The sequence below is a fragment of the Carassius carassius genome, chromosome 37 (assembly GCF_963082965.1).
Source record: "Carassius carassius chromosome 37, fCarCar2.1, whole genome shotgun sequence".
Lineage (NCBI taxonomy): Eukaryota > Metazoa > Chordata > Actinopteri > Cypriniformes > Cyprinidae > Carassius > Carassius carassius.
The window spans coordinates 5,477,739-5,549,827 of NC_081791.1; the positions used below are offsets into that span (position 1 = coordinate 5,477,739).

Consider the following 72,089-nt stretch of genomic DNA (forward strand, 5'->3'; position numbering starts at 1 on the left):
ATCCAGTAAACTCCTTATTTTGATCACTGTCCTCCTCTAGCACTTTTGTCCTTCGTTAGCACACACCATTTTGTAACAGCAACATTATTTGGAGTACTATACTTGTGCGCAATGCACATTTCTGAACATTAAGCCCAAATATCACAATTGACAAGGATTGTATGATCAGTCTTTAAATGCAAGATTAAATATTTGAGGTATACTTACACTAGTTCCTATTTAGCACAATCAAATATGCTTCAGTATGTCTTCCGTTGGACCTCCGTTGGACCTCAGCACAATTACAGTGCATTAAATATGAAATAAGTAGTTTTATAGTAGTTTAATAACCAATTTTAATTTTAGGGTATTTTTAATAAGTACATAAATGTGTAAACGTATTTGTAGTAAATTCAATCACTCTTTAAAATACATTATATATATATCTGTAGGTTGTACTTGTAACTGGATCTCTCAGAGTATTACTGTTGTCTAAGTAAATCTGTTAGTAAAATAGTGCTTGATAACTGCTGTGTTTTTTTTATGGAAATGCATTGGTAATTGAATATACTTCTCAGTCTTATTTTATCAATAAAGAATGCCATTATACTATAATAAGTAGGGATCTTAAAATTCTGATCATGTCATGTTATGACAGATTAAAATGTATAAAATGTCTGTCTAAATAAATTACAAATAAAATATTAAACAAAATTTGTTGTGATTTTAAGCATATAATATGCTGTATGAAAAAAAGGAAATGCATTTTCAGATTTTATAAAGATTGCCAGGTCTCAAAACATGGTTTGCAAAAGTTACATATCTTATAACTTAGATGCATGCAACTTTGCGTCATGTACGAGGCGCTGTTAAAGACACAGTGCACTTTTACATTGAAAAGTGCATGTTTGCATTGTAAAACAATGGAAAATAATGCAGTGGATTGGAAAGTATTTATTATTATTTTATTATTATCTTTAAGATGTAAGTAAAGGTAATGAAAAAAATTAAATTAACATAATTAAATATCCAATATTGACTGATATATCCAATATAGACTGATACCAATCAATTAAAAATGGTCTAATATTAAGTGTTGAACAGTATTGATATACAGTGGTGGCCAAAATTGTTAGCACACCTGGCATATTTAAGAGGTTTCATTTGTTTTCGTTGAATTGGCCATTACAATACCCATAAAACAAACTATTTCCGGAACTACCTGCGATGGAAGGAATTTGTTGGAACATTGAAAATGATAGACTGGCTCCTCAAAGTCCGGACCTTAACCCCATCAAGCAAATTTGGAACGTGTGTTGGAAACTACGTTCAAAGGAAAATCTTTGGCTTGAGTTGCAGAAGGCATGAGGTAACATTAGTGTAGTAAAAGATCTCAGGAAATATATTGACACTATGTCAGAGAGATGTGCTGCTATAATTGTTGCAAAAGGTGGACACACCGCACATTGATTAATAAAATGGGATTAAATACGTAAATACGATGTTTGTGTTGACATTTAATTATTGCATGTTTTCATCACATTCTGAGTTTGCATTTCACAGGTTTTATTAATTTTTAGGAATACTGAATCTGTTTTTATTTATTTTATTTATTTTTTATTTTTGCAAGTGAGCTGAATAAATGCATGTTGACATTTAGTCTAGACCTACAATAAAAAATCACGTTCACACAGCACACTCAGCGCCTCTGCACTTACTCCTGATTTTATTTTCAACATGAGGACAGGAGAGCGGTCAGTGAATACATGAGAAAACTAAGTAACTGGTGTAATTGATTTGAAAACATAACTCTGATATTTTCTTGCAACTTATCAATGCAATGTGTTACTTTAATAGTTACTTGGAAAAAAAAAAAATCTGATTATGCAGCTCATGCTACCTGTAATGCATTTCCCCCAACACTGATTGTGCATCTCTAATCATGAGTATTTTAAGTATTTTGGGCCCCACTTGGACGCTATGCAATTCATGAGAGCATCTTGAGTGGATAAAGCTTTGGATTGTTAATTGGACGCTGTGCTTTCAGTGACTGCTTAGAGGCTGTTGAGAAGCACTTTTGAGGAGCAGCATTGCCACTTTGATTCTGATTGGCTGGCTTGTGACCTTTGAATATGTGTTCTTCTACAGGTTTGAGGGAATAAAGGGGATGTGCTTTATATCCTGGACACTAGTAATAGGGTGGCCATATGCGCCGTTCATACGGGCCATGTCCCAGCCAGGATTTTAATAATGCCTAAAATATCCAGGTTTTGGCTATTTTCACTGTACGGAAGTTCTAAGCTGCCATGCATAATTATTTTTTTCCTTCTTGTTTTCTCGTTTTAACTACTTAATTTTCTCATTATCTCGACATAACCATAATCGTTTTCTCGTTATAATGACTTAATTTTCTCGTTATCTCAACATAACGAAAGTTGTTTTCTCATTATAACGACTTAATTTTCTCATTATTTCGACATAACGAAAGTTGTTTTCTCGTTATCACGACTTAATTTTCTCATTATCTCGACATATCAAAAGTTGTTTTCTTGTTATAAAGACTTAATTTTCTCTTTATCTCGACATAATAAAAGTTGTTCTCTAAGAAGTTACCAAACTGTGCCAGCAGGTGGCACTATAGGCCAGAATCTAACTGATGTGGTGTTGTACACTATACTTTACTGTACGCGGAGCTTCCTCGTGATCGCTATAATATGTGCAGTATTGTTCATTACTGACATTTAATTAATTCGTAAATGTTAAATGCTTGAATCAATAAAATTATTTTGTGTATTAAGTTCTTGCTAGATGCATGAGTTTCACAAACGCGTTCTGTGTCATAAAATAACTGCTTATCCAAACCAAGGTTGACGTCACTGTATTCTGTTTGCACCTATATCTTTATTTGTTCTTCTTTGAGGTACATGATTGTTATTTAATAAGTGGAGATGTTCTGTTTATCTACTACAGTAGGACGGGATTTAACAATGTAGGCTATTTTGTCATGTGCCTCTTTTCCTTATTAATCTTTATTGTTAATCATATTGATGAGAAATGTGATGTATATGTAAAGTGCATAGGCTAATTTAATTCAGTTTTGTTCTATAATGTTGTAATTGTTTTTTTCTACACACACACATACACTACACGTTCACATGAACGCTCTTTTCAAACAGAAGCTTGTAACGCACATGATATCTGTTACAGCATATAATGATTACAAAAAATTACAAATTATATATAATTTATAATTAAAAGTGAGTTTAATCCAAGCAGCTCTAAAAGATCTTAGAATAGTTCTGAATCCTCCGTCTGTGTTTTCGGTGTTGTTTTGAAATGTTAATTACAAAAACTGTCATGTCGTGATAACGAGAAAACAACTTTTGTTATACCGAGATAACGAGAAAATTAAGTCGTTATAACGAGATAACAACTTTCGTTATGTCAAGATAACGAGAAAATTAAATTGTTATAATGAGAAAACAACTATCGTTATGTCGAGATAATGAGAAAATTAAGTCGTTATAACAAGAAAATAATAGGAAAAAAATTGTGGCACACTTTTTTTTTTGTGCGCAGCAACGTTTCAAGTCAATCGAACGAGCAAACACATGTGCATATTTGCATCGCTTTGATCATTCCCTCTAGATTTCATCTTCTCACACGCAGCCCCACAATTGGTCGATTATGTACAATACCTGCATGTTATTAGTCAAACTGCTCTGGATGTTTTAGGCAATATTAAAATCCTGGCCGGGACATGTCCCGTATGAATGGCGCATATGGCCACTCTAGCTAGTAACCCTCGCCATGCTAACTGGCTTCCCTTCATTCATCAGGCCCCTTCACAGGAGCAGAAGAACCTGGCCGCCATTCAGGTATAAGAAGATGCCACAGCCTGATAACCACAGAGATCTCTTTACACTCTCATGCACACATGCACACTGTTGCCATCAGAATGAGAGTCCAAACAGCTGATAAAAACATCACAATAAGTCACTCCAGTCCATCGGTTAACGTCTTTTTGAAGTGTAAACCTGTGTGTAAGAGAGTCGTTAGTAAGATGGTTTAACTTTAAACAGCTCTAAACAAGTATGTGAGTGGATTTTTGATTTGAGGGACAACAGGAGATGGACTTTTTCAAGTGTTTTTGGATTATGGATCTGTATTTTGTTCCTGCATGGGTTGGCCGACCATGTTCAAAAGGAGATTGTGACGAGTGGGGTGGGGCCGAGAGCCGTGGGAACGGAGCGAGGCCGGTGGAGTGATTGGAAATGCGTGACACCTGCTCGACCCACCGGTCTCGAGTCCCACGGAGGAGATGGAAGGATATAAAACAGGAGCGACGACAGTGATGGACGAGAGACCAGTGCTGTCGCTCATTTCCAATTACTCCACTGGCCGTTCCCACGGCTCTCGGCCCTGCCCAACTCATCACAGAGATCTACCTCCTCGAGTTGCCAACCAGCCTCAACGGACTCATCGACTTGGCACTCCGTGTGGATGCTCAGATTGACCGCCTGGGGGCACAGGCCGGTCACACATGTATTCTCGGTACCCCGGAGAGTGGCAACTCGAGCCAGGAGAACATGGTCGGTCCCGTCGTCGATCACGAACCCATGCAGGTGGGTAGAGCTCGACTGACCCGGGAGGAGAGAGAAAGGCGGAGGTCCCAAGGAATATGTCTTTACTGCGGTGGCTCTGGACATCTTCTGCTTGCCTGTCCGGTAAAAGAGTCCGGTACTATCGGGTGGGATCTCTGCCGGGAAGTCCACAACATCATCAACTCTCCTTCCGGGTTAAACTGAGGTGGCCAACACCACTCACACCTGTCACGCCCTTCTGGACTCAGGAGTCAAAGGTAACTTCATAGACACTACCCTTGCACATCACCTTAGACTTCCTATCACTCCCCTTTTACATCAGATTACAGTCAGCGCACTCAATGGTCAGGAACTGCCTTACATCACCCACACTACAGGACCCATAACTCTCCTCACCTCCGGCAACCATACCGAAACCCTTCCCCTCCTCTTCATGGACTTCATGGACTCCCCTGTTGCACCCATCATGTTGGGTCACCCCTGGCTGGTCCAACACAACCCACGATTGGATTAGGGTTCCAACGCCATCACCTTGTGGAGTGAACGTTGTCATGAGTCTTGTCTGGTTTCTGCTTGTCCTGCTGTGTCTGTTTCTTTTTTTTAGGAGGAGGCTATGGTTCTGTCAAACGTGCCAGCAGAGTACCTGGACTTGAAGGAGGTGTTCAGTAAGTCCTGCGCTGCTTCTCTCTCTCCGCATTGTCCCTATGACTGTGACATAGAGTTATTTCCAGGTAAGTCCCCACCTAAAGGCAGACTTTACTCTCTTTCCATTCCGGAGAGGGAGGCCATGTAGAAATATATTTCTGATTCTCTAGCATCAAGGTTCATCCGCCCTTTCTCTTCTCCAGTGGGGGCGGGATTCTTTTTTGTTGGTAAGAAGGATGGTTCCCTGCGACCTTGTATTGATTACAGAGAGCTGAACAACATCACAGTAAAGAATACTTATCCTTTGCCATTGATGTCTTCAGCATTCGAGAGGTTACAGGGAGCATCCGTCTTCACAAAACTCGATTTACGCAACGCTTATCATTTGGTCCGCATCAGGAAGGGGGATGAGTGGGAAACCGCCTTTAACACCCCTAGAGGGCACTTTGAATACTTGGTGATGCCGTTCAGGCTCTACAATGAGCCAGGGGTTTTCCAAGCACTCGTGAATGACGTGTTGAGAGACATGGTAGGTCAGTTTATATATGTTTACCTGGATGACATACTGATTTTTACTTTGTCTCTCTAGGAACATGTGCAACACGTCAGACGAGTGCTCCAGAGATTACTAGAGAATGGGCTTTTTGTCAAGGCAGAGAAATGCATATTCCATGCACAGTCTGTTTCCTTCCTAGGGTACATTGTCTCGTCTGAGGGAATATGTATGGATCCTGACAATGTTAAGGCAGTGATAGATTGGCCAAGTCAAGATTCCCGTAAGGCCCTACAGCGGTTTCTGGGGTTTGCCAATTTTTATCTGCGTTTTATTCGCAATTTCAGCCAACTAGTCTCACCTGTGACCACCTTGACCTCCCCCAGTACAGCGTTCAGGTGGTCTAATACAGTTGAAACTGTATTTTCCAACCTCAAGGGCTGCTTCGTTTTGGCTCCCATCTTAGTAGCCCCTGATCCCACACGGCAGTTCGTGGTGGAGGTCGACGCATCAGAGGTGGGAGTAGGTGCAGTTCTTTCCCAACATGCTGCCTCAGATGACAAGATGCATCTGTGCACGTTTTCATCTCATCATTTATCTCCTGCCGAACATAATTATGACATTGGTAACAGAGAGCTGTTGGCCGTCAAATTAGCATTGGAGGAGTGGCATCATTGGTTGGAGGGGTTGGGGGTACCTTTCATCGTCTGGACCGATCACAAAAACTTAGAATATATTAGAACTGCCAAAAGACTCAAATCCAGGCAGGCTCGGTGGGCACTTTTTTTTGGTCGCTTTGATTTTTCCCTATCGTACAGCCCGGGTTCCAAAAACATCGAACCCGATTTTTTGCCACATCTTTTTGATCCTTCCGAATGCCCGTTGACTCCCGAGTGTATTTTACCTGAGAGTTTAGTCATCTCATCACTCATATGGGAAGTCGAATCGAAGGTCAAGACGACCTTAGAAGGGGTAACGCCTCCGCCTGGGTGCCCACCAAATCAGTTGTTTGTTCCGGAGGAGTTACGGTCCGACGTTATTCAGTGGGGTCACTGCTCCAATGTCGCTTGTCATCCAGGGATAAGCCGCACCAAGTGCTTAGTAAAGCAATGACTCCGGTGGCCACTTATGCCTCGATATTCACAATTTTGTTTTGGCCTGCTCAGTTTGCGCCAGTGGTAAGTCGTCTAACCGACCTCCAGATGGGCTTCTTTAACTGCTGTCTGTCCCTTCGAGACCCTGGTCCCACATCGCTCTAGATTTTGTTACCACCCTCCCGCCCTCTAATGTCATGACGGTCGTATTGACCGTAATGGACCGATTCTCTGTACATTTCATTCCCTTGCCCAAATTACCTTCAGCCAAGGAAACAGTGGTCACTGTAATTGATCACGTCTTTCGGTTACATGGCCTCCCGGTAGACGTGGTGTCTGACAGGGGATCCCAATTTGTTACCAAATTTTGGAGAGAGTTTTGTAAATTATTAGGAGCGACGGTTAGTCTGTTTTCAGGTTATCACCCACAGAGCAATGACCAGTCTGAGCGGGCCAATCAAAATTTAGAGAGAACGTTGCGATGTTTAGTCTACAAGAATCCTTCTTCCTGGAGCCAACAACTCTATATGGTTGAGTATGCTCATAACTCGTTCCCAGTGTCAGCCACGGGTCTCTCCCCATTTAAGTGTGGCATAGGTTACCAGCCACCTATTTTTCCTAGTCTGGGATCTGAAGTCGCAGTCCCCTCCACCCACGCTTTTGTCCAGAGGTGCCACCGCACCTGGACCAGAGCCCGCAAGACTCTGCTCCAGGTGAGGGCTCGCACCAAGTCCAAGGCTGATCGCCACTGTTCTAAGCCTCCTGTATACGTCGTGGGTGAAAAAGTGTGGCTTTCTACTAACGACATTCCACTCCGTTCCGTTTCAAATAAGTTATCTCCCAAATTTATTGGCCCATTCCCTGTCACCAAGATCATTAGTCTGGTGACATTCCACCTCAAACTACCTCTGGCATACAGGAGGATTCATCCCGCCTTCCATGTATATAAGATTAAGCCCGTGTTTTATTCACAAATTAACCCGCCCACCCCGGTTCCCCCACCGCAACGACTCATAGATGGAGAACCCACCTATTCCCACGTATTCTGGACTCGAGGTGGAGGGTATGAGGATACCAGTACTTGGTGGACTGGGAGGGTTACGGTCCGGAGGAGAGGAGTTGGGTACCTGCTAGGGACATACTGGATCACTTCCTGATTGATGATTACAGTCGACAGGTACGGTCTTCTGGGAACTCCAGGAGGCATTCCTAGAGGGGAGGGTACTGTCACGGTTGGTAAACCGTGGCCTCGGGTTTTGCACTATGTGGGTGGAGTGTGTGTGTGTCTCGTGTCAGCACTGATTGTTTCATGTGGGTGTCTCCGTTAATTGTTCATTATCACCAGCTGCTACTCATTACCCGATCCCTACATATTGCCCTGTCTTTCGTCTTGTGTTTGTCAGATCGTTTCTCACCTCAGTTCCTGTGTCACACTCTCCCGCTGCCTCTATTCACCACCACATCCTGGATCACCACTGAACATTGTCACTCCCCGGATCGCTACAAGACCTACAGCACTCACCCAGCCTACTGTCTCCTTGTTATTTGTTTGTCTGACTTTTCTTTAAATATTTTCGTTAAATCGCACTTGCTTCCTCCCCTCGTTCCAGTTGTTACATCATATCATCGTATTATTTACTGCCATGCGAGCCACAAAAGTAAAACTTGGTGAATGAAAAGTCAAGGACGAGGCCTGGAAGGAACTTAGGGTGTCCTTATAAGACTAGATTAGCATCCCCATCTTCTCAGAATCTAACAAAACCACCGACTGAAGGCAGGTCACTGATGTGAGGCCTTTAAGGTCTGAGAAGATTCACACCCCTCAAGATGGGCTTGTCCTCTGAGAAAGGCTGAAATTCCAAGCGGGAGGTTGGAAATACTAGAGAGTTCTGCGGCCCTTTGTCTGAGAGCATGGTAATTTGCATATGAAACTCGATTGGGTGTTGATGCAAAATAACTAAAGATTCTTAAAACACCAATATATTGCCTATGTACCAACATATAGTATACACTACCGTTTAGATAATCAGAAGACAAATTCATAGATACTAAACATGATAAGATTACATATAGGTAAGATTACATGAATGAGTGGTTCTATAATAACCATGCATAAAACAGTATACAATACAAAAGACAATATAAAACAGTAACAGTAAAAACATTCACAATATGACCTGAAATATACGTGTGTTCATTCAATGAAAGCTTTTCCTATTAATTATTTAGAGAAGAGTCCATTTTTATGGGCATTATGTGTCTGTTTGAGAGAGAACTGAGGAGGAGGAAGATCCTGTCTACATACTTTTGGGTTTATCTAATCTGTCTCAAGGGTCCTGGTTGCCATGGTAACCAGGGGCCTGGTGTCATTAGCAGACATCCTGGCACCCAGTATGTTTATTGGGTGAGGGGTCTGTGACTTTTTGTTAATCTAATGAATAATTGATTTGTTAATTCTAATGATAAATGGTCTGTCTGATTGGCCCAAATGCAACAGATTTAATAAATTTTGTTATTCACTTCAATTCGCTCAAAGACCTCCACGATTTTGCGACGGGGTCTCCATGTCCTACGCACCGAGGTGATGAATTTGCTGTCAAAAGGAGTCATAGAAATGGTTCCCCCGAGTTTGGAGTAAATCAGGACTGAAAACTAATTTGATGATTATTTTACTTAAAAATGATAATTGTTAAAGTCTGCATGAACCGGAAGTTGCTGCCAACTGTATTTCAGTGTAGTGACATTTTTCCAGCTGAAACTGAATATTGAATGGAGAGCTTTGTTTTATGTTTGCGCTCCTACTCTGTCTCTCACTCATAGCAATCTAACAGTTTACTCATGTCATTTACTGATTTATTGTATTGATCATATACACTGACATGCTCTCTAACTTATGAAAACTGGTATAATGACTCTTCTAAAGCTAAATCAAAAGCTAATAAAGTGAAGTTCTTAATATTATTTCAAATAATTGCAATACATATTGTATATTTCCAATTAATTACAGTATTTCTATTTTTATTTTTTTGTTAAAAATTCAGCATTAAGATGTTTGCAAGAAATTTACTTTAAAAATAAATAAACAAATACATAGATACATACAAATGGTATTAACCTTTTTTTAGTTAAACAGATTGAAATTAAAATTACAGTGTATCTGGTAAATTACATTTTGTGACAAACATGACACTAAAATAAGACTTCACTTAAAAAAAAAGTCTTTAAAATCCAAAAATGAAATGCCAGTGATATCTCTATATAGTAAGGAAACTTAATGTTAAAGAGGTCATATGATGCAATTTCAAATTGTCCTCTCTCTTTGGAGTTTTACAAGCTTTTCGTGAATAAAGAAGATCTGTAAAGTTGCAAAGACTAAAGTCTCAAATCCAAAGAGATATTCTTTATAAAAGTTAACACTCGTCCACGCCCCCCTGAAATGGCTCATTCTAACACGCCCCCACATATCTACGTCACTATGTGGGAATATTTGCATAACGCCGCCCAGATGTTCATGCCAAAGCAAGAAGGCATACCTTTTATTCTCGTTGTAGTATTGTTGTTGCTGTGAAAGGGAAACTACATTGTTTGGCCTTCCAAAAGACGACAATATCCGACAGCTGATCCGTGCTGGGCGCTGTGGAAATACATCAACTTTGCAATGTGGTTTGCAGAATCGGCTTTCACCATGGACGAAGCGAAGATTCATGAAGAGTGTTTTTGAAGCTCAAAGTGTGCAGAGAGGGCCTTTGCCATCTTGGCAGCGCGTTGTTTTTTTTTTAACCAGGCTGTAAACACGTTTTTTTTTCTGCTGTAAAGTTGTGCATTTTAACAAGGGGAGTCTATGGGACTGACTCCCTTTTGCAGCCAGGCTCTAGCGGCCAGTTGATGAATTGCATATTTAGTCACTTCTTTGTTGGCTTTACAAGAGAGAGCGGGAGGTTGGCGCTCGGCAAAAATCAATGCTTTTCAGAAGGCGGATCATAGAAGAGAAACAATAATGTACAGTATGTGGAAAATTATGTTTTTTTTTTGTTTTGTTTTTACCTTAAACTGCATAAACATATTGCATTACACCAAATACACAAAATAATGTTCTTTTTAGCAACATCATATGATCCCTTTAACCAATTAACAGGTTTTTGCATTAGATTTTTACAGTCATTTACTGTTAAGTTTGCAGTCATTTTTTACAGTCACTTTTTATTTGCAAAGAAAATCTTAGCATTGATGGCTATAAGCTCCAACATACTGTTTGATTATGCCTAATTTATCTAGATTAGCAAAAATTTAGATATTGTGGTTAAAATGTGATTTAGTGAAGTCCTATGTGTTCACCTAATATCAATTTATTTTTTTAATCAGTAACATTTTGTCTTTTTTCAATAAAATAAATTAATTCTATACTACTATAATTCTAAACTATAAATGAATAATTATTAAAATTGAATGGTTAATTATGAATGCTTTCACATGGATTGATCGATCGTTGGAGTCTGAGTCTGTGAACGAGTGTCTGGTGAGTATGAGATGTTGGCGATCTGATGGCCATTACAGCAGAATCAAGAGAACAGAGTCTGTGTTTCCTCACACATGACACTTCTCTCACCGTCTCCCTGTGGATAAATGTACAGCAACTGTGCTAATTTCTGTATGACCTTTTAGGAAATGAAGGTCTGATAAAGCCATTAAACAGAGGTTCAAGTGTTTGGCCTTTGACCTTAATCAGGAAGTGCTGCTGATCTTATGCTTCCCCTCGTGTAAAGGTTTGATTGCGGCTCCCAGCAGATCACTGTTGTGTTGTCTGTTTAGTGTCAGAAGACACCTGGATCTTTGCTTTTCTATGTCTAATTCCGTTTATGTCTTTTGTAATAAGACACACAAACAAACACAACAGTTACTTCTGGTTCTCTTATTTGCTGAGAGTCATTCCAGCCATAAAATATTTGACCAGTATCAACATGGGACCTAATAATATGTTGAAAATGAACCAGCAAAAAAACAAAAAACAAAAAAAAAAACCCTTCCTGACTGCTTTGACTCAGGTTAATAACATGTAAACTTTATTTTTTATTTTTGCATTTATTTTCTTTGGTAAAACAAATGCGATTATGCAATGACTCCTTTGTGCTAAATATGGCAGCATTATATCAGCCATTGAAAAACTCGTACCAGCCACTGGTTCATAAAGTACATTAAATTGTTTGTATGTGTGTGTTTAGAGCTGGTAATTAAGGAAGATTACCCATGTCTACTGTATGAGAGCAGCTTCCCCAGTGAAGAAGTGTTAGCTGAACATCTTCAGAGTCTTCATCAGAGAGGAAGTACAGAGGACAAAGAGTTCAAATGTCGCACCTGTGGAAAAGAGTTTCCTGTCAAACAGGCCCTGCAGTGCCAGTCAGTAACACACACACACACACACACACACACACACACACACACTTTCACAATGTCTCATGTATTAATGCTGATGTCCTGTTGATTTGAAGTGTTCTTCACTGTACATAGAGCTCTGCTTCATCAGGAGACCATTCAAAAGCTCATCAGTGTGTCCTGTGTCACAGCACTTTCTGTTCAGAGTCCAGGTACATTAGTCTCGAGTCCGATATGCAGTCCCCATTTTCATGACCCCCTGAGTAAACCGTTTGACTCGGAAATATGTCACATTTCAGAAGATAGCAACTAAAATTGTTTTTATGTGCAGTTTTGAGTAGCACAAAGAGGTGTGTAAAGGAGACGGTCGGTTCTTCTGTAAGGTTGAGAGCTGTGGGACAAGATTCTTGAGTAAAGATGCCCTGAAGAAACACAAAGGCAACGTCCACACAGGTTTGTCTCACAGTCTCAGTGAGACTGAGGCGAGTGTGAAATTACCCGTCTGTAATGAGAGTCTAATCAGCAGCTGTTTAACATCTTCATTAATCTCTTCATTTCTGAGCCGCTCTTCATCCTTTCGGTCTGTCAGATAAACGCTAAGCGCTCCCTCCCTCTCTACACTCATCTTTTCACCAGACTCTCAACACGTCTGTCTCTCTGCCAGAAGCGCACACATCTGAGAAAATGAGTCAAAGACCCCTAATCGGCTGATGAAAGTGCGTATCAGAATGTTTTCAGTGTTATTGTCAGTAATTATAATTGGACCGTTTAGCCACATGCAAGTGAATCAGTCATTTGCAAATGAATCCAAACAGTAAGCTAAACGATTAAGCTTATGGAACGATTAAGCCTCGGCACTTGTGAAAGTGCTTACAGCTACATCAAATATAGTTTTGCTATAATAAGAGTCTTTAAAGTGGACATGGAAACAGGATGCTGTTTTGAAATAAGGGCTTGATGTAAATCTTTCTCCCCAGTCCAACCAAACCTGTTATCCGTTGTTCTGTTCTGTTCATTCTGGGCTGTAAATAAGCCAACCCAAGAAGCACTCTGGATGTTAAAATACTCTCACAATCACAACTTATATCACATTTGTCAATGTACGATGAAATCTGTTTTCTATGTTTTCATTTACTCACCCTCAAGTTGTTCCAAACCTGCATGGGTTTCTTTCTTCTGCTGAACACAGAAGAAGATATTTTGAAGAATGCTGGTCCCCGTTGACTTCCATTGTATGTTTCGTCCATACTATTAAAGGCAATGGTGACCAGAAACTGAAGGAAGCAACATACTGAAGGTGAAAAAATGAAAAGTTTTCATTGGTGAACCATCCCTTTAAAATTGACCAGTATGCCAATATGCTGAAATTAACCAATCACAAGAATTTAAAAGAAGCAATACAATAAAGATGCATAATAATAATAATAATAATAATAATAATAATAATAATAATAAAGATGGGAAACAATTAAATACAAAATTCTTACATTTTTGCCACAAGAAACATTGACTAAGATTACAGTGTCTTTATTACTGAATAAATGGTACAAAGTGTAGAATATATCCTTTTAAAGCATTTTAAAATACCAGTGCTTTAAGAACTGTTTTTGAGGTGTCCACTTCCTTTTCTATAGGAAATACGTATTAGCTGACCTTTCACCCCTGTTAAATATAGTTGTTTTTGTCTTCACTGTTGTTCTTCATTGTGAACCAGGAACTGATTTATGTTAGAAATTCCTGATGTTTATTTTGAACTGATGCAGTGTCTCCATTAGCAGCTCCTCATGCCATCAGGATGTGTCCTGCTGCTCATGTGATGTATGATCTGTGTGTGTGTGTAGGGAGTGCCCGCAGGAAGTTAGTATGCACCATCTGTAATAAGAAGTGCTCATCCTCACTCAACCTGCAGGAGCACCGCAAGGTCAGATCATTCCTTAATAAATCTCTTATCGTTCATCCAGTCCATCTCTTCATATTTCTTGCCTTTCGCTCATCTATTTTGGCTTTAATCTTTCTCCTCTGTCATGCCATCTATACATCTGTTCTTTCTCTGGCCTTGTCTCAAATAGCACCCTCAGCAGTTGCAGTCCACACTTTAGCTCTAAAGGAATTATGCAAATGAGGTAATGTAAATGTTTGCTGTGAAGGATGTGGCAGTTGATTAAGATCTGACTAGCTCAGATATCATTAAATTAAGCTTACTTTTATGAGCTTCTCCAAGAGAAAAATATGAATTAAAAAACAGAATATCAGCAATATATGAGTCTCTGAAGTTTGGAAGCCCTTTTTTTGTTTTATTGCGATTGTTTATCTCACAATTCTGACTTTTTTAAAATCAGAATGGCCTGGTATAAACTTGCATTTCCAACTTTGTTTTCTCAGAATTGCAAGATGCTGTATAAAGTCACAATTGCATGGAATGAGTGAGAATTGCGAGATATAGTCACAACTGCATGTTATAAAGTCAGAATTACATAATATAAAGTCGCAGTTGCATGTTATAAAGTCAGAATTGCTTGACATAGCAAGTAGATTGCGAGATATAGTCGCAGTTGCATGCTATAAAGTCCGAATTGCAATATATAGTCAGAATTGCAAGTTATATAAACTCATAATTCTGACTTTGTTTTTCAGAATTGCAAGATATATTCTCAAATGACAATTTATAAAGTCAGAATTACAGGATATAAAGTAAATTCACAATTCAGTCTTGTTTTCTCAGAATTGTGAGATACGTCAAGTACACCATTTCTGATGAGGCTTCATTTCTAGGATCTCACTTGAGTTCTCGACTTCCTCTTTTTCTCTTTCGTTGGTTGCTGTCTGATCTATTTAAGTTAATCTGTCCTCGTCTGTTTCGTTGTTTTTAAAAAGATGGAAAAAATAAGAAACATAGCCGTCTTAGACTCGGGTTTGCTCTTGTGTGCCGTCCATCTCTCTCTTTCTCTCAGCTGGAGGTGGGCTTGATGTTGTAAGGTTTTCCACTGGTGTGAGTGTATACAAAAAGGTCGTCTTTTGTTTCACAAGCTCATCCCTGTGGCCCTCGTGAAATTTAAGAGCTGGGGAGTCCAGACTGCCCAACCTTCCTGCTGGCGTCAGGGTTCTTCTGCAAAAAGACCTGAGGAATATCAGACAAATAGCTTCATTACCATCTCCAAATCACCACAAAAGTCAAAGCTCTGAAATAGTTCCTGGTCCATTTTCTCTTGGGAAGATTCATGGATAGGCTGTGTGGGTGTCCTTTTCAAAATATATACCACTTTTTAGATGCTTTTCATTGAAACCACAACGCTAAACTTTGGCAGAGGGAGTTGAGAGTGACAAATGAAGGTAATTAGATTTTCTGACTGAAGGAGGAAGGTGAAGAACCATAATTCAGGTTTAATGTTCTTACGATTGGAAAACATCCCAGGCTTCCATTGCTCCACCAAACCAACATCCCGGTCTGTTTTGGCCTGGAGAATGCTATCGTCACTCTCTTTGCCTAAATTTGACGTAAAACAGGCACTTCCTCCTGTCAGCGTTCACTCATCAGCAGTTATCAGCGCAGCCGCTCTGAGAGCGATCCTTTCCATTCGCAGCTGTCCGGATTTGGCCTCAACCTGCAAGAGCGTCATGCTGCTCTGGTGTGCGTTTCTGATTGTTCGGCAGCGGTCAGTCTCTCTCTCTCTCTCTCTCTCTCTCTCTCTCTCTCTCTCGAGAGAGAGAGAGAGAGAGAGAGAGAGAGGAAATGCTAATGTTTCTGTACAATTCTTCCCGCGGGTGTTGTTAAATCCAAACCTGTTTGGCTCTTCTATGTCATTTTGTTTTATTGGACACTTTCTTGCTCAAAGATGCATCCAAATGATTTAATATTATGTTATTTTAGAATGTTTTTATAATATTTCTGCCCAGGCTCACTGGAAAAACATGGCTTTTCCTAAATTTCTGTGCAACTCAAAAAACAAAAAAACATAAAAATCACTGCAGTTTTTAGTTGAAATCAACAGTAAAGGCAGTAAAACTGTTTTCTCACAAATTATGATTTACAGGGCGAGAGTTCTGATTAAAAGAGCCTAATTTTTGCACAATTCCTTGTACAATATGTTATGACCTCAAAACAATTTTTACATTCTGTCAGAGAAAATCAGCGTCACATACAGCCTCATGTGTATGGATTTTCTAATAGGTTTCCTATTTTCAATAGGTTTGCTTGGTAGCTCGTGCTATACGGCATTGCTCTTGTGAGTTGAAGCGCTCCGATATGAATCCCATGAAACTACGGGTCGACAAAACAGCTCAAAGTTAAAATACCACAGTTACATCAGCAAATGCATTTTTATAGCAATCGTCAACACTACTGGGTATGTTCAGGGTTTGGTTTGGTGTAGGGGGCATCTTATTTTCCAGCAAGATAGAGCATTAAGGTGTGTGCACACCAAAAGCAAATGTATTTATTTGTGCAAGTAGATTATATACAAGGTCATGTGAATAGACGAAAATTCGCACCAGGAGAAGTTAATGACATGAATTTGGCGATGTGATTGCCTCGACCATACGATAAGCAGAACTCAAGCAGAAAATTTGCATGATGTGTTGCCAAGCCAATCAGCGAAGAGCTTAATGACACGTCCAGTGTGACACATCTGGTTGTATCAAAAAATGAAGGAAAGCATTACACAATGATTTTATTTGCGCAAGTGACACAAAAAATTAGTAATCTAGAGCGATAATGTGACACCGTTAACCTTTTAGCAACACTTCCAGCCTTAAACATTTGAATTTTGAACCGCTGAAATATGTGCCTTAAGCAGAGTAATAAAAAAGGGGCTACAGTCAAATAATAAATGTGTATTTACATTTCACTTAGTAAGTATGTGCATGTACGTAATAACGATGTTGCAGTAGGTTGAATTATTTCTGTCCATTTAGTACAACCTTTATTCTTTATCTAAAGAAAGTTAGTTGGGAAGCTGGTCTGTTAAAGTTTTAGGTAATGTCTGCATACATAACACATATACCTTTCTCAACTCATTGATGGAAGAATTCTGGAATTATAGGTCTAACAAAAATAAAAAAAACTCCCCACAGGATGATGAATTTAGGTTTCAAGTAGAATGAAGTTTAAATCTCTGTGGCCTTGCTTAATTTCCCGGGCTGCCCGATATACAAACACAGTTTGGTCGCAGACCTTTTCCTGGCTTTCCATCCATCTCCATCTTTGTCTGGGTAATATATGTCAAGTCTTCCTTTTTGCACCAGACCGTATCCATCCGACTCATTGGAAAGCCTGCAAATATGATTTGTTCTGCAAGTGGAGACTTGAAAGACTCCGTAGAGTCTCTTCCACATGCAGACAGCTTCTCTATACATTCATAAACTGGCATGAGAAGATTACAAGTGCCAAGCATTTCACAGAAAACCAAGCCATCAGAGCTGTGCTGCAGAGCTTATAGCTCTGCTCTCAGTATTTAAAGACGTAAAGAGAAGATTTTAGTAATGAGTTTCAGTGCTTTAATAGAGTGGCATTTCAAATTAAATGACTATACAAAATCAGATATGTTCACAGAGCATCAGGTAAAGATGGACCAGTTTTTCATAAAATAATAGTTCATTAAAAAAAAGAAAATTATGCGATATATATATTCTTCCTCATGTTCCCAACCAATAACAAAAATTTTAATGCTTCAAAAAGTACATAAGGCGCGAACAGTGGATCTTCCTTTTACCATATTTGAAGTGCTCAGTACACACAGTACATGCTGATTAACGTTTACTGTAAATGTCATCAATGTTTATATGAATATGGATTACTTTTAGAATGTCTTTATTAACTTCTTCTTCAAAGTTTTGGTGCATTTTTGTGAGACAGCTTACCCACTGGCACATCTTACCCCACCCGGCCCTGTGTAAGTCTATATAGGTTCTCACACAGATTGTTTAAACATAATATTTACTTGACATCAACTTTTAACAAAACACAATTTTAAGGAGCCATCACTGCAAAAAGAGCAATAAAATATCACTGGAAAAATCCTTCAGATTTATACTTATTGCGCTTATTTTTTTTTGACTGACAGATTATTCACAGTTGTATAAAACTTCAGTGGGCGTTTAATTGGACAATTACTTTGTGTAAAACCATTACATAGTTACAACAGTGCAATCTGAGCAGGACTGTCAACACTATTTTATACAGTGCTACTAATTGCACTAGAACGACAGTAGCTCATACAATTTCATATGTCACCGCTTTTACAGTAACAACCTGTAGTGGGAAAGTTTGTGAGAACATGACTGTTTTTATATTACACTGTATTGTGCACAAAGCTTGAAACAAGAAAACAATTGCACACTCTTCCAGAATGCTCAAGTTATTGAAGTTCATTGAATCCGCTCATTCTTAAAGTTCTAAAAGGATTGTTAATTTAAGTCATCACTCAATGGTGTTCATTACAGCATGTAACAAATTTTTGTTCACGCTTGATGTTAAGTTTGCTGCTGCCTCTTTGAATGGCTTCAGTGCAGGTAGCTTTATATTAGTAGTTTGATGTGCAGCCAACTAAACTTCAAAAGAGTTAGTAGCTACAAGTTTCTAATAATTGAAAGTACTTAAACTAAATTATTATAAGCTTATAGCTTGAAAAGATAGTGTTTCAAAGAACCTCAAAACTGGTTTTACATCACGTACTGTGACACATGTGGCGCCTTGTTTTCATCACACTGGATGAAGCAGCAGAGAAAATTTGACAGTTTTATTATTGAACGTTTATAATTTTCAGTGGAAACTGACTGGCTGGAGTTCACAGTCATTTGTACCTCCTGATTCCCAGTGAGAAATCGCACTGAAATCTTCAGACAGACTGAAATGTGAACATTTTTCAGCTGAAGAGCAGAAATTGTTTAACAGCGGAGTTATTTAAAACCGCTCAGAAGTTTAATTACATTTCCATCTGTCCTTGTGTGTGTGTCGTCCTCTGTGAGTTGGGTTAAGGATATTTTCAAGGTCACACACCAAGAACAGGCAACTAAATCCCACCCAAGAGTTCAACAATCACCCTCAACGGTCCAATAAAAGACCTCAGGTGTGTTCTGGTCATCACATTCATACACAGAGCGCTTGATTCTGGTCTGGTCTGGTCTGGTCTGTCAGTGTGTTGTACTTTGTGGTTACTAAACACAATTGTTGACAGTGAAACTTCACAGTTTGAAAGTTATTGGTCTGAGCCCTCAAAGGGTCCTCATGCCATTTCAAACAAAGGATTTGTGAGAAAGGGGTTATTAATTTATTTTTTTCTTCACACAATGGAACTGAACGATAACCAACATTGTTTGGTTCAAAATATGTTATTTTGTGTTTCGCAAAAGATTTTGCATAAATATTTGAAGAGACATGAGGATGAGTAAATGATGACAATAATTTAATGTTTTAATTTTTTTAGATCTTTCACTTTCACGGTATTGTTTTCTTTTTTTTCTCTTTTTTTTGTACTTATAAAATCTTTTTGTGTGTGTGTCTGTGTGTGTGTGTGTGTGTGTGTGTGTGTGTGTGTGTGTGTGTGTGTGTGTGTTTTTAGGTTCATGAGATATTTGACTGTCCTGACTGTGAAAAAAGTTCATCTCCACGAATCAGTTGAAGCGACACATGATCACACACTCTGGTAAACAACATACTCGACATTCAAGTAATGTAATTACACTAGCAAAAGCTAGTTTACTAAGATGTTGTAATTGTGATGTGTGTGTAGAAAAGCATCCGTACACCTGTGAGATCTCCAGCCGAAGTTTCAAGCGTCTGGTTCAGGCCACTGCTCTCAAGATCATCCACAGTAAAGATAAACCGTACAAGTGTAAGCTGTGCTGGAAGGAGTTCGCCTACCGCAACTTCTAGAAGAACCTCGAAAAGGTACCAATCAGTGTGTGTGTGTGTGTGTGTGTGTGTGTGCTTGTTCTTGATGTCTTAAGAGGCCTTAGTTTTTTTCCAGTTCAAAGTCAGGCAGGACGGCAGAATTAAACAGGAAAGACATATGGTTGGACGGACAGATTGATCCGACAGATTTTTGGCCAAATAAACTGTCGGCATCTTATCTTAATGGAGATCTGGAGCCCAATCAGCCACTGTGGAGCCTAATCAAAACCTTCAGCATAAACCTGACCTGTAACCTGTGACCTTTACACCCTGCAGATAACATTAACCCCAAAACCCCACACAGCTCTGAACACAGAGAGTGTGTGAAAGGAGACAAAGCAACATTCAAAACTAGAGGGATAATAAGACAACATTTGCTTTCCTAATAAATAACTCTAATCAGCAATAAAGGAAAACTTCTAAATGTAATAACATTCTCTGCTTTTGCCTTTTTTTTTTTTTTTTGCTTCTTACTGATTTGACCAAGGGAAAATAATGTTCTCTTCATTTTTACATTTTAAACTAAAAATTTGTTGTACTTTGCATGCACAACTTTGCTGATGCTATTGTGTGCAAGGTCCAGAGTTAAGTTAAGGACAACATTACATTTACATGTATAAAACTCCTTATAATACCATTTATAACTGTATCTAATTAAATATATAATTACTTCTGTGGTTTCTATGATGTTGTGGGTGGTTAATAGGTGGCTCATACAACCCAAGTCAATATTGTCCACCAGTGACAATAATAAGTCTGAAAATGTAACACCAACCTTTCCTGAATGAGGCACCAACATATGTCACATAATGGAAGTTTAATGCATCACGAATGCTGTTTCATGTTGTTGTTGATTCATTAATGAAATCTTCAGCTTTTTGAATCCCTTCTCTGACCTGTTTTCTGTCTGCAGACTCATTCAGAGGATAGGCCTTTCCAGTGTGAGGAGTGTAAGGCCCTCTTCCGCACCCCGTTCTCCTTACAGCGCCACCTCCTCATTCATACCAGTAAGCACCTGTATCCATCGGCCCCCAGCACCCCCGAACCATGGGCTCTGTGTCTGCGGGTGCGGGGGCTGCTGGAGCCGACTGGTCCGGGCAGGATGGACCTCAGCGTTGCTCTGCCCAGTCTAGACTGATCACACTGAGATTATTGAGCTGGAATTTCCTGCTGTCCTCCCCAGAGACTCACACACACACACACACACACACAAAAACACACACACACACACACACACACACACACACACACACACACACACACACACACACACACACACACATATAGAAATACTGGGCTAACACTCTTTTATGTATCTGAAGGGCAGGGGTTATGCAGTAGATTTGAGTGGTGTGTGCTGTATTTACAGTATGTGTGTATGTGTGTGAGATCCCATACGGCCCACTGTGACATAATCTGATCCATCTGTGTCAATATTTGGTTTTCAAATAAAGCTGTTTTGTGACCATCTATTAAACACACATTATCGTTTTTAAAAGGCCCGATTGGCTCAGTAGGGTAAGTCCTCCACAAATATTTCACAAACACCTCCCCCCGTGCATGTGTGTGTTTGTAGTTTAGATCATCTTCAGTGCCTTTTGGCATAGTATCATTCACACTAAATCAAAGATCAATATTTATATAGCAGAAGCTATTGACAAAATGACTAGTCTTTCATTATTACTGGCATTGTGCTTGATCACTTGACCGATGGACCCACCTCCAAAATAAAATTCCAAAATTCATATGGTTTGCATATTTTGAGTATATATGTTAAAAATGTTATAGATTAAATGTGCGTTGAAACTATAATTCAATTGTTTAGATTATGTACTACCATTCAAAGGTTTGGGGTTAGTCAGAGTTTTTTTTTTTTTTTTTAAAGAAATAATACTTTTATTTAGAAAGGTTGGATTCAGTTGATCAAAAGTTACAGTAAAGGCATTTATGTTACGTAAGATTTCTATTTCTTGCTGTTCTTTTAAATGTTCTATTCATCAAAGTATCTTGAAAAAAATTGCACTATTTCCACAAAAATGCTGTTTCTTTTTATTTATTTATTAATTTTTTTGTTTCACATAGAAGTCAAATGGATTATGAATGCCACTTCATGATGATTGATTATTAAATAATTATAGCAAAGATCTAAAATCAAATCTTACAAGTGGAGTTTCAATACTGAAATTACAAACACACCAACAAATCTTTGTGGATTGTGAATCTGTTTCTGAGCTGACAGGACCTGCTTACATGACGGAGCTCCAGAACATTCTTATAAGAAGGTATCACACAATCTTATGAGCTCTGATACGTGTCCAAATACCAACAAAACCACCTCAAGAATACACAGATTCACTGGCACGGAAAAGAAGTGATGACAAGGCTGGTATACCACTCTTTATGGCCATTAATTCATCAAAAAAGACATTGTTCATAGTCCAGGCTTTTATAACCCAGCATTCAGTCCGTTCTGCTGGTGATTAGATGCGGTGACGTTTTGGACTCGATTCAACTATTTATAGACCAGAACTAGAGTTTTGGCACAGCCTCTGCGTGTTTGCATTGTTTGAGCAGAAGAGGTTTTCACAGCACATACTGTTTGTATGATTTGAAGAAAGCTTTGGAAGAGCAACAAGACTGCCTTCTTCTGAAAAGAACTGTTTGAGATAAACTTTTCACCTCTTTTCCTACCTGATTTTTTTTTTTTTTTTTTACTTTAAATCTCTCCATCTTTCAAAACAACAGGAAACAGAGGGTTGACATCCTTTTCTTCTAAAGCAAAAAGTGGCACATAAAAGAATAATGGGACAATTTTGACCCTGAGGGCAGCAAAGTGGGTTTGGACACAAAGAGAGTCCCTGTTAAGCTGTGCTTTTTAAAAGGGCTGTGAACATTTTTCCAAAGTTTGGTGTCTCAGGGAGCCCAGGTGTGTGATGTTAGAATGGGATGCTTGACTCGCTGGGACTGCAATCATGTGCCTTTTCTGCTCTTCTCCGTCCAGGTGAGAGAACGTTTAAGTGTGACCAGTGTGACGCAGCCTTCAAGCGCAAGGACACATTCAGCGTGCACATCCAGGTTATACACGATGGCCACAAGAAGTACAAGTGTGACCTGTGTGAGAAGGCCTTCGTCACGCCATCTGTGCTCAAGAGCCACAAGAAGGTGAGTTCAGAATCTAAAATACAGAATAATGCAAGATTTCATCAGACCAAAAACACTTCATGTTTATGTCATTAGCTGACCCACACAAAATCTGAAGATGCAGATCTCTACATAAAGCTTTGATAATTTAAAAACTCTATTTATTCAAAGTTTTACATATGCCCTGACTCATTGTGTTTGTTTATAAAAAAAGTAATTTTGACTGATTCAACAATGCTGTCTGTCAGCTACCAATAAGAGTATCAATGTGTGGTCTCATTTACTGTTGTTGGACACAGTAATTTTTATAGGAATCCTTTCGTGAGGGCGGAACATTTCATCAGTTTTTGCAACGGATTCAAGATGAGCTGTGTGTGAGATGTGATTCATACATCATTACATTATTGACAAGAGACAATGATTCTTTTTGCCTGCAAAATTGAAACAAAATTCCCAAATATTATCAGCTCTGTGTAATTTTAAAACAATTTTTAAATCAATTCTACAGAATTCTAGATATTTCCCTCAAATCAGTCTGCACATCCCATGCTGATCTGGTCACGAGTTTGCGTGCTTACACTTTTGACCTGATCAGCCACTGTATGGGTAGTCCAGAAATTAAATGTCAGGGGGAAAAAAATCTGATTTGTCGATTTTTCTATTTTTTATTTGTATTTTTTTATTTTTTTTTTTTATTTAACATTTAATTTAATTATTATTTTATTTAATATTTTATTTTATTTAATTTTGACAAATTCTGATTGGTTAATCATGACATACTGTGTTCAAAAACCATCTATTTATAACATACAGTAGCAATGCTAGTTTTATATCTTTTAATCACTCTTCGCCTGATTCTTCACATAATACATTAACTCAAAAATGGATGTTCATTTATTTGTTTATTTTAGCTTTGTAATAAGCAGCATAATGTGCAATCAGTCAGTCAGTGTCACAAAAAGCAGAGCAAACAAGATGCCTCCACTGACATTTTCTGAGATTTACTCAATGTATGTTTTATGAAACAATTACAGTTTCAATTTAAAAAGCAGTTAAGCTCTTTTCTAATATAAGCACTTTTATATCTCAGTTGAAAAGCTTTTATTTATTTTTCAGCTGAAGTTTGCTCACATATAATCCAGCGCGTTAATGTTTCAAATCTGTTTCCTCACACACGGTGAAACTGAATTCCATAATCATCTTATATCCTGCACATCATTTACCCAGCAGTCCCTCCAATCATAACAGAGCATGGCTCGATCATGATATACTGCCCCATCCACACAGAGGACGATTGTACTCACATACCTTCAACTTCATATTCAATTTCATCTCAGATTTAAACTTCAGTTAGAGCACTTAATATGAACAGCAGCACAGTGATACCAAATTCGATATAGTTTTAAAGCTGTGTATGTCATTACAGTTGAGAAAGCATGGGCTGAATTTGACATTGTGTTATCTAATTTCAGACAGGACTGAAATGTGACCTGCTGTTGGCACAAGAGTGAAAAAGATTCATCATATTCAATTACTTTCTAACAGCGTTAGGAGAATAGAGCCCCAGCTGCATGTCAGATACACTATTACTGATATCGTGATCATGAAATCAAAATCGACCCCTATTGTGTAGTAAATGTCCCTTATTGTGCACAGTTCATCTAAAAGACCATGTCAGTTTTCATAACCTTTCAAGCTAATCTGAGAACTTTCATGCGTCTGTAAGGTCTTTCGTGCTAGCTTAACTAAAACCACATGGGTGGGGAAAATGTTTAAACAAGAACAGCATAACTAAACCACAGGTTTTTACACAACATCACAGGAGCATTTTAAAGAGTAATGGTGTTTTAATCTATCTTATGAGTGAGTGATGTACTGTAGAGGGGGGTCAACAAAGAGGGAGAGGAGAGGAAGTGATGGAGGTGAGGAAATGGAGATGGGAGGGGAAGGATAACAGGAGGGAAAGGAAGTGAGAGGGAAAAGGGAGGAAAAGAGGAAAAAGATAAAGAGATGGAGAAAATCGCAGGAGGTGGAGGAGCTGGTGCAGCTATTCCCTCCAGCGCTCGGAGATAAGCACTGTTTACAGCAGCTTCATGGGAATATGGCCCAAGAATGATATGATTCACGTCATCTCATTGCTATGAATTGAGATCTGCATGAGAATATACATTCTCAGAGGTTTACATAAGTTATGGAAGGAACAGTGTACGCACATGTGAAAAGATCTCACCATTTTAAATGTCATGCCAGTTTAGAATAACGTTTATTGTCATTTTAAACTAGTTTGACTTTATTTCATAAAATCACATGCTCACAGTTTTTCACACGGTCTACACACGTTTATTGTGGCCATTGATGTTAAGACCCTAAAATGAAAAACACCATAAATGGGACTCATGTACTCATTTATTTTGGTCCTCTGAAGCCAAATGGCAGCTTTGCATGAGGAAAAAATTAAGAAATTGTTGTGACCGATCAAATCAATGATTTGAACTCAAATCAACAAACCAGTTATTTTCAGTCAACCAGTTAATTCAGTTTATAAAACAGACTTCACATCAGTTCACATCGATTCAGTTCAAATTACATCATTTCAAATCTCTGTACTTTACTTATATCAGTTAAGTTAAGTTCATTTCAAATTATCTTAGTTTGGATCACTGCGGGTCACTTTAATTCAGATCACCTCAGTATAAATAAAAATCAGTTCAGATCACCTTCTAAATCACCTTAGCTAGATATTAATTAATAATCAACTAAGTTCAGATCATGTCAGCTTGGTTCACTTCAGTTCAAATAACAGAAGTCCAGAACTGATCATTTCAGGTTAGTTCAGATGAACTCAGTTTGGTTCATTTAATTTCTGATCATTACAGTTCAGAATTTTTCAGACCACATAAGCCTAGTTCAAAACACATCAGTTTGGATCAGTTCAGTTCAAATTCATTCAGATCACCACCCTCTTTTAGATCAACTCAGATCACTTCAAATCTGATCACTTCAAGTCTGATCAGCTCAGAAATTTGGATCAGTTCAAATCGGTTCATCAGTTTATTTCATATTAGTTCAGTTCAAATAAGATAAGATCACTTCAGAGTCAGATCTGTTCACATCAGCTTAGTCAAGCTTAGATCACTTTATATCAGATCAGTTAAGTTTAGTTTACTTCACTTTGCAAAGCTTTTGCTCTATATAACAGAAAGTCAGGAGTAAAAACAGCACGAATAATGGCATCTAGGGTATTCATACTGTTTGTTTATTTTTGACAACAAATACAACTACGAGTGTGAGCAGCCCAAATGCTCATTTCTCATCGGTGATAATTAATGCACAAATTAGAGGATCGTTCTCAAATGTAAAACCCTGTTGCACTGTGTTTCTCTCTTTTAGACCCATACAGGAGAGAAGGAGATGATCTGTCCGTACTGAGGTCAGAAGTTTGCCAGTAATGGCACATTGAGAGTGCATATCCGCAGCCACATGGGTCAGTACCTCCTCATCCAAACGTACACTGTTTGCTCTTTTAATCTAAGCTTACCTCACATCAGAGGTTGGCTAAAACTCAGGGAACTAAACAATACTTTAGATGCTTATTTTCATGGTATGACAACAGAAGAGTTCAAGAAAAAAAAATGCATTTGGAAAATATATAGTATGCCACCCACCACAGTAGACGCATTGCATTTGGCATGTCTCTCTGTGTCTGTCTTTCTGTTTTTGAACATCTCAGCGTGGACATGGTGACAGAGAGCATGTTCATTAAAGAGCCTTTATAGTGGGTTTACTTTATAAACTCAACATTCCAGTGTGCTGCCATAACAACAGACTACCCCCCCCCCCCCCCCCCCAAACACACACATAAACACACACAGGCAAATATAAGGATCGTTTTCTAACCCCTACCCCACACATTCATACACACAGTTCAACAAGGCCAACACATGCCCAGTGGAGTAAAAACACTGTATGTGTGTGCTGGAATGCAGTAGACATGGTGACAGTGAGTGATGCGCCTGAAAGAAAGAAACACTCTTAGTAGGCATCCAGCATTGTGACCCCTGACCTCTGCCACCTGTAAATCTGACTGCCTGTTCTTTTAACTGCACTAGTATTATTTCCCGTTTTCTTTTTTTTTTTTTTTTAAAGAGACACATGCTGAAACACATCTGTGTTGTTATCTTTGTCTACCTGGTCTTGGTAAGATGATTGTCAATAATAAACTTAAATTATTCAATATACAAAGGATTTTTGATAAATAACATAGGAAGGATTCATCGTTTTAATTTATATAAACATTTTATTATATATATATATATATCTATAATAAATATAATATTTATTTTATTTATTTTAAAGTCCATATTTCTTCCATTTTGTAAATACTTGTGATCTTTTTGAAAATCTTTAATATTTGGATGAACGTCACAATACAGACTTTAAAGTATTATCTACAGCATTTTAATAGATGAAAAATTTTGTCGAAATGTTACTTTAACTTTTTCAACAGTTAGGGCGCTTACAAATGCTACCATAAAACCTGTTTATTAACTCTCTCATACTTGCATATAAAACTTAATTGAGTTGCTTAGTTTTTATTTTTCATCATGATTATGTCATGGTCATTCAATATTTCGCCCAGCACATTAATAATTAGCAATATACATCAAAAACATAGCTTCAGTTTGGTAAGCAGAGGTGGACAGTGATGAAGTATACATGTTTTAATTTTTTAATTTTAATTTTTTTAACAGCAATTTCACTGTCCACTCAGTCTAAATGTGGATGGACAACTACACATGGATGTGTGCACACACTGCTAGATCTGTGTGAGATCACTACCATGCTGCTTTTGTGGGGGTGGGTAGGGGTGATAAATGAAATTTATTATTATTATTATTTTTTTTTTTTTAACTCACTAGATTCATTTCTATAATTTTTAACATTCTAAATACTAATTTTTAACATTCTAAATGCTACAAAAAAAGCATTTAACATTCTAAAAGCTACTAGCTACTAGTAGCTACTACATTCTAAAAGATACTACAAGCTAGTCAGTGTATTCAGTAGGTGTAATGTATTGCAAGTATTACATTCAACAATAATAAAACTGTGTGTTGACATAAAAAAGGAAATTAACTTTTGGTACTTATGTAAAATAACAGAAGTACTTGCTTTTAAAAGTACTTGAGTAAAAACCTGTCTTTACAACTTATGATGTTTTATTAATGTTCGGGAGGAGCATGTCAGATACTTAGCCTAATTAGCACAGGTGAACCACACTTAAGATAATCAACAATAGGATATAAATACAGCTGACTTACCTCTATCCATTGACGGTTTATCAGCATTCGGTTTGAACCTTTTGCCATTAATTTTTACCTAAATTAATTTAGGTAAAGTCGCTAAATGGCAGGTCGTTCATCGCTGAAAGTTGTTAAACTACATTGTGACACAAAAGCATGTTGATGTCATTTTTTGCCTCATCGCAAACAGCGTTGAATACAAAGACATGACTCCATATTTTCAGAATTTCTGGAAGAAATTAACAAATTATATCGAACAAACCTGACAATGTATTTTAAACCATATAATGTACATGCGCATTATGTCAAAAGCCTTCAAAGGGCACCAACGTCCCGATGATTCTCTCTGCATATCACTGTGCAATCTAAATCCTTGTTTGGCTAAACATTCAATTTAAATGTACACTTAATCATTAATTTTTAGACAATTCTTTATGACAGAGACACTACAGCAATCATAAATCCTTGAATGTGGACATCAAAAGTTGCCATTTTTCTAAATTTCATTACGTTCAGCCATTTCACTGAAATAAGCTGTTCAGTTTTCCCCCATCATGAATTGAACAAGGGCTCATGGTCAGCCCTTTCGATGCCCCGCATTCTCAGTTTTTCATTAACCATAGTGGCTACTTGGAAAAACATAATTACCTTGATTAATCACCTCGAAAGAGGAAAAAATTGAGTGTAATAAATAAACTCTAAATGAGTGTAATGCCACAGTTGTGTTAGAATGCATCTCATTCTTGTTTCTGTGACGGTGCGTCGGCTCATCATGAGGCGCGTGGTCCGGAGCGCTGTATGACTGATACATCAGTTCAATTCAACCTTAGTCCAAATATACGAACTCACCCGTTTAGAATACTTTACATTTGACACGTTTGTTTATGTCCAATATTACAGTAAAATTGTTGGACTTTAAATTAAATCTACTATTGATTTTCACCGTTGACTGATTTTCGAGAACATTTAGACTGATAAATTCCGCGCGCAGATGCGGCAGATTAGTCACAGGACATGCGGTTTGACAGTTGCGTTTGCTTTTTCTTCTCCAATCCAAACATACTAGTCCATCTCCAAGAGCCTCCGCCGTAGAAATTCTCAGATTAAATTCCCCCACGAATCATTATTTTTAGACAACTCCAAAAAACCCATCACTTGATTCTGGTTCCAAAAACACACAAAAATCTGTCCTGCAATTATCGGGTATCCCAGCAGAAAATTTCTTTAGCCACTCTTTTTTAGCATCGGAGCACCAAAAAAACAACAACAACAACTACACTGTCTGGCAAAATACTGGCCATTCAACTTTACCTTTCCATCTTACGTTTGGACAGGCTTACACGTTTGATTTCGTGAGTATTGAGCTCCCATCGGACGTCGGCGAGAGTTTCCCGGCCACCTAACTTCCTGTTTGATGGGTGACGATACTCAGCTGTCTGACGATAAGAGTCTCGACCTCCCGTCAAACACTGTCCAAGTCTTTTCCCCCCGCCTGGTGAGACTTACCCGTTCAATGTCCTGAGTCCTGAGCTCCCATCAGATGCTGCGAGAGCCCGCGCAGTCGGGTCTGCCTTTTCCCACTCCCCGGCCGTCGAGGCTTACCCATTTGATGCAGTGAGTATTGAGCTCCCATCATATGTTGGCGAGAGTGCTCCCAGTTGGGTTTTTTTACTTGCTGCCCACAAACAGGTTCTTATCCATCTGATGCCGTGAGTCTTGATCTCCAGTCAGAGGCTTCATGGGCCCTGTTTATATCGGCCCTGTTTGCCCACTGATTAACAGGGGCTAATCAGCCAGTAGGGCCCGTACGCCAACACCGTGACCTATTCTATTTGAGGCAACTCGGGCCCTCCTGGTTGGGCTATTCATTCATGCTGCTCCTCCCTCATCGGCCCGTTAGAGCTCATCCATTCCAACGCTGTGAGGTGCTCCGGTTGAGCAACGGCTTGAGCCCTCCCGACTGGGTGCCCCCAAATCTCATAGTCTGATACCACAGCCGGTAGGGCCTACCTTTCCAAAGGCGTAAGTCGCTTCCACCGAAATACGTAGGCTCTTCCGACCTGCAAACCAGCTGACTTTCCAAATATCAGCCCCCACCAGATCTCAATGCTATTGTGGGGGGGGGGGGGGGTGTCATTAGTCTGGCTGCTGTCCTTTTGCTATTGCTTTTTGGGGGGTACTCCAGGTTCGGGCCATTTCCCGAGCTCTGAGCCCTTCCCCAGACAGCACGCCAAATATGCATTATAATAGCTAGTTATATGTAAGTGTGAACTCGTGAAATTATGTTTAATTAACAAGGTTCGGGAGGAGCACGTCAGATACTTAGCCTAATTAGCACAGGTGGATTACACTTAAGATAATCCACACTAGGGTATAAATACAGTTGACTTACCTCTATCCATTGATGATTTATCAGCATCCCCCCTCCATCCCCATGTACTCCACTTAGAGTTAATTTTACACCTTTATATGGGGGGGGGGTACTCTAGGTTGGGGCCATTCCTGAGCTCTGAGCTCTTCCCTGGACAGCACGCCAAATATGCATTATAACACTTCTGCTAATTATATGTAAGTGTGAACTCGTGAATCACTTGTAATAGAGTAATTTTTGACCAGCATTATCTGTACTTTCACTCAAGTAATAGAAGCAAGGTAAATTTGTTTGTAGTTTAAGACGTGTTGAAAAACCAAAACCGCTGAAGAAATCAGCTATAGATCTAGCAGCAAACTGTTTCAGTTGTGTCTTCTCTGTCCCTGCCCATGCTCACCTCTGCTCGAGGGGGTTAAAACCCTGTGCTGACAGCCTCTCCGCTGGTTCAAAGGGTTCATCTAAAGATTGTTTGTTTGATTTACCTGCTTGATTAAACTTGGTTAAACTCAACCCAGTACTTCCTATAAATAAAATCATACCTTATTAAAACATCTAAACCTAATCATAAACCCAACCATCTGTTTCTAAGATCTGCACTTAAGCTCAACTAAACACACAACGTCTGATCAAGTCGGTTTATTTAATAATGCCGGGTTTGGACGTGATGGCACAGAACAGCTGACACCACGCCTGGCTGCTGCAGAATAATGCAAATGCACCTTCTTTTCAGCTATAAGTACAATAAAAGACATCCATGTGACTCATAACATATATTCAAAGTCTGGTAAAAAAAAAAAAAAAAACAAAACTGATAAACTGCAATTGTTATAGTGCGTATTTAACCTGTCAGACACCTCCCCCCAGACATAAAAGTCCACTTAAATGTTAAATGTGTTCAAAGAAAATAAGTGTTTAAAAGTTAAGAGTTCAGGTTTACTGTAAAGAAAATGTACTGTAATAAAAATGTATAAAATATTTTGGAATCTAGAATTGCTACAAACATTTGAAGCAATATTACTAACTAAATTATGTTTTAAATTTGAAGTTGATATCACAAAAATTGAGGTTCCTTTTTCTTTTTTTTAGGTTCTATACCAAAAATAGCCACTGGTTGACACCCATACTCTAATGATTTTTTATGTATTTATATACTGCTGTCACAATATTACTTATATCACAAAATAGTCATCACATATGGAAACTTGAGAGCAAATTTTGTGTTTTGTCATGTTTTGATTCTAAAACATTGTACTAAATATTGTAATGACAATTGACTCAATCCACTAGGGGTAGGGGTCCGATAAAAGGATTTAAAGTATAATTTCAATAGTAAAGCAATGTCTGATTTCAAAAGTTTTCACATGATGAATTCTGTTTAAGCTATCTAATTTATGATAATTACGAAAATATGGAATAGGGAAAAAAGCTGAGAGTTAACAGGTTAAAAGTCTACAGTAGACATCAAACTTACATCAAAGAGCAGCGACGAAAGCTAATTGTGGTTTTCTCTTGCATCAGGGTCAAATTTTTTTGCTTGAAAACACTGCAGACTAAATAACTCTCCATACCAGCAGATGGAAGTAGTCTGTATTCTACATTCAAAAATAGAAACCAGAACTAAGACTGTCAATATGAAAAATCAGAACATCCTTCATGTGTGCCATCTTGGCTCGACTAGTTGATTCCATGCTTCCATTTTGTTCTTGTGCACTGGTTTGGTTAGCTGAACAGCCAATCAGAGTGATCTGTCTCAGTGAGCTGCCGACAGGGTCTGAATTGTGCCATTGCTGCAAAACACACACCAAAAACTAAGCTGACAGATGCTCAATGCAGACCCAACATTAGGCAACCTTCGGCTTGATGTGTCATGGCCGTAAGATTGCCAAATACAGTACAGAACATCAAAGCGCATGGAGACTGGTCTGTTTTAAGACGGAACGGGTGTTTCTCTTTAAAACACTGTCCAAACAGATCCAAGAACTCTGGCGTGAATGGATGCTCTGTTTGCTTGTATGCATTAGTCTTGGTTTGCACGCTCTGCTGGGTTAGTGTGGTGCCATTGGCAGAAGGAATGCAGGAGGACCTAAAGGAAACACTTATGGAATGTGAAGGGCTGAATGACATCATGTGAGTCGTCAAGGCCTGGAAGAAGCTAAAGTTGCCCTGGTTTTACATCTCATTTACGCAAAACTGAAAAGAGCCATTGTACAGCCACGATGTGTAAGGTGTGTTTGTGTGTGTGTGTGTGTGTGTGTGTGTGTGTGGAAAAGCCTATGCATTTGCCCTCAGGACAGATCAAGCCACATTAGTCTAGTGCCCTCATCAGTGAAAGTAGTTCAGCCGTGAGGTCAGTGCACATGCTATTGATGATTGTAGGTGAAAGTGACACAAAACATTAGCCAAGATCTGAACACTCTCTATAACAATAAGTAAAAACGTTTTCACAAAACTTTTTGTGGTTTTGTTTCCACCTAGTTTCTGGCTACCTCTGCGGCTTATGTTGTTGTACCGAATGTAACATGCCACTTAGGGATGGGATTGGATGTAGATTTTCTTAAACTGTCTTTGTAAAGAATTATTTAATTCAGATTCACTATTGAAGTAATATTCAAATTTGATAGATATAAAATTGTTGTTAAACCGATTATAAATCCTGCAATAGAGAGGATGCAATACAGAATAGTGTTGAAACAAAGTACCAACATTGGACCAGATGTTAAGAGAAACTCTTGAGAGAAACTCAGAGCCTTATATTTAAACCAGCCCAGAGATGGTCTTTTCTTCCTCTATTGTTATGTTGTATGTCAGTGCTGCATAACTTTTTTTATGTTATTTATTTTAGAACAACAGTGGAAGTTACCAGGCCAAATTACATTATTAACAGATCTCTCTCTCTCTCTCTCTCTCTCTCTCTCTCTCTCTATATATATATATATGTATCTGTCTCTTTTACGTTACTTACAGATGTTTAGGAAGGAACTAGTTTTGATGTCTTTATTGACATTTGTTCTGATAAAATGATCAAGTGTAACCATGGGTGCACCAGTATGCCTCAAACCTTAATATTCTTCCTCACTGAGCTGAAACTTAATTCAAGTAATCACAAGAACAAGAACATTATAACTTGAAGTTTTACGCCTCGACCATTAAGGGGGCCAAATGACAGTATTCTGCTTAAAATTGTAAAATGTATACATTATCTTTGTCAGTCCTAAAAATACAATCTTTTCTTACATTTTTCAAGGACTATTTAGCACCCTCAGACACCGGTTTGAGTACCTCTTAAGCAGGGCATACACTGCGCTATTTTCATCCGATTTTGAGCCGAATGCTAACTCGTGCGACTCTTTTTCGGGTCGGCCGATTTTCAGCATTGTCGTGCGTCATTTGTCGTGCAGTGTTTGTGCAGTGTACAAGGGGAAACGAGAGGCGATTAACCTCTCCTGACCGGCAATCAGTTGGTCGGACAGATTTCTAACATGTCAGAAATTTGGGTCGCCTCTCGTGAGGTATCGCACTATTGAAGCAGGGCTACGAATCGATTTTCTGCGTTTCCCTCACTGCGCATGCACGAAACCATAAACGAAACCATGGCGACACAGCATGTAGTGTGGACTGAAGTGATGGAGGGAAAACGTTGTGGCCTAGTGGTTAGAGAGTTTGATTCCTAACCTTAGGGTTGTGGGTTCGAATAATGGGCTGGCAATACCACAACTTAGGTGCCCTTGAGCAAGGCATCAAACCCCCAACTGCTGCCCGGGTGCCGCAGCATAAATGATGCCCACTGCTCCGGGTGTGTGTTCACGGTGTGTGTGTGTGACTGCTCTGTGTGTGTGCACTTTGGATAGGTTAAATGCAGAGCACAAATTCGGAGTATGGGTCACCATACTTGGCTGAATGTCACGTCACTTTAAAACTTGTGGAGTTATGGTAGCAACATGACAGCCTTTTCGACGTGTCATAGTCAACTTACCACGACAGGAATGCCAGAGAGAAAAGTTGGGAGCTGCTGAACTGCAGCTGTATGCCTTTATTTTAATTTTTTTGGGACGTTTCAGCACACATAATTGCGCATTTATCCCGGGAAATCATGTATATTTTGAAACAGCCATAAAGATCCGGGTTCTGAGAGATCATACGTGTTGATTCCCCACGTATAGTGAGACCAGTAAAATCGAAACTCGACGATCGGACCGTACAGTGAGCGCATCAAAATTATGAGCATCTTGTGTAAACACATTTGTCCCTTCCCGGTAAGTGTCGTCGTGCATGTAACTGTTAGTTATGAGCCGAAAATTTTAACAAGTGGTGCATACATTTTATAGGTCTTTTTCTTTGCTTGTATTTGACTTAGGGTTCTCCTTTTCGTTTGTGAAGATTGTTTTTCCTGCTGGCGCTACCACTATAGCCCTGTTGCTATTCTGCTGAGAAACGGAGAGAACACCGTATCTCCCCACTCATAGAGGGGATTGTTGCTGTCTGGTTTTACTGATTTATAGTTTTCTTTTTCTCTTCTCATTTTTGCGTTGACGCTCACTGGTGTTTTGAACAGGAGCGCAAAACTGTTTGCTCTGTGTGAGCCCGTCTCCCCTGTTGTTGAATTGAGTTTCTTTTATTAAGGTTTTGTATAACATTTTTGATTTGCTTATTCACTGTTACTGTTTTAACACTATACTGTGATATCATTTGATTGTTTGTTTATATGTGTGTATTTTATAATTTTTCTTTCAGGAGCTGGGGTCCCCTGGGTGACGGATTTCTTGTGGTGTTGGTGGTGGTGTTGCTGATCCAAACATTTGACGTGTGACACTTTTGAAGCAATTTGGTGGTGTGATCTGAGTGCATGGTAGTGTGTGTATGTGTGTGTGAGAGTGCTTTTGGCCAACCTGCTCGGTGATCACTCCTGTAAGTCTGTAGTTCTTGGTGTCTTTGTGTAAGTATTCTTTTTTTGTTGTTGTTGTTTATTTGAAATTATTAGCCATACTGTACCCTTTTTCTTTTTTTTCCCCAAGTCTTCAGCTACAGCCTTGTACAATGGCCGCGTTTTAACGTGATGTGTCTTTCCGCTTTAAATTTTGTATTAATAAAGATTTTGTACTTTTGATACCCACGTTTCTGCCTACCATCTTTTTTTTAGAGAATCGAACCTGGGTGACCCAATTACAATCTTGTAGGTGTCATTTATATTTCCCTGGGTGAAATTCCCATGGGTGGCATAGTGGAAATTTCTTGTCTTTGAAGTCTGTCCCACTTCTTTCCACAATTGCATGCGATCTACTCGTACTGTGTGAGTTGGTTCCTTGCCGAAATCGCACAGAAATTGCACAGTGTATGCCCGGCTTTAGACCAGGGTTCCTCAAATCTTGTTATGGAGGGCCAGTGTGCTGAAAACTTTAGCTCTAACCCTAATCAAACACACCTGAGCATGCTAATCAATGTCTTCAGGATCATTAGAAAATCACAGGTAGGTGAGTTTGATCAAGGTTGGAGCTAAACTCTGCAGCGCATTGGCCCTCCAGGACAAGATTTGAGGAACCCTATTTCAGACCCGAGGTAAGGGCTGTCCAATCATGCTCCTGGAGGGCCAGTGTTTTGCAGAGTTTAGCTCTATCCCCAATTAAACTCACCTTAATCAAATTAATCAGTGTCTTCAGAAATACTAGGCTCTTCTAGGTAGGTATGTTGTGTTAAGTTGAAGCTAAACTCTGCAGGATGTTGGCCCTCCAAGAGCAGCATTGAAGACTATGGGTTTCAAATCCTGCCATGATTCAAAACTGAAAATAAAGTTCTGAAATTCAAGGTCAGGATTGGACACCCCTGCTCTAGGTCTTCAGCACTGTTCACTGGAGCCCATTGTTCAGCAGATTCTTTTTCCATCCGGCTTCGGCACACCTGCACTGTGATTTTTCAGTTGAGCCTGAAGATCTTGATTAGCTGGTTCAGGTGTGTTTGATTAGTGTTGAAGTTAAACTCTGCAGGACAGTGGCCCTCCAAGAGCAGGATTGAAGACTATGGGATTCAAATCCTGCCATGATTCAAAACTGAAAATAAAGTTCTGAAAGGTTGAAACTAAGTGTTCGAAAACTCAAAATCTTACAAAAAAAAGTTTTGCAAGATCGAAAAATAAGATTTGCAAGCCTGCAAACATTGTTTTTGAGATTTCCTTCTTCAGAACTGCAACATTTTTTTTACGATGTTGCGCAAAGAATTTTTTAGAGTTTCAAATTTGTCATTGTTCTCCCACTGTATTAGTTTGTTTTCCAGATTTGAAACCTTGTAAATGGTGATCTATAAACTGTTGTGCGAATGTGAAACAGAGAGCTTTGCAGGCTTGCAAAGTGGTAAAAAAAAAATTAAATCTCTGCAAACATAATTTTGTTTTTGAGTTTTCCTTCTTCAGAAGTGCAACACTCATTTTAACGGTGTTGTGCAATCATTTTTTCAGAGTTTCGAATTTGTCACTGTTCTCCCAGTGTATAGTTTGTTTTCCAGATTTGAAACCTTGTAAATAGTGATCTCAAAACTGGTGTGCGAATGGGTGAAAAAAAAGTTTTGAAACTCTGAAAACTGAGGTTCGAAAGGGCTTATTACATTACATTTGCACTCCTATTACAGACAATTTTTTCAGAGCCGAGTTTACAACACCCACTTTGCGGAGATATACCCACACAGTTGCGAGCTTGCAACTCACGTGATTTGTGGCAGCGTTTTCACGCAGCTCTGCGCTGAAACTCTGAAACTCAGACTGAGCGAAAATGAAGCTTCGCAACCTCGCAACTAAAAAACAAAGCCTGGAGGGAGGGCCTTCTGCTCTTGGCCAATGCTTTGCTGTCTCCTGACGTACAATCCAATCACAAGTCGTATTTACTGGAAAAGTGGGATTGACCGACTGCTCCGCCAATGACAAAAGCGCACAGGATACGCAAAATAAACGGTCCTAAAATTTAAAAAAGGTTACCGCATTGTCGCTGGAATTCACCATACAATTGCCAGTAGCCACTGAGTTTACCACTGATAGACTGGTGGTGCATCAGTATACACACTCACCTCATGCATCGAATGACTCACTTTCCTCAACTCAGTTTCTTTTTGCGGGGCACGGGGGGTTGGTTCTGTAGCTAATTTCACATAATGATTACAAATTACAAAATCATAATTTTTAAAAAGGTTTTATTGAAAATTTTGCCTTATTAAATTAACTGTTATTTATAAGCTTTTTTCCCTTCTGGGGCCTGAAATTGATGAATTTTGGTAAATATTTAGCTAAATGTGTTTTTTTCGGTAGTAGGCTAGTGCTGGCGTCATTGTGCAGTGAATGCTTTTGGACTCTCAGGACGTGTTTTTGTTGGGTTTTTGCAAAGTCAGTGACTCAAAATGTCAGCTCTATCCTCTCTCAATCCGTCACAAACAGCATATGAGGACAATGGAAGCAATAAAAAGCAACAAAAGAGCAATGATATACAAGTGCTATAACAAGTCTCAGTTAGCTTACACATAACAAAGGCTTTTAAATAATATAATAAAGAAAAAAGAAAACAGATAGAATAGAAAAAGAATAGAGCAAGCTAGTGTTAGAGGTCTTTTTTTGCCTTTGTTAATTGTTTAATAAAAGAAAACCGATAGAATACAAAAAGATTAGAAAGCTTAATATTAATCTTTTTTTTAAGAATAGTGAGTGTTAAAGTTAGAGGGTCAAATAAATTTGGAAGAGATGTGTTTTAAGCTGATTCTTGAAGATGGATAAGGATTGAGTACAGACAATCCAGTAAAGATTTACCCAAACGAAGGGCTGAGACTACAGAATATCCTCAATGCAGAAAGCACTCTCTTTCACACACACACACAGTATCAACACTCCCATAGAAACACAATATAACATGAATGATGTTTCTGCTGGGAAATTACTTAACACAGTTACATTTTAGTGATGTGGTGGAGAACAAATAGTTTATCATATGTTTTAAACATTATATATTTATTAGCCTACTTATTTATGTTATATATATATACTTATATTTTATATATATATTACTTATATAATATATGAAAAAACAGATGTTTAGATTATAATTCAGGTTTATTTTTTATTATTTTTTACAAAATATAGATTTTAAAATGTATCAATACATATAGCCTATAGTGATTGCAGAAAAATGTTAGCCATGCATTCATAAATTTGTAATAGGCAATTATTTATAATTTTACAGAGATATTTTAAAGAAAGTAAAAAAAAAATACACTGTACACCTTTCTGAATATTTAAATATAATATCTAAATATTCTTTTGGATGCACTATAGAAGTCACTTTAATTGTAATATTCGGTCTCTACATGAACAGAGAGTCAGTGGTCCACTGCGTGAGGAAAGTGAGTCGCCAGCTGAGGAAAGTGAGTCGTGAGGAAAGTAAGTCGCCAGCTGAGGAAAGTGAGTCCTGAGGAAAGTGAGTCGTGAGGAAAGTGAGTCGTGAGGAAAGTGAGTCCTGAGGAAAGTGAGTCGTGAGGAAAGTGAGTCGTGAGGAAAGTGAGTCATGAGGAAAGTGAGTCGTTCACTGAGGAAAGTGAGTCATGAGGAAAGTGAGTCGTTCACTGAGGAAAGTGAGTCATGAGGAAAGTGAGTCGTTCACTGAGGAAAGTGAGTCATGAGGAAAGTGAATCGCCAGCTGAGGAAAGTGAGGTGAGTGTGTATACTGATGCACCACCGGACTATCAGTGGTAAACTCAGTGGCTGCTGGCAATTGGCATCCTCTGTCTGTGTATCCTGTGTGCTTTTACCATTGGCGGAGCAGTCAGTCAATCCCACCTTTCCAGTAAATACCACTTGTGATTGGACTGTACGTCAGGAGACAGCAAAGCATTGTTTCAAAACTTTTTTACACATTCGCACACCAGTTTTCAGATCACCATTTACAAGGTTTCAAACCTAGAAAACAAACTAATACAGTGGGAGAACACTGACAAATTTGAAACTCGAAATTTGGAGAATTTTTTTTTGCAGTTCTGAAGAAGGAAATCTAAAAACAACATAATGTTTGCAGAGACATTTTTCTTTTTTTACATTTTGCAAGCTTGCAAATCTTATTTTTCGATCTTGCAAAATGTTTTTTTTTTGTAAGATTTTGAGTTTTCGAACACTTAGTTTTAACCTTTCAGAAATTTATTTTCAGTTTTGAATCAGGATTTGAAGGTTTTTGAAGGCAGGATTTGAATCCCATAGAAGACCTATTTCTTAGACTTTAAAGATGATAATAATAATAATAATAATAATAATAATAATAATAATAGTAATTTTACAAATATATCACTGTGGTCTCCACTTGTCTAATTATCTAAATAATATTCTGATGAAAGCCTTGTCAGATGGAAGGCATTATCTTTTCCTTATCTACATGTCTTTTCTGCCAAAACTCTGTATCTTGCACTTCTCTTAGGCTACATCCACACTAAGCCAGAGCTTTCCCTATCCAATCTTTTTTTTCCTCTCGTCTCAAGAAATATCTGTATCCACACGAATTCATGAAACTGACACAAAACGATGTAATATACATGCCAGACCAGCATGTGGCACTGTAATTCTGCCACAGAGATACACTAAAAACGGAGAAGAAGACTTGGATTATGCATATAAACCTTGCGCGAGACATACAAATGAACATGGAACAATGCATTTATTCATCTGTGTTAATGTTAGTTCATAAAAAGGCAACCGTTCAGTGTTTGTTCATGTTTTTGTTGCTGTTATGTGACGTAACAGTGTCTGACTAGGGGCAAGATGTGGGCTGATTATGTCATAGTTTCAGAAAATGTACGGATTCGCTGTCCACACGAAAATGCAAGGGTGTCGTTGTAGGATTTATCCACTCTGGGACCGGATCCGGTTTAAAAAAATATTGGTTTCACTCTCCTAAAACGCCAGATCCGTCTGGATGAAATGCATATACAATACAAAATGTATGCGTAAACAGCTAAACATGTCTCCATGTGGACGGGGCTTTAGAGAACAGGGTCAGGGAGGTACTACACCAATAAAGTTGGATTACAATCCATTTACAACAGCTCTGCCCATGGGCCACTCATTGGCCACTTGATGCATGCTGCACACAGTAATCACAATAGCTTTATTAAAAGCCAGTCTGAATCTAGTCTAAAAGGTTGGCTTTACATAATTTCCGCTGGTCAGGATGCACTGTGCACAGGTTTTAATCAGTCCAATGGAAAACAAAGTCATGTTTATAGGATACTGGTCTTAGAATAAGCACTTCTCAGGAAAAACTGATCACAGGATTTGTCACAGATTACGAGGTTCATAGCGTGAAATCTCTGAAAGGTATTTCTTAGTTTAGTCATACAACATATTCCACATTGTCAGACAAATATTCGTTAAGCATTCAGAGCTTACTACTTCTGGACAGATGGAACTTCTGACCACAAAGTTTAAACACAATTTCCGATCTTTCTTTAGTGTCATGTGGAAGGCCAAATGCAGTGAATGCTATAAATTACTGATTTATAAATAAACTACGCCCTGATAAACACTTAAAAACAAAACAAATTGCCATGTGTTTCCTGTACAATAATGATTGTTGAAAAGAACTGTGCTTATTCAGTGTTTCAAAACTCAAGAGACACTGACAACGAATGTAATGTTACTGCCAATTAATTGATTGCATTTTAAATATTAAATGGTTTAATTGCCATTGTCATTAGGCTTTAAAGTTATTAATTTAGTGATGCAACTTCTTTGAAATGATTTAAAAATGCTAATAGGTGCAAAGATTTGCTGCAATAAACATTTGAATCGTTGGTGCTATAGTTTTGGAAAATACTGGAATTTATTAAGCTATGTCGCTGACAAAAGAATTGGCAACCATTGTTGGATAATGATAGTTATGGAAACTGCACCCCAGGTCATTCAGATGATCTCTTCCTGTCAAAATGGGCCATTCTTGGCCAGAACAAGCCCAAGACTTTGTCGATGAAATGATAAAATGTTTGATTTAGGACAGGATTTTACTTGATTTCCATCTGATAAATGGTTTCACACAACAATTAAACCTTGAGGACGACAAAGTGGTACGATCTCAGGGCTGGGGTGACATGTTTATGGTGCTCAGATGTGGAGAATAGCAGTATGAAATGTTACAGCACAGCTGTAGGAAGTTCTGCACATGTATCTTGTAATGCTAAAGGAAACCGAGGAACGTGCTTATGTGTGTGTAGTGATGGGTAATTCTTTGGGATGTTCTCGCTGCAGGAGCCTGTGTCCTCACAGTAGTCTAACTGCGCGCACTTAGACAATCTCACACATGCACACACACACACACACACACTGTCCGTTGACATCTGGAAAGTGAAACCCATCCAGTCCAGTAAGACTATGTATGTGTGTGATATAAACATCTCTACTAAACTGCCTACTGCTGGATCCAAACAACAGAAGAAGAGCAGCTTTTTCCACTTGAATGAATTCAGATTCAAGATGTGTTTGGGAAATATTTTTCTTCAGTTACTGTATCTGCCACTGTTGATTGATTTGACGACAGCGCTGGGAGTAGGACTATGCAAAACTATGCTTTTTCAACTGATTATTTGGAGAGTTGTTTGAATTAGGGGCTTCCATAGTTTTTCATGCTAGGATAAATAATGATCAATCTCGACCAACAAAAAACATAAAGTTAATTATAAGAACAAAGAGAATACACACACACACATTTTTTTCTCTTTCTCATTTTCCATTTTCCTTTAATTTAATAATAGTTATAACTTTCTTTATTTAAAAATGTAAATATTTACTTGTCACTGGTTAGGCATTCTTTTGAATTTCATTGCATTACTATAATACTTATTGTGATATATATCTATATATATTACCTTCATGTATAGTGGATTATAAAAGTAGTTCTCCTACGAGAGCTCTGTCGTACTGCGTCTTAGCTAAGACGCTACGGGAAAAGTCTCTTTTCACGAAATACTGAAGCAAAAAAAGGCTGACTCACCTGATTTTTCATCTCTTCAGCGAAGCTCACGCATCGCTGGACCACGAGGAAGCAAGCGCCGTCTGGAAGAGCATATCAGCAGGACGAGCCATCCTGAAGCCGCTGGCATCGCCGTCTTCCAATGCGGTTCCTGCTGCGCTATCCGGCGCCCATATCCTTTACATCCTTGTTCTGTTATATCCAGTGTGTGTGTTCGCCCTCTGACGCACATTCACAAAAGAGCTGCGTCTTTTTAAAGATGCCCTCGTGCGGCTCGTGCAGAGCCCCGCTCAGCGAAGGAGATCGTCACGTCATCTGCGTCTCCTGTCTGGGTGAGGACCATGCAGCGCTCGCGCTCGCTGACGGCGGATGCCCTCATTGCAAGTTATTGCCTATGGTGACTCTGAGGACTCACCTGGCATCCTTCTCGAAGCCTGCATCATCCGCTGCGCCGCAGCGCCGTAAGAAGCGCCGCTCGCAGCACCTACCAGAACTGCCTCCAGCTCTGCCGAGCTCTCCGGTTCCCTCCGCTTCGCCGGCCTCCCCTGCATCGCTTCCCGATGCTCAGCGTCCGCTGCTTGCCGACGCGTCATCTGAGGAAGTGGATCTCAGGCCCGCGTCGGAGGAAGAAGACACGTGCTCTCTGCTTGCTTCGGGCAGTGAGGGTTGGGCGAGCTCCGTGGATCTCGCGCCCGCTGCTCAGAGGCCCAGCAGACGGGGGGATATCGATAGGTCTGCACCAGCGCCCCCTTCACGTTCCCGGATGGATGGTAGCTATCTTCCGGATGAGCGCTCTTCCTCAAGCTCAAAGCACGCCCCTTTTCTTCCTGAGCTTCACGAAGAAGTGGCGAAAGCTTGGGACGCTCCATTCTCGGCGAGAATCCGCTCATCTGTTTCGCCAGCATTCTCCACACTGGATGGTGCTAAGAACAGAGGCTACCTGTCACTTCCGCCGGTGGAACAGGCTATAGCAGCGCATCTTTGCCCGCCCTCTGCTGGACAGCGGACTAAGGCGGCGTTGCCATCCAAAGCCTGCCGCATGACGTCATCGCTGCTCGCACGGATATTTTCTGCTGCTGGGCAGGCTGCATCTGCGCTACACAACATGGCTACGCTACAGATTTTCCATCTTCTCCGCAAGCTGGATGAGATGGGACTTGAAGCGATCTGTCTCGCAGATCTGAGGAGTGCTTAGGATCTCTCCCTCCGCGCTACTAAGTCCGCTGCACAGGCCATGGGATGGGTTATGGCTTCCGCTACGGTGGTTGAGAGGCATTTGTGGCTGACGCTTTCTGACATCAAGGAGTCTGAGCTCGCTCCTTTCCTTGACGCGCCGCTAACTCCTGCCAACCTTTTCGGATCTTCCGTCAACGAGTTTGTGGAGAGATTCGCCGAGGACCAGAAAGCTTCGCAGGCGTTCAAGCACTTCTTGCCGAAGCGCTCCAGTTCTGCAGCTAGCCGCTCTAGACCGGCCCCACAGAGCTCTCAGTCACGCCCACCGCCTCCTGGTGCGTCATCGCGACAGCGTCAGCAATGCAGCTCGGGACCCCGTTCTCGCTCTTCAAGCCGTCGCCCCGCACCGCGGGAGCCGCGGCAGAGGATTGCGGTGAAGCCAGAAGCCCCGAAAGCATCCTAGCACTGCTGGGAAAGCGCCGGTGTTCGAGTTCCGCTGCGGACGAGCTCTCACCCAAGCGCGCCGCTGTTGAAGTTCCAAGAGTTGTGACTGCCTCAGTGTCTTCTGCAATGCGCAAGCCTGCACGAGTGCCCGCTTGCCTGCACACAAAAGCCGTTATCACGGATACCCAGATGTTTCACAAAAAGAGTGTTTTTTCTGGTGTTCCGGCCACGGCCGATGGTGCTATAAATGTTGTGACGATGCCCACTCCTCAGTGCCCATCTCCACATGTAAGCACAGCCCTGCACACAGGGCCTGCGCCCATAATGTCGACTCAAGTCGGTCACGCACACTGCATAGTAAGCGTGCCCACCCCTCAGTGCTCACAATTACTGTGTCACACGCGTCATGTGGTTTCTGTAAAAACGAAACCCGTGCACGCTCGTCCGGCCACGGCCGATGGTGCTATAAATGCAGTGACGATGCCCACTACCCAGTGCCCATCTCCACATGTAAGCACAGCCCTGCACACAGGGCTAGCGCACATAAGATCGACACAGATCGGTCGAGCGCCCAGTATAGTAAACGTGCCCACTTCCCAGTGCCCACATACACTATGTCACATACGGCGCGGGGCTTCTGTAAAAATGAGGCCCGTGCACGTACATTCTGCACAGGCAGACAGCGAGTTGAAAGTGGTAAATGTGCACACATGCAGCCCACGGTTACTCGCAGATATATCGAGTCCCACGGGACCCGCTCAGCCTCCCCCCAGTCGGTTAAGCGCCGGAACGGGGTCGAGGAAGAGCAATCTGCCCGCTGTGATCAGCGAGCTCCCCGCCTCAGATGCGCAGCACACTCGAGCGCCGCCGTTGCCCAGTCAACAGAGCGCGCTTCGCATCCAGCCCTAAGCCATTCATGCAGATGCATGGTCAGCGCTTCCAGGGGTTTCGGATTGGGTGCTAGGCATTATAAAGAGAGGCTACTCGCTACAGTTTTCTCGACGCCCACCGCGCTTTTCAGCGCGCGTCAAAACTACGGTCAAAACAGAAGTAGCACACATACTTCGGGCCGAAATATCAAAACTGTTGAGCAAAGGGGCTGTAGAGCCTGTGTCTCAAGCTCAAAGCGAGGGGGGGCTGTACAGCAGATACTTTCTGGTGCCCAAGAGACGGGGGTCTCAGGCCCATACTGGATCTAAGACAGCTGAACAAGGCATTGATGAAACGCAGTTTCAAAATGCTCACGACCAGGAAGCTCCTCGCACAGATTCGCAGAGGGGACTGGTTCATGTCAATAGATCTGAAGGACGCGTATTTTCAAATACATATAGCATCAAACCACAGGTGATATTTGAGATTCGCCTTCGAGGGCCAGTCATACCAGTTTACAGTCCTGCCATTCGGCTTGTCTGTAGCTCCTCGTATGTTTACGAGGTGCATGGATGCAGCGCTCGCTCCTCTCAGACTCAGAGGCATACGAGTGCTGAATTGTTTGGGCGACTGGCTGGTTCTGGCCCGATCACAAGCGGAGCTCGTGGACCACAGGGGCGTTTTACTCGATCACCTCGAGAAGCTCGGCCTCAGTGTCAATTGGGCGAAGAGTTCGCTGAACCCCAGTCAGACGATCCTGTTTCTGGGTATAATTCTGAACTCGTGTTCCATGACGGCGCGGCTGTCACCACAGCGCGCGATGGGCATTCAGCGTGCAGCGAGTTCTTTCCGCTGCGGCGCGACCGTGTCGCTCAAACACTGTCAAAAGATGCTGGGTCTCATGGCCTCAGCATCTCCGGTTCTGCGGCTGGGCCTGCTCCGCATGCGCCCCCTGCAGTTCTGGCTGAAGGCTCGGGTGCCGCGCAGAGCGTGGGCGTCTGGCCGGCTGCATTTCAAGGTCGATCAGAGCTGTGTTGCGGCTCTAGCACCTTGGACAGCGAACGGCTGGTACCGATCAGGTGTAAGCCTGGGGACTTCCCCGAGTGTGAAAATGGTGTCGATGGACGCCTCCACTTCGGGATGGGGAGCGCTGCTCGAAGGCAGACCGTCCTTTGGCCTATGGTCAGAATGGGAAAAGCTCCATCATATCAACTGCCTGGAAATGCTGGCAGTGGAGAACGCGCTGACGCGCTTTTGTCCCCATATCAAGGATCACCACGTCGTAGTCCGTTCGGACAACATGTCCGTGGTGTCCTACATAAATCGCCAGGGCGGTCTCGGGTCCCGAAACCTGTGCAGGCTGACGGAATGCCTCCTGGTTTGGGCTCAGCGCAAAGTGCGCTCGCTGAGAGCAGTGCATGTGCCTGGCCTGCAGAATCTGGGTCCAGACAGGCTGTCCAGAGGCAATGTTCCTAAGGGCGAATGGTCTCTACACCCGCAAACAGTCCGGCTGTTGTGGGAGAGATTTGGCATGGCGGAGGTGGACCTCTTTGCGTCCCACGAAAACGCTCACTGCTCCGCGTTCTTTTCAAAATACCATCATGGCTCTCGCTTCTGTGAAGCGTGTGGGTGATTTGCATGCGCTCTCGGTGAGCCAGTCGTGCTTGGAGTTTGGGCCCAATGACTCAAGGGTCATACTCAAACCTAGGCACGGTTATGTGCCGAAATCCCTCAACACACCGTTTCGGGATGGAGACTCGAGTCTTCTTTGCCCTGTCAGGGTTTTAAGAGCTTATGTGTCTCGCTCTGCTGCCTTTCGGCAGACGGAGCAGCCGTTTGTCTCGTTCGGTGGACGTTCCAAGGGAATGGCTGTTTCGAGACGGACTCTATCCAGATGGATAGTTGACGCCATAGCGTCAGCTTACGCTTCCAGGGGCCTTCAGTGCCCGTTGGGCATCAGAGCACACTCCACAAGAGGCGTCGCCTCGTCGTGGGCGTGGTCTACTGGGATCTCCTTGCAGGATATATGTATGGCGGCAGGTTGGGCCTCGCCGTCTACATTTATCAGGTTCTATAACCTAGAGGTCCCCGCCTTGCAAGCAAGGCTGTTGTCGGTATAGTCGAATCAGGGCCCTGAGGGGAATTCTGAGTTCACGAGCGCTATGCGCTGCCGACTGTTATATGGGCAGTATTGCGTAAGACCCGCATTGCCACATTGGTCAGGCCTTGCCTCGGCTGTGTGATGTCATATTGTCGCATCTACGGATGCTGCTAGATATAGGACGGAGGGCTTTTTCCCTTTTCTGTCCTGGACTCTCTGTGAGTCCCTCAGGTGACTGTGCACTGTAAATCCTGGGCGTTGCTTCAGGTTTATTGGTGTGTGATCCCTGCGCGCACGGCGTTTTACATAGGGTTCCCGTAGCGTCTTAGCTAAGACGCAGTACGAGAGAGCTCTCGTAAGAGAACGTACTCGGTTACTAAACGTAACCTCGGTTCACTCTTGAAGAGCGAACGAGTACAGCGTTCTCTGCCGTGCGTACGATTCACTCTGGTTCGCTTCGGCGATGAAATAAATCAGGTGAGTCAGCCTTTTCGAGCTCCTTTTATAGGTTGGGCCACACCCGTTTCGGCGGGAAGTGGCAAGAAGGGCGCGAAGCGCTTATTGGTCTGATGTTGCATCAGCCTGCGCTCGATAGGCTGTGCAGTTGCCGCAGAACAAGCCAATGAGCGAACGAGCCGTCTCGCCTATGGCTGTGTACTGCTGCAAATGCGCTTTACAAAAATACAAAATTAAGGATAATTTTTTGCTTCAGTATTTCGTGAAAAGAGACTTTTCCCGTAGCGTCTTAGCTAAGACGCAGTACTCGTTCGCTCTTCTAGAGAGAACCGAGGTTACGTTTAGTAACCGAGTACGTTTTAATGCATTAATTATGCCTTTTAATGCACCTTATAATGCATTGTACAGTCTCATGAATACTTGTAACCACAGTTAATACATCAAAACACTTATCAATTACATAGTTACACTATGCATTTTTACATTTTGTTATAATTTACGACAAGATATAATGTATTACAATACCCTTTAATAAACCTTAATGCATTATTCAAAAAAGTTTAAAGTAAAGTATTACCATTTTTTTGCCTTGTTAGTGGCACAGCAAGTAAAAGCAGCCTAATGACTTTATCGAAGTACTGTAATGATGCACTGACGTAGAAATTGCAGTTCAGTACATGAATAATGTGTTGAATCAGTAGAAGTAGGTCAGGATTCGTCAAGCTGTTTAACATATAATTATGCTGGTTTAGGATAATCTCCAAAATAGACAAATCAGAAGTGTTTTGGGAGCCATTCACACAGCTGGATGTAACAGAATAGAACAAGACTCCTGTAAAAACTAATGAAAAGTTGCGAAATTCAATGTTACAGCCAACAATTTTTTTTTTTTATTACCATAGTAATGGAGCTTGAAAGGTATTAATTTGCAACTCCTGGAACTCCTTGGAAAGCGTTTCAAGATGTCTATGTAACAATTGCAATTGGACCTATTAAGGCTTGTTCAAAAAATGAATGTTTTGGTTAAAAAAATTGGTGCAGTAAACTTTTTCATTTTAATGAACAACTGTTAAAGCACCTGTTCAGATGCCACAAATATATGATTGCTGTCAGTGAAACAGATTTTTTTATTTTATTTTATTATTACTTTATTATTTTTTTCTTTTTACAGATAAGTTTTCTAAACTATTTTTATTTGCATTGCAAAAAAAAACAAAAAACAAAAGGCCAACAATCAGAGCCACTGCTGTGGCAACTTGTTGAAGAATACAGACCCTGCTCTTTTGTCATTGTACTTAGCGTTTCTTGGTGTTATTTGATAGATATCATATCTTAATTTTCAATACGTGCCACCTACTTTCAGAGAGTGAATTAGAATTTTCATTTAGCCTGTCTGCTGTTTTTTTTTTTTTACATTGGTCAGAACAGACAAATCGCATGTGAAAATGAATGCTTTCATTAAACGAACATCCTTCAGACTGGTATCGTGCAAAAATCGTCGCCAATTATGCAAAACACTTACTGTAATTCATATCATTTAAATCACCTTCAGCCAAAAACAATCCCACTTGTTGACCATCCTGACACAACTCACTGAACACAGCGCATACATGGTAACGTTTAAGCCTGTGTGGCGGCCACAGCATTAGTTGTGGAGGTCTTTCAGTAATCACCAGGTCAAGTGTGAAGTGATTGGGTGTGTCCGTGACTGATCAAAGTCAATCACTTATCGGTCAAAACCGATCAATATTGTATTACAACATCGTTCCAGTCTGCTGATCCATACCCAGCGGCGTTCAGGCCTACATTTCCAGTCCGTGTGTGTATGAATGTGTTAACCTGCTTTGAATGTTGGAATGAGAAAGAGGAAGCCAGGATGGAGTGTGTGATGGACAGGCCTAATGTCTTTCATACTGAAGCCCCTGAGCCACAAAGATCTCCCCATAACACCAGCACAATGCTCGGCATGTGACTGGGACAACCATCTGTTCACCAGACACACACACACTCACTCTCACATGAGGGGGCTGCCAAACGGATCGATTAGCAGACTGGGGTGTCTGGGGCCACAGGGGACTGCCGGGGTTCTGGAAACAGAGCAGAGACACTCAGGTCACACAAAGACGGTGTCACATTACAACACATGCTAAATCAGTTAGCGGCCTTTCCGCACTGCACACACACACCAGAGACTCGGATAGTGATCCTTTTGATAAATCAAAAAAGCAAGTAGATTTTCACAGTTTTTGAGGAAAATGCATCAACACACTGCCACAACACTAAAGTCTTTTAACGTATTTTTTTGTGTGATATTATGTGGATATTTACCAGCCCATGTCAAAAGAGAACACCCTGATGTAAATCATGATATGATGTTCTCTGCATATGGCTCAGGTGCTGCCTTTTTTTTGGATAAGGACAATACAAAACCCATGATACCAGCCCCCCAAAAAAGATAAAAAAAAAAAAAAACCTTTTGCAGCATGGGCCCATAGTAAGGCCCTTAGGGAAAAGAAAACATCAACCCTTTTTTACATTTTTTTTTTATTAAAGGTTTATATACAGTATAATATGCATTTAAATTGATTAAGTACATTGGTTCTAAGTTGGTTATTAATCAACATTAGATGTTTAGAATTGTATATCTGCCATTTATCTCTTCATCTAAAATATGAAAGGGCTTTACAGATTATAATTACTAGATAGAAGTTTAATATCAGTGCAGCACTTTTATTATTAAATTATTTATTAAATTATTAAATTCAATAAAACAACAATTCTCCCCAGTAAAATAATAAAAATAAATAAATAAAATGCTGTAATTTATCTAAAATACATTTAAGTACACTTCAAATGCATTAACATGTTTACTGACATATCACTTAAGACTTAAAATGTAAAAAAAAAAATATAATAAAATTGTATTTAGAGTATTTTTTTATTGCATATATACACAATGCACAATTCTTAATTATTAAGCCTAAAATGTGTTTTAATGCCGCTATTGATGAGGATTGTATTGTCTTTAAATGCAAGTTAGTGTATAGTTCCATTGTAGCACAATCAAATATACTTAAGTATATCTTTACTTGGACTTCAGCACTACCTTTACACCACACAATTAAAGTGCGTTAAGAAAAGAAATTAGTTGTTCCAATTTAGTAACCAGTTAAGTATGCTAAAAGCAATTTTTTTTTATTAAGCACATAACGCAGATGTATTTGTAGTACAATAGTACAAAATAAATGTATTTCAAATACATTTTAGTTTTTTTTTTCTCACTAGGGAAAACTCACACTCTTAGGGACCATTCACACAAGACACATTGTTGCATTCAAAAACAGAACAGAATGAAGGCTCTTTAAAAACTCAATAATAAAACTAAAAATTGCAAGAACCTTATGCTGTATGAACAGCCCTGCACACTATTTAGTGGAGCTAGATGCTGCTCTCACATCAGAGTTGAACCCAGCGCTCTGTGTAGACCGACATCCTAAGGGAAGGAGTCGCCATGTATCGGAGACTCCTGTTATTGCATCAGACCGTGGAAGAGGAGGCAGAACTTCAGCCAGGAGCAGGCCTCCTCAATACCATCTGCTCTTTTTGTCCTGAGCTAATCCCTGTCTTACAGACCTGACAGATGCTCATATCCCTCCAGCCAGGGCCCATACTCAACACTATCTTGCTGGATCCCTCTTCTAATGTCTTCTACAGAGACTAAGACAAGCTCTAACCCAATATCCTACTTGTTACATAAATGATGGATCTCCTCCTGATGCACTCGAGAACATCTGTGAAGTACATTGACTTGTTTGTCAACACTCTGACCTGTAAACCGACACCGACTTTCTTCATGAAAGTTTCAAATGGGCATCAATCCATGCAAGACACTTCGACTACTGCAATGGATGCAGTGCTGACTGGTGATAAATAGCTTTACAGGTTGAGGACGTTTCCTGATGGCAGAAATACACAACCAAATACAAACCAAGAGAGAAAACCACTTGATCTTAAGAGACAGATGGGGATGTGATACGTGGTTTTGAGATGCAGCTGTGAAGACCAGTATTAAGATTTGTACTAAGACCATTTATAGAAATGCTTTGGAGGATGTGGAAGGCGCCATTTTTCCATTACGGAGAGCTTGGCAGACTACATGGGTTTTGCACTGTGCATTGCATCCAGATTTTGGAAGTACGAGGGAAGCTTGTCACCATCAAATCAGCACCACAACGGCTCATTTGAAGCCTCTCGGCAGACTCGTTTGGAGAGCGCTCTCATGTTTAATGAACATCTTACATGTGCATTCCCCCTGAAGCTGAGCTAATTAACCTTATTATTCAAAGGGCAGCAAAAAGTTTTTCTCACCAATCTCTTCGTTTATCTAATTAATCTACGTACAAATTTTTGAATCCAAAAGTTATTCCCTCAGGAGATTGCATTAACAAGAAGGCGAATTAGAAACGGGATTGTTGCACAATCAGGACACACACAGGAACACAGCAGTTGGCATCTCTCTGAAGACAGTGTCTTATTAAGTTATGTTTTGCCATTTCACGTTTCTCTGTGGGGCTGCCCCAATTGCCAGGCGCATTACTTATTCCGAAGGGAGCTATTCTCCATGCAGAAAACCCTTATTTCATTAGCCTAGAAAGGCCCGTAATGAGAATGGAGCTTATTTCACGTGCCTGGGTTTCTCTCTGCTTCCTGCTGGTGACGGCTGGATCTCACGGTTCTGTGAGCCTGATATTTTACGTCTTTTCCGAAACTCATTAAATAATTCCTATAAGACATGCCAAGGCAACAGAAGCTGTGCCAGTGAGTTGACTTTTATCTCTCGCTGTTCCAGTTATATGGAGCTCTGTTTTTTATGCGGGAAATTATTTTGCTGACATCATGCAGAACTAGATTTGTACGTTGCATTGTCTTGATTTTAGAAATAAATCAGTCAGAATGCAATTTGTAATATATAATGCACAGTGTACTTGGTTGAACGGGGCACTATTGGAGACATAAAGTATCTGTTAAAACTGCATGATCACACAGATCTATATATAGTTACATATATTATATACACCTATATTTGCATATTTTTTTGGTGCAAAATGTTACTTTATACTGTATACTGTTCTTTGAATAGTGTATTCTGTTAATATGGGCACCAAAATTAATAAAGCGTCATTTACATGTGCTGCAGACACCATTTCTGTGAAACAGGCCATAATCTATGGAGAGATGTCCCATTTTCATTTATTGCAAATTCAACAAGATTATTTAAAGTATGACATTGTCTGATCACACTTTATATTGTAGTATCCATGTTGTAATTACACTCAAGAAATGACACAAAATCTTTTGCATGTTCTTTATTGATTATGCAAAAAAAAAAAAAAAAAGTGCTTTAAATTCTTGGAATCTTGGTATATTGCTAGGTTAATTTACGGTTCATGGTAATATAAAGACATTTGGATAATTAATGATTTATTTTGTATAATAAACAGTTTTGATATTGCTATAGTGACATCTAATTTGCATTCTATATCCCAAAGAAAAAAACAAAACAAATTGAGGATCATTACATTTTTGCATATTTAAAGGGTTGGGGGAGGGGTACAATGGTGTTTCATGTATTCAGAGTTGTTCACAGTGTTAAAAAGATGGATTCTCATGCTAAAGTTTAAAAAGATAATTTAAAAGAATGACTGAGAATTTCTGTGCCGAAAATCTTACTTCCAGGTTGGTACAAGTTTCGGCTGTTTTTTTTCGATCGTGGATCTAATGATGTAAAGAAGAGTGGAACATAGAGCGGAACTCCTTATATGAGCATTTCTGTCGAAAAATCGCGCCCACGCATACGTTGGCCAGAGGAGAGCGAGACCGCGCATATCAACGTGCTTCAAAATCATCTGCAGCGCTGCTTAGGATTTGTTCGAGAATGCCTCCAAATAAGTGCATTTTTCGATGTGAGGGAAAGTTTACCATGTTCAGCTTCCCCAAGGACCCAGCGTTACTCGAACAGTGGATGCAGTTTGTTTTTCCGGGGCAGCAACGGTGTGTATCAAGGGCGTTTGTGTGTTCTGGTCATTTGAGTGATGCAAGTCGACGCTGGATTTGCACATCATTTACTATTAAAACATGGAGCCGTCCCTTTGATAAAAGACCCCATTCATGTAAGTACAATTGCATCAGATTTCTGTATTTTTTTTGGAAATCAGCACATAAGTGAATATATGTTAATGGAAACAACACGAAACATCAGTATTATATCTCCGCCCCCAGCACGCCTCTAGGAGCTCGGCTTTTTCCGGAAAGAATTGGAAAGCTGTATTTTTCTTTAACAAATATGATAAAAGTAAAGACTTTTGAGATATATTAAGGATGCAGTACTACTCTATAGATACTCAAGATTAACATGAGATTAGGTGAAATTTTGTATGTTATGTACCCTTTAAGTATTATTTATTTGCTATTATATGGTATTTATTAATATTTTGAATTAGCTTTTATTTTGATATTTTCAGTTTTCATGTTCATTTTATTTTAGGTTTGAGTAATTTTGTCTTTTGCCTTTTTTAATATTTCTATTTAGCATATATTTATTTCATTTTAGTAATTTTAGAACCTAAAATAAGTTAATTTAGTTGCCATTTAAACATTTTATATATCTATTAGCTTTAAATCAAATATTTCAATGTTTCATTTCTGCTTTTTTTTTTTTTATTGATGATTTTTAATAGCTTTAATTTTAGTGAACTATGACAAGACATTGTTATTTTGCTAAATTATGGTAATGTACAATATATTGACCTTGCAATGCAATTTCCATATTATGTTAATTAGTAGCATTTTTCCAACTAAACTAAATTAGAAGTACTGAATTGGGCCTCCAGTGCAGTGGTGTTTGTTACCTCACACTGCTGGATTGCAGCACTGCAATCATAACTGCTCTGCTATCTGCAGCCAGGATCAGCTTTATCTAAAACAGACCCACGTGTTTGTCCACTCTCTGATTGACAGCTTGTCACTCCTCCTTTGTGCTGATACTGAGCGCGCTGAGATAGCATCTCTCCCGTTCAGCCCAGCGATGCTTTGATCCGCGAGGGGTGGGGCTTAACCAGCTCCTCCCACTGCAGGTCTGTGCAGTTCAAGATGGTGGAGATAGAGACACAAAAACCCTGTGTGTTTGCTTTGACGTTTCTGGAGAGGAAGACTGGCAATCTAAAGACACACGAAGTACTGATTTGGAAATCCTGTTTTATATTTTAGATTCCGTGTGGACATGTTATTCCAGACTTCATGTAGTCAAAGATCAGAAAGCATATATCTAGACCCTCTTATGGGCCAGATCATAAATATATATCCCCATTCATAAAGATTAAAGGCGGCTCTGTTAGGCATAAATACATATCTGAATGAAATATCAATATGCAGCTGTATCCGTGTATCCAGTCAAGCTGTACTTGATCTTGGGCTAAAAAAGGCATTTATGATCAAAAACGCGGAACAAATTTTTACAAAAGATACCCAGCCTGAAGGTGCAGAGTTAAAACTCTCAAAGTAAGTCATCAAATCCGTCTTATTTTGCTGGTTCTGTGCATGACACAGTTACTTTCTGCATTCAATTCCGCAACATATTGGAGCCTTTAACATTATGCAGATTCCTGTGTTCTGTGCCAGGTTCTCCGTTCCAAAGCCGAATTATGCCTGGCATCAAAATATTCTTAATCCAAAGAGTCAGAAGATTCCGGTTTTTCCAAGCTTTGATTCCAGTGGTGCAGAACCTTAGGAGTGATGATGAAGCCATAATGTGCCTTGATCACCAATTAGAGCGTTCATTTTCCAATGAAACCGTCCTGGCACTGCTGCTCGGATGGGGATCAATGAACAATGACGTAACTGTTACTAAAAAAAAACAACCCGCAAATAAACTTGCCACATCACAGTCTATGTTTACCAGTCTTGCTCCTAGTCTTGACTATGGAGTCAAATAACTGAATTAAGTGCCATCATTGGTTTTGCTGTCATGGTTAGATCTTATGTATGTATGTATGTATATTATGATGGAACAACCGTCTTTCTTCATATCAGTGCCACCTCGTTCCTTTTATTGCTGTCAGTGGTGTTTTGTCATCAGCTCATGTCAGCACCAGAGGGCTTTAAGTGTCTGACAGCACTAGACAACTGAAGTGGAGAGATTTTTTTTTCTTCTTTTCAAACTAAAAAACCTGTCTAATAGGGTCTATATAAACTAGTGAGCTTTTATTTTATTTTATTTTATTTTTTTTCAATTGTGAGTTTATATCTCACAATTCTGACTTTATAACTCGCAATTTCAAGTATGTATGTGTCTATATCTCGAAATTCTGATGAAAAGGTCATTTACATAATGTAATTGTGGGGAAATAAGTCATTATTTTGAAAGGCATTAACAGGCCTTCATAATATCATAATATGTTCAAATTGACTGTAAATAACATCTGTCACCTTCCTCACCCCTATGGAGCTGTGTACTGTAGTTGTGTGTTTTTTGTGTCGGAAGTTTTTAACCTCCACAGCAGCATCATTAGGGAACATCTCTTCACCACAGAGCAAAACACAAGCAATACATTATCTTCAACATATGCTTAAACAGGCTACTGCCTGAAACACCCTGTTAAGTGTGAGTGTACGTTTCCAGACGTATCCATGTGTGTGACATAAAAGCAGTTACAGAGACATGATTAGGACCACATTACACAACTCATTTAACAGATGTGAGAGTTTAAACATTTAATTTTACTTTTTACCTCAGGGTCACTGGAGAGGACTGTCTCTGATATTACTGTAATATGGTCAATATGGATGAGAGGTGATAGTAGACAGTTGTTTTTGATATTTCTCCCCCTTCACATATTATAACACTCAATGTACTGTAAATGAGCCCAACACTGATTGGGTGGAATATCTCTAGCTTGAGATGTTTTTAATGGAATCTGCTAAATAGCAAAAAATGAAACATGCTTTTGGAAAGCTGTATTCTGATGATGGATGGCATGGCTGTTTGTTGTTACATCATTTCCTGAGATAACTCCATAGCTTCTTCCGTCTTTTCCCCAGTTGTGTAGTATAGCAGTGTCCCTCATATTTATAACACAGACCGAGTGGCAACATCAGCACTAATCCAAGAAAACCTAAGAAAGCAGAACAGATGCAGCACATCATTAGAGGTCTTTGCCAAATTTGGAGCGTGATCCTGCAGTTCTACAGCGTAACATATGAGCTGTGGGGTGACACACAACAGAAACTCAGCCATTAAGACATCATGTGAAAACAGAGCATCGGTGATGCAGTAATGAGAACAAGCAGTGACAGAACTGTGCTAATCCTCTTACGTGACAGATATTTCTTTCTATTTGGGCCTCACTAAACAGTTGCCAAATTTATAGCACTGTATTTCAGAACAACATCCTCTAGCTTATTCAAATACTCCTTGCACTTCAGGTTATTCAGACGCTATTTGTGCTGGAACAGTGATGCACCATGTGTAATATAACCAGTATTTTCTTGCCAAATATGTCTTTCTGTGCAAATGAGGTTCATTATACACTCTTAAAAATAAATGTTTCACAAAGGGGTTTTCGCAACAATTCAATTAACTGAACAATTTTTGGTTCCTTCGAAAGAACCATACAAATGTGTATAATTCATCAGATTCCCATTTTTTTTTAGTAGCCTTGCTGGAAGTATCTTCCATTCATTTTCTTTCCCATAGGGATCAAAAAAAAAAAAAAAAAAAAAAAGGTTAGCTACGAGGTAAATCACAACATTACAAATGCTGATTTGAAACAAAAAAGTGTGGGGAAAACTACAATGAAGCACTGTGATCAAAATAAAAACTATGGAGAAATGCCAAACAATATAAATAGAAAAAAACTACAGTATGTTCAAAGTTCAAATGCATTTCCAAAGCACTGAATAAAACAACAATGTTGACTATAGTGTTGTACAAACAATAGAATCATGAGGAGAGGAAAACATCTGAAAAATCTTAACCATATATATAATTTAAGAAATATAATAAAAACTTAAAAATATATATTCAAAAATCTAAATCTTAAAGACAAAAGAGGCACATATGGCACTAGCTACATTCACACTTTTCTTTGAATGAACTCTATCATAAATAAAAAAAATATATATTTTCAGATGGCTTTTAAAATCGCAGAGCATCGGAATGTCCCTAATGTATAGCTGTCATGCTGTCTGGTCTCTGTTTCCCTGGGTTTCCACTAGTGGACTCACTTCCCCATAGGCACCTCACCGTAGGCACTACAATTCCCACTAGCCTTGTCCCTTCATCACAGTAATTGCACTCCTGTTAATTACACCAGGTGTCTTAACTTAGTAATCATTAGCCTCCCTATATTTACCAGTCTTTTCCCGTCGTCTGTATGGAGTCCTTTCCTTACGTTTCCTTCCGTTTCCTGCCGTACCCAGTCTTCTCGTCTCCCGAGTTCCTCGTATTCTGAGTTCCTGTTCCCGTTCCTGTTCCCGTTCCTGTTCCCTTTCCTGTTCCTCCTTTGTTTTGTTTATTTGGACTGTATTCTGGTTTTGATCCTGGCTTGTTGGATTACGATTTGGATTGCCCTAAATAATAAACCCATACTGCTATTGAATCTATCGTCTCCTGCGTTTCACTGGGTCTCCGATTGTCACAGAAGGACTCCATCCCCTAAGATCCAGGGGTATGTCTTTTGATGTTTCCCGTTCCCCAGCCAGTATGGTGGAGCGAAAAGCTAATAATTTAAAGTTGACCACCCTCCGCCAAGAGGGCAATGAGGTGGGTGCCATGGCACAGGTGTTCTGGTCCCTGGCCGAGGGCATGGGATATAATGATGCTGTCACACACCTGGACTCATTTTGTGTGTTTTTGCCCCTGTGACCCAGTTTCTGTCTTCCGTGTCTGGTTTGATTAGTTTCCTGGTGTGTCTCTTCATTTCCCCATGTGTTCCATGTCCCTGTTAATTTAGTCATGCCATCCACCTGTGTTTCCCTATTATCCTTTGTATAAAGGCCTTGTCCTTTCAGTTCTGTTTTGTCGGGTCTACTCGTCTACTCGTCTACGTGTCAACTTGTCTACTTGTCCACTTGTCACCTGTTACTTGCCACTTGCCTCTTGCCACCTGTTATTTTGCTACTTACCTTGCCTATGTTTGAGTTAATAAATCCTTGTTTCGTTTATCCCTCGGCTTCGTGTTCCTTCCAGCAGCGTAAGCTGTGACAGAAGACCCGACCTAAAAAGTTATAAACTGCGTGTTTTCCCTCCGTTTTGTTTTCCGTTTTTTCACTGTCTTTTTCTTTCCGTAGTGTGTCATGGATCCCCTCTATCGCCCCGAATACCTCCTCCTCCTGCTGGAGCAGGAGGGACTGTCTCTCGAGGACCATACCAGACGGTTTCTCTGGATAGCTAATGCCACCAGCTACCCGGACCACGCGCTCTGCACCTTTTATCACGCCAGCCTGAACTCCAGGTGCAGAGCGTTGTCGCCCGAAGATGGTCCTCGGGAGGATTTCGCCGCCTTTATAGAGTGGAATCTGGTGAGAAATGGGTCACCTCTCATGGTCGGCCCAATGGAGGATCTCGCCAGGTCCACTCTGGACCCAGAGCCCAGCCTACAATCTCCCCACGGTACGAGGCATAAGCCCGAGCCCAACGATGACGGAGAGCCAGAGAGCAACCCGTCAGACCAGGTGCGAGAGCCGGCGACACTGCCCACCACGAGGGAGAATAATGTGGAGCGCCAAATGGGTCAAAATGAGGGGGTTTCCAATGCACCTATGCCAGATCCTCTGTTAAGCCCAGGAAGGGCTCCTGATTCCCCGTTAAGCCCAGGACGGGCTCCTGTTCCCCCGTTAAGCCCAGGACGGGCTCCTGATCCTCCTTTAAGCCCAGGACGGGCTCCTGATCCTCCGTTAAGCCCAGGACGGGCTCCTGATCTTCCGTTAAGCCCAGGACGGGCTCCTGTTCCCCCGTTAAGCCCAGGACGGGCTCCTGTTCCCCCGTTAAGCCCAGGACGGGCTCCTGTTCCCCCGTTAAGCCCAGGACGGGCTCCTGATCCTCCTTTAAGCCCAGGACGGGCCCCTGATCCTCCTGTAAGCCCAGGACGGGCTCCTGATCCTCTGTTAAGCCCAGGAAGGGCTCCTGATTCCCCGTTAAGCCCAGGACGGGCTCCTGTTCCCCCGTTAAGCCCAGGACGGGCTCCTGTTCCCCCGTTAAGCCCAGGACGGGCTCCTGTTCCCCCGTTAAGCCCAGGACGGGCTCCTGATCCTCCTTTAAGCCCAGGACGGGCCCCTGATCCTCCTTTAAGCCCAGGACGGGCCCCTGATCCTCCTTTAAGCCCAGGACGGGCTCCTGATTCCCCGTTAAGCCCAGGAAGGGCTCCTGTTCCCCCGTTAAGCCCAGGAAGGGCTCCTGATCTTCCGTTAAGCCCAGGACGGGCTCCTGATCCCCCGTTAAGCCGAGGACGGGCTCCTGAACCCCCGTTAAGCCCAGGACGGGCTCCTGAACCCCCGTTAAGCCCAGGACGGGCTCCTGAACCCCCGTTAAGCCCAGGACGGGCTCCTGATCCTCCGTTAAGCCCAGGAAGGGCTCCAGCCCCAGAGCTTACTCCAATGCCTGCTCCTCCAAAATTCCCACCCTCCCACCCACTCCTGCCTCCTCCTCCGCTGTCGTCTGGCTGCCCCTCTGCTTGCCCTCAGCCTACCATCATTGTGGTGCGAGCTCAGCGGGACCGGCATCCTCCAGCGACGCCTTGGTCGGCGTCTCCCTCACCTCCGCCTCCAGCCTCTGAGGCCTGGACTCCGCCTCGGTCCGTTGACCCGTCGGCTCCACCATGGCTCCTAGCTCCTTCCTCTCCGCCGTGGCCCGGCAGTCCGCAGGCTCTGCCTGGCTCCCTCGTCCCTCCGGCTCCGCCTTGGTCTGGCGTCATCCATCCTATGCCTCGGGACTCCACTCCTCCGGCTTCGCCTCATCCCTCCGTCCCTCCGGCTCCGTCAGGCTCCTTCATCCCCTCGGCTACACCTCAGTCCTCGGTCACTCTGGCCTCACCGCGGCCTTCCGGATCCACATCGCCGCGTCAGTCACCAGAGCCATCAGTTCCGCCTAAGACCTCCGGCTCCTCCCCGTCACCCTGGCTCTTCGGCTCTCCGTCTCCGCCTCGGGCTCCTCCTCCACTTGCTCCGTTGCCGTGGGTCGAGTCCCTGGAGTCGGTGACCATTCCTCCTCCATGGCTCCTTCCTCCGTCGGCCCCACCTTGGGCCGTTATGGCTGTGGCCTGGGTCCTGCTGGGTACCTCCTGCTTCAGATCCTTCCTGTCTCCTCCCTGGCTCCTCCCTCCGTCATCTCCTCCCTGGCTCCTCCCTCCGTCATCTCCTCCCTGGCTCCTTCCTCTGTGGTCCCTGTCTGCTGGCCTCCCTTTGTTGTTTCTACGGTGCGAGGACGCACCTACCGGGAGGGGGGAGTACTGTCACACACCTGGACTCATTTTGTGTGTTTTTGCCCCTGTGACCCAGTTTCTGTCTTCCGTGTCTGGTTTGATTAGTTTCCTGGTGTGTCTCTTCATTTCCCCATGTGTTCCATGTCCCTGTTAATTTAGTCATGCCATCCACCTGTGTTTCCCCATTATCCTTTGTATAAAGGCCTTGTCCTTTCAGTTCTGTTTTGTCGGGTCTACTCGTCTACTCGTCTACGTGTCAACTTGTCTACTTGTCCACTTGTCACCTGTTACTTGCCACTTGCCTCTTGCCACCTGTTATTTTGCTACTTACCTTGCCTATGTTTGAGTTAATAAATCCTTGTTTCGTTTATCCCTCGGCTTCGTGTTCCTTCCAGCAGCGTAAGCCGTGACAGATGCGGCCCTAAAGAACTATTTTAATAGCGGGCTGGATGACCCGGTTCCTCAAAAGGAAACGTCTCAGTTGGACACATTTGGGTTCTGGGAATTCGTGTGCTTCTTGCAGCATCGGCTTCCGTGGGATGCCCCAGCCACTCCTGTCTCTTCCGGTGGGATGGCCGCCAGCCCAGTGCCACTGCACAAGAAGTCTGCCAGCCCAGCGTCACAGCACAAGGTGGTCGTCAGCCCAGCGCCACTGCCAGAGTCATGGCACAAGATGGCTGCTTGTCCAGCACCTCTGCACAGAATGACAGCCACAGTTGACCCTCCAAAGTCGAGTCAGGTTCCCGTTGACCCTCCAGAGTCGAGTCAGGTTCCCGTGGACCCTCCAGAGTTGAGTCAGGTTCCCGTGGACCCTCCAGAGTCGAGTCAGGTTCCCGTGGACCCTCCAGAGTCGAGTCAGGTGCTCGTGGATTCTCCAGAGTCGAGTCAGGTGCTCGTGGACCCTCCAGAGTCCGGGCTAGTCACCGTTGACCTTCCAGAGTCAGGCAGAGGTGGGTAGAGTAACCAAAAACTGTACTCAAGTAAAAGTAAAAGTACTTCTTGAAATATTAACTCAAGTAAAAGTAAAAGTACTAGTCTTGAATAGTTACTTGAGTAAGAGTAAAAGAGTATCGGATAACAAATCTACTCAAGTAGTTAGTTACTAGTTACTTTGGGTCATACATACTGAGCCTATTTTTATTTATAGATAAAATGTATGTAATGTATGTGTGCGTGTATAAATGTATATATTTCATCAGCCTTTACTCCAATTTATGTAATTTATTATAAAACCCTGTCTGTTTACTTAAGCAACAGATATAGGTGTCATGCCATAACATATTTTTAATACGACTGACTTTATATTAAATGTGAATTTAACATTGAAAGTTAATGTGATATAAATATTGCTACTAATCTTTCATTGTTCAGAAAGAGAGCAAATAACATTTACATTATTAAAGATATTTACATCATTTTCACTGACAGTCAAGATTTCAATCACTCTCAGAAACTCCCATTAAAATCACTGAAACTGTTAACACTGTGAAATCAATATCTTAATTATAGATTCGTACAAACATCTGCACTTTGTTGTTTCTGACGAGAGAATTCGCCAGAAAGAGGTATTCAGTCAGCGAGCGAGTGAAGGAAGCACCGGCATTTTAGCGATGACTCATCTGAACGCCTCTGATTGGCCAATGCTTTAATAAGCCCCAAAGAATCATGTGTGATTGGTTATAATGCGCAGTGCTGTAAAAACACATCTATCTCTGGCTCAGCGCCAGCAAGCAATCACAGATCTGAATTTAGCAGCTGGTGATATGACTTGCTGAACGTACTCGCACCGGTGTGATTGTATTAAAATTAATAAAATCTTAATCGGCTATTTTTTGTCTTTTGGAAGCTGCATTCAACTTGACTCCCCTCTGTTATAAGCCACAAACGTACAACAAACTAATGTCACAGTGGTATCATGTACTGTAATCGAATGTAGCCCAAGTTATTACCTGTTAAACAGTAGACAGCACACGCGGTGTTCATCTAATAAGGATCTCCATCGCTAGCAAATAATAGCCTTTGCAGATTTTAATTCAGTGCAGTTCCAGCCACGTTTTCAACGCTGCTGTTCTTAAACGTTACAACTCCGAGTGAACCGCTTCAGAGACTCTCAGCGCGTGCGGCAGGGAACTGAACGACTCATTCAAACTGATTCATGAACCAATTCACTCGTTTGCCAATTGGTTTTATCAAGCCTTTGAACAGAATTGACTCAAAAGAATGAATCATTTGCGAATGGGCATCGCTCATTGCCCAGAGAAAAGTAGACGGCGCGTTTGGAATAAACTGAAGCATTTATAACATTTATTGCATTAAGATAAAGTAACGAGAGGAGCGTGGCCCACAGTAACGAAGTAAAAGTACAGATTTTTCCCCAAAAATGTACTCAAGTAAGAGTATAAAGTACCCATCTTTAAATATACTCCGAAAAGTATTAGTTACCCCAAAAAATTACTCAAGTAAATGTAACGAAGTAAATGTAACTCGTTACTACCCACCTCTGGAGTCAGGGCTAGTCACCGTTGACTTTCCAGAGTCAGGGCTAGTCGCCGTTGACACTCCGGAGTCAAGTCAAGTCACCAATGATCTTCATGGGCAAAGTCCAGTCACCAGTATTCTTCATGAACAAAGTCAAGTCACCGATGATCTTCATGAACAAATGCATGTCACCAATGATCTTCATGAACAAATGCAAGTCACCAATGATCTTAATGAGCAGAGTCAGGCCACCAATAATCTTCATGAGCAGAGTCAAGTCAGCATTGATCTTCTGGAATCCAGTCTAAACACCATGGGATTACCAGTCTCTCCACGTCTCTGTGGAACTACCAGAGCCTCCCCACGTCTCTGCTGAACTAACAGAGCCTCTCCACACCTCTGCTGGACTACAAGAGCCTTTCCATGTCTCTGCTGAACTACTAGAGCCTCTCCTCAGCTCGGCTGAACTACCAGAGTCTCTCCTTGCCTCTGCGGAACTTCCAGAGCCTCGTCACATCTCAGCTGAACTCTCTGAGCGCTCGACTGATCCTGTCATGGCCACGGAGGCCACCCTTAACTTGTTCATGTTCTCGTTTCAGACTTGCCTAACCAGACTTGCTCTCCTGTGTCATCAATCCCACTGTGGTGGTCTTCTGCGCCGCCCTGGTGGGCTTCTGTCTCGACGGCACAGATGTGGTGGTCTTCCGCTCCGCCCTGGGGGGTTTCTGTCTCGACCACATGGATGTGGTGGTCTTCTGCTCCGCCCTGGTGGACTTCTGTCTCGACGGCACGGAGGTGGTGGTCTTCTGCTGGGCTTCTGTCCCAACCGCACGGATGCGGTGGTCTTCTGCGCCGCCCTAGTGGGCTTCTGTCTCGACCAACACGGATGTGGTGGTCTTCTGCTCCGCCCTGGTGGGCTTCTGTCTCGACCACACGGATGTGTTGGTCTTCTGCTCTGCCCTGGTGGGCTTCACGTTATGTCCTTCCTGGACTTGTGTTTGTTGTTGTTCTGTTTTCGTTTTTGTTTCTCTTGTCTGTTTCCATCTATGGACCTGGCCCTCCGTCCCTCCCCCTGATCCTCCACCGGTCCACCTCCCTCCTGGGTTCCTTGTCTTTGTCTTTCGCTCTGTTTCCCTCTAAGGACCTGGCCCTCCGTCCCTTCCCCTGATCCTCCGCCGGTCCACCTCCCTCCTGAACTCCTTGTTTTTGTGTTTGCACTTCTTGTCTCTGTTTCCCCATTTTACCTGGTCCTCTTGTCTCTGTTTCCCCATTTTACCTGGCCCTCCATGCCTACCCCTGGCCGCTCCACCTCCCTCCTGGTCTCTTTGTGTCTTTGGTTTCTTCTTGGGTTCGGGTGGAGCATCTGGTATCTTCTCCGTGGAAGAGGGGGTAATATATAGCTGTCTGGTCTCTGTTTCCCTGGGTGTCCACTAGTGGGCTCACTTCCCCTTAGGCACCTCACCGTAGGCACTACAATTCCCACTAGCCTTGTCCCTTCATCACAGTAATTGCACTCCTTTTAATTACACCAGGTGTCTTCACTTATTAGTCATTAGCCTCCCTATATTTACCAGTCTTTTCCTGACGTCTGTATGGAGTCCTTTCCTTCCGTTTCCTTCCATTTCCTGCCGTACCCAGTCTTCTCATCTCCCGAGTTCCTTGTATTCCAAGTTTCTGTTCCCGTTCCTGTTCCAGTTCCCTTTCCTGTTCCTCCTTTGTTTTGTTTATTTGGACTGTTTTCTGGTTTTGACCCTGGCTTGTTGGATTACGATTTGGATTGCCCTAAATAATAACTTTGCCGCTTGTAATAACCTAGAACACTGTCTAAGACTTGATGGTTGCTCTGTCAATTCTTCGTCATCAGTTAGGAACCTAGGTGTGCTATTTGATCGCAATCTTTCCTTAGAAAGCCACGTTTCTAGCATTTGTAAAACTGCATTTTTCCATCTCAAAAATATATCTAAATTATGGCCTATGCTCTCAATGTCAAATGCAGAAATGTTAATCCATGCATTTATGACCTCAAGGTTAGATTATTGTAATGCTTTATTGGGTGGTTGTTCTGCACGCTTAGTAAACAAAGTACAGCTAGTCCAAAATGCAGCAGCAAGAGTTCTTACTAGAACCAGGAAGTATGACCATATTAGCTCGGTCCTGTCAACACTGCACTGGCTCCCTATCAAGCATCGTATAGATTTTAAAATATTGCTTATTACTTATAAAGCCCTGAATGGTTTAGCACCTCAGTATTTGAATGAGCTCCTTTTACATTATAATCCTCCACGTCCGCTACATTCTCAAAACTCAGGCAATTTGATAATACCTAGAATATCAAAATCATCAGAGGGTCACTACAGTCACCCGGATCCAGTACGTATCCAGACCAGATGGTGGATCAGCACCTAGAAAGGACCTCTACATCCCTGAAAGACAGCGGAGACCAGGACAACTAGAGCCCCAGATACAGATCCCCTGTAAAGACCTTGTCTCAGAGGAGCACCAGGACAAGACCACAGGAAACAGATGATTCTTCTGCAAAATCTGACTTTGCTGCAGCCTGGAATTGAACTACTGGTTTCGTCTGGTCAGAGGAGAACTGGCCCCCCAACTGAGCCTGGTTTCTCCCAAGGTTTTTTTCTCCATTCTGTCACCGATAGAGTTTAGGTTCCTTGCCGCTGTCGCCTCTGGCTTGCTTAGTTGGGGACACTTCATCTACAGCGATATCGTTGACCTGATTGCAAATAATTGCACAGACACTATTTAACTGAACAGAGATGACATAACTGAATCCATGATGAACTGCCTTTAACTATCATTTTTGCATTATTGACACTGTTTTCCTAATGAATGTTGTTCAGTTGCTTTGACGCAATGTATTTTGTTTAAAGCGCTATATAAATAAAGGTGACTTTGACTTTGACTTTGACTAATAAACCCATGCTGCTATTGGATCTATCGTCTCCTGCCTTTCACTGGGTCTCCGATCGTCACAATAGCAGCAGGCTGTTCCAAAATTTAGGGACTGCAAACGCATGTGCATGATTCACTCTAGATTTCATCTTAGACCGACGAACAAGAAAAGTTTCTTTGATTTGAGATCGTAAAGATCTCATTGACAAAATATGCATAAATATCCAAATATTTAAGTAGTTTGAGAACATAGGGGAATGACTATTATATGGGTGGTGCTATTATAAGTGTTATTTTTGTGCAATTTGCTTGTTTTGGTTCACTAAATGCATAGTCATGGGTATTGTAGTTTTCCACCTGAAATAATGTGAACCGACAACTTTAACAATAGCATATAAGGCATTAACAACCTCAGATTTGTCTTTAAAGGTTTAAAAGTTAACACTAAAAATCACTTCTCAATCAAAACAAACAGGATTTTTACTTCTGGAACTTACTTTTGCCCTCTATTGGCCTGATGCTGCTATTTCCGCTTTTCAACAGATGTGTGGCACTAATACTGAATCGACAATACCACATTTTAAATTAGGGGCCAAGCACCAAAGGTGCGTAGACACTAGTTTTCTTATTATTCTACTTCTTCCTTCACAAAAATCAAACCAGATCATCTTCATACCATGCTGGCAAGTTATGGGATTCAGGTTGATTAGTCAAACCATTCTCGAATAACGCATGAACAAATTTGAAGAAAAGCTTGACAAAGTGGACGTAACACTATATCTCTACAACACTCTAAGGTATTTAAACCAAACTTGGTGTGTGTTATGACAACCATGACCTGAGACTACCTGCATGGTTTTGGCACAACACCACCTAGTGGTCAGGAGGTATGAAAAATGGGTATGTTTGGTTATGTTTTCTGAATGGTTTGTCCAAAGATCACAAGACAGTACTGAGTCAAACAAAACCCATTTGTCATATGTCAGCCATTTGGAATTTTGATGTAAAATGGTATATTTTCTGAACACATTTGATGTATTGTAACAAAACTCGGTTGCACTTTATTTTACAGTACGAGTACTAACATGTACTTATAGTGTACTTACAGTGTATTTATCTAAGAAAGTTCTGGTAATACAAGGTAACTACATGGGGTAGGGTAAGGTTTAGGGGTAGGTTCAAGGTTAGTACCTAGTTATTAAATAGTTATTGTAATTACTATAATAAGTACATAGTATGTACATGAGGAACAGGACTGTAAAATAAAGTGCTACCCAAAACTCAGTATGTGACATCGGCCCACCATGCCCTGAAGGCACTCAAAACCCTTCAGGGAAGTGCCACCTTGTGGTCAAAAATAATAATACATTTTCAAAGAATGCAAATAGCTATTAAATACTTTTGCCTATTATTATGCAACTCGTCTTGATAGATCCTTGGATCATGCCGAGAACACTGCATACAATTTTGCCAAACTTCTTGTCCGGCATTTTGATTTGTGGAAAAAAACCCTTCTTTTTCAAACTCATAAAATTCCGCTCAGATCATTTTCAGACCAAGCCAGCAAAAAGTTATGTTGTTACGAAAAATGTTTACTGCTGAGATGTATTAATGTGTCCTTAGTAAAATAAGTAGTAACATTAAACAATAATGTGTTTACTACAGGTTTAGGGTTAGGATTTGGTTTGGTGTTAATTACTTTTATTTTTGCATAATTTATTACTATAGTAAAAATCTATAGCATTGTCTTATCTGGATGCATTTAAAAACAACATTGTGAGATTGTTCACAGGCAGCAAAGGGTATATGCTTTCAAAAAAGCAGACCAGATGAAGGTACAGTACATTGGTAAACTGACAAAGCTGCAAGCCATTATGGGACATCCACTATTGTCCATCTCTGCTAATGTATGTCGTAGAGCGTGACTCTTGACCTTCACATATTTTTGTTGGGGTTGTGTTGCTGACGCTCCCAGCTGACGGTTTTACTGCTGATCTGATTCAGTGATAGAGCCCCTCAGCTACACGCTGGATGTATTATGCTCTACAAATGCCAGAACTCTCATCTTACACTAAATCTTTTTGCCTCTCTTAGTCAAATACACGTGTCTATGCTGGCCCAGGCCCATATTGATTACATCTGTTTTTGACGAACATACACACACACACTTGATCTGCAACACCTTGCATATCCTGTGTGGTGTGACCACACCTTGCCCTGCTCCAATTCCCAGGATCCTTTCTTCCTGTGTCCACCCATTCCCGTGATAGCAGGGTGTTGGAAGAATAAGTGGACTATCAACATATGTTTGTTCACCACCCTGCTCAACACTCACACACACACACACACACACACACATTATCTCTAATACACACATCTGCTGTCACACATTTCTTGTGTTTTTATACTTAGCTACAGTTAAAATTGTCCAATAAAATGATTCATGCATAAAAACAAATATCTATATTACTTACATAATATATGCACGTTGCTTTAAAAGTTTAAACTCATCTATTGTGAAAGGATGCATTAAATAGTTTGAAAGTGAAGACATTTATAATGTTACAAAAAACTGTTCTTTTGAACGTAATGTTCATAAAAATCAATCAGTCAATCAATCAAATATATTGAACGATAGATTGAAATGTATGCAGTTTATTATGTAAAATATATAAATATAATCAAAAATGTAGTATTTTCGATCAAATAAATGCCGGACTCATTGGTGTACATTATACTAAAGAAAATTAGTGCTTTTTAATCTTTAATTTGTAATGTTTCATTAAAATTAAGGAACTTATTCTTCCTCTGAAATGTTGTCTCAGCTGGTTTGTCATTGTTTTAGCTCACACTCAGGTCTGCTTTCATTCTCGTATGTAAAAGAAAAAAAAAAACATTTTACAATTTTACTTAATGTATTTTATTATGTAACAGATAATGAAACATTTAATTTTCTTTAAGGTTATTATAGTTAAAATGAATAATACAAATACTATTGTTATTATTGATAATTACAGTAAATATGGAAAATGCAAAGTAACTGCTGAAGCACAAAAATTATTGAAGATAAAAATAAGAAAATAAAAACTACAACTTAACTAAACTGAATAAATTTATAAAATAAGCCTAAATAATAATAATAATAATAATAATAATAATAATAATAATAATAATAAAATTGACAAAAGCACACAGCAAAATTCCAATTCAGCCAATTCAAAAAGCCAATTCAAAATATTTATACAAACTATAATAGTATATATAAAATAATACTAAAATAACATATCTTCTTGACTAAATGTTTACATTAATTTCTCTTAAAATATTTATTTATAATGTATTTTAATAATAATATTTTAAAAACATTTTTTAACAATTTAATAATTTTTCCCACAAAAAATTGAAGTATCTGAGATCAAACAATTATTGCCAGTGCCTCTGCAGAAAATGTCAAGTATTGAAGTACTCAGATTACTTACAATAAAATGAAAAAGGCATGCAAATAAAAACTAAACCTAAAACAGATTAAATGAAGACCCTTTAGATATGCTTACATTGAAAAAAGGTCATATTCAGAGACTCAAATATCGAGACACAATATGAAAGTCAGTGGTGGAGATTTTTTTGACTTAAACTAGTAATCATTTACCAAGCAGCCATCCAGAAACCATTTAGCAACATGCTAAAAAGCATTTAGCCACTTCATAAGCAATGGCTTGGCAAACTTACATTGTGGCTGTGACTTTTGTAGACTTTTTTGCCAGGACAGGACATAATAAATTAGTCCAGTAGCCATAAGTGGATTTACGTTACATAACCCAAGAAAAAGATCCACGAGAGGATGGTTTTTATTTTGCCATTTCACATTTCATGAAACAGCTCTTGTTTACAGACTTCTTTCTGTAATGTTGTGTGTGTTAGCATGACTTCATGCCCTGCGACCACAGAGAGGATGTGAAGGCAATGCTCAGAACATCAGAGCAGACACACAAACAACCAATAACTGAAGGAATAAAAACACAACCAAAGAACTGCAAGCCAGGGCCAAATCTTCTAAAGTTTGCAATATGCTACTGGTTGAGACCTTAACACACACACACACACACACACGCACGCACACACACACACACACACACACACACACACCAGAACCATTGGATGCAAAACTGCCAGCCAAACAGACACTCAGAAACAGCCAGTTAGCAAAGTGAAGCCAAACCAAGCAGTAAATCGCATTGAGTTAAATCCTGCAGCGGCCTTGTGCCACGACACACACACACACACACACACACACACACACACACACAAACACGCATACAGACACACTATCAAATATGCATCACCAATGGCACACAAATCCATTTCACATGATAAATCAAGTAGATCTCTCCGAGAACACTCAATATTCTTTATCTCCATGAAGAGACAGTGAAATATATTGCAGCTGTCACTTTCTTCATAAAATGAATGTAGTTTTTTTATTATTATTTAAACAGCATGAAAAGGCATTTAATGCCTTGATGGATGACTTATTAGTCTCAGTCTCTCACTATGACATAGTATATAGTGTAACTGGGACATAAAATTAATCAAACTCTAATTTTTTAGCTGACTGCTGAGAAACAAAATCTAGCAAATCCCCACTATGATTGCGCTAAACAAACCCTGAGCCTCTCAGACGTCCACAGCACACGCAGAGTGGTTCACTTGCTCCAGTTTCACTTTACTGTCATTTTTGTTTAATTCCATTACAGAGCAGCCACTATAGGACACCATACACAAATAATACAACACTAATACACTGGAATGTAGGTTGTGGAACGAGGAGTTTTCTTCCTGTAGTCAGTGTATAGAACAAGCAAACAGCCAAAGTGCAAGTGTGCTTTTACTTTAATGATGTTTGAATGGTCCTTTGTTGCTGTATTGTAATTTTTTGTGCATTTTAGTAAATCTAAAACATGATCACTCACAATCTAAAACAGATTAACAAGATCAGAGCCCATAAAGTTTCTTTAGACCAAAAATGTGGCAAAAGGCTTTCAGAATGTTAAATCCTCAATTTGACACCAAATAACACCACAAAGTTCCTGTACTTTCACTTCGACAGGAGTCGTGAAAGACAGGCACGACCACCCCAGAAACCACTTCAAATCCAGTCAAATACTCAGGGAAAGCGAGTCAAAAATAAATGAATTTGGAGTATGGATGATTTCTGGCACGCTGCACTTCAAAAATGCTGTGCATGAAAGAAGTCCTGGGATAATTTGCCATCATCAATGGAAGCCATTCTAACAACCGTCATCAGAGCGCCAGATTTCAGAC

The 72,089-nt window shown here is 40.7% G+C and overlaps 1 pseudogene; it reads left to right on the plus strand.

Annotated features, from left to right (window-relative positions):
• Positions 1–3,752: 3,752 nt before the first annotated feature.
• LOC132118657 (PR domain zinc finger protein 5-like) lies at positions 3,753–26,990 on the plus strand (annotated as a pseudogene).
• Positions 26,991–72,089: the final 45,099 nt, after the last annotated feature.